Source organism: Empidonax traillii, unplaced genomic scaffold, assembly GCF_003031625.1.
Source record: "Empidonax traillii isolate 1590-97213 ecotype Southwest subspecies unplaced genomic scaffold, ASM303162v1 scaffold796:size359387, whole genome shotgun sequence".
Classification (NCBI taxonomy): domain Eukaryota; kingdom Metazoa; phylum Chordata; class Aves; order Passeriformes; family Tyrannidae; genus Empidonax; species Empidonax traillii.
This window is the reverse complement of record NW_020955989.1, coordinates 166,808-238,896: the sequence shown is the minus strand read 5'-3', so window position 1 is coordinate 238,896 and position 72,089 is coordinate 166,808. Positions and strand designations below refer to the sequence as shown.

At 41.2% G+C, this 72,089-nt stretch overlaps 1 protein-coding gene across 3 annotated transcripts; it reads right to left on the bottom strand.

Annotated features, from left to right (window-relative positions):
• Nucleotides 1–29,350: 29,350 nt before the first annotated feature.
• TMEM65 (transmembrane protein 65) lies at nt 29,351–57,902 on the bottom strand. 3 transcript variants are annotated; one of them, XM_027901532.1, is made up of 8 exons: nt 57,542–57,902; nt 54,580–54,819; nt 36,620–36,664; nt 34,473–34,540; nt 33,668–33,722; nt 32,423–32,465; nt 31,661–31,766; nt 29,351–30,090 (listed from the first exon to the last, which is right to left on the bottom strand). In XM_027901532.1, the coding sequence occupies exons 1-8, from the start codon at nt 57,873–57,875 to the stop codon at nt 29,998–30,000; spliced, it is 984 nt and encodes a 327-aa protein (XP_027757333.1). In that variant the 5' UTR covers nt 57,876–57,902; the 3' UTR covers nt 29,351–29,997. The 3 variants fall into 3 exon arrangements, with proteins under 3 accessions (XP_027757333.1, XP_027757334.1, XP_027757335.1); XM_027901533.1 differs by lacking the exon at nt 54,580–54,819 and adding an exon at nt 50,375–50,455; XM_027901534.1 differs by lacking the exon at nt 54,580–54,819.
• Between the last annotated feature and the right edge of the window lie 14,187 nt (nt 57,903–72,089).

The following is a 72,089-nucleotide window of genomic DNA, read 5'->3' as shown; positions in this document are numbered from 1 at the left end:
AGGGGAAGCAAAATCCGTGCACTGAAGCAAATCAAAACAAAGAATTAATTCACACTTCCCATGGGCAGGCAGGTGTTCAGCCACCCCCAGGAGAGCAGGGCCCTATCACATGTAATGGTGACTAGGGAAGACAAACTCCATCACTCCAAACCTCCCTTCCTTCTTCTTCTTCCCCCCTCTAGTTTTATATACAGAACATGATGTCATATGGCATGGAATATCCCTCTGGTCAGTTTGGGCCACCTGTCTTGGCTGTGTCTTGTCTCACTCTCCCATGCATTCCCAACTTCCTTGCCAGCATGGCAGTATGGAAAGCAGAAAAGGCCTTGGATCTGTGTAAACACCACTCAGCAAAAACAAAAACATCTTTCTATTATCAACCCTTTGTTCAGCACAAACCTAAAACACAGCCCTGCACTAGCCACTAAAAAGAAAATTAACTCTATCCCAGCTGAAACCTGCACACACACACAGACATCTGCTGCTTTTCAAACATTCATTTTCCCTCTTAATACTGTAGATTGATTTGATGTTGCAGACTGTGGGTTTGTAAAGAGCATTTTCCTTGTGCCTCTTCCTCAAATGTTTGCTATGGTAAAAGATTACGTGGTATAATCATCTGTTGGTTTCTACTCATCTTTTTTTCAACAATATCTTGGTTGCTGCACAAACAAACCCCACTTCTATTACTTCTAGGTAAGATGATATTTTTTCCGTTCTACTATTTTCTGTTAGAGACTATTTGCTGTTCTACTATTTGCTGCTTTTATTTATATTTCCAGTCAATCTTGGAACATCACTCCATTTACAGAAGTAACCATTTTTGGCATAGATTTGAGTATTTTGTTTGTGGGATTTGCTGTTTGGGTCTAAACTCTTCATGCTGCTCTTGCAATACCAGCACAGATTTAGGAGCTGAAGTCAATACAGGAAGGCTGAAATCCTGATTTGTATGGGGAAGGCAGAGGTGGAATACAGTGAAAGCATCTACAAGTTTCTCACACAGGCTGTTCCTTAAGGACAGCCCCTGTGTGATTATGTTGTCTCTCATATGAACCTAAAGGAGAAGTTACATATTGTTAAAATGCTCTTAAACTCCATCTTCAGATTTATTTCTGGTAACAGGTTGTAGGTTTTCAGCACTGCACACCTGTTGCACAGACCCCATTCAGCAACAGCCTCCCAGGATCCCCATGGGATTGGTACAGAAGCTGGAGAGCTTCACCCACAGACCTGTGCCTGTAGCTTCTTCACTGCAGCATCTCCCATGGGAAAGCTTTCAGTCCTGACAGGCAGATTCCTAGTGATGGGGATTGGATTTTTCAAACCAAAAAATTCACAAAGCAAAAATAAAGCAGGTGAATCGGGGGTGTCAGCTGTTACCCTCATAATTAACTCACTGCTCCCCTCTGCTACTGTAATCAGCATGTTTTTACTGTAATTAGTTCCCCGCAGCTCTTTATTCATGAGTAACCAAGGGGAAAAAAGTAAAAAAACAACCCACCGCTACTCTTGGACGCAATGTGGGGAAGTGCCCACATTAAAAAAGGACAAAAAGAGGAACGAAGACTTCCCCTGTCATTGGAGCAAGCCAGAGGCAGCAACCTGAGAGGCAGGACCCACCCGAGATGCTGGGCTGGCGTGCAAGGGGGGCAGAAGCTCAGAGCTTCAGTGTTCGATTTTTTTTTTTTTTAAATGCCTTGCATGACTTAAAGCAAAACAAGTTTATCCCTCTTCCCCTCTCATTTGCAGCCTGGAAATATCAGCGGTTTCCCATCCCTCCCCCTCCTCCCATCCCAGTTATTCACACTATGAACTCTTGGGAGCTGCACCTCTACTTTGGTATGAATTCATAGAGTGCCAGCACAGCTCGGCCGCATGGACGGAGCTGCATCGGAACCAAACCCCTGACGCAAACCAGGGAAGAAACGTCATTCCCGAGAGCTGCCAGCTCACCTCCGCCCCACGCCTGCCTATCCTTGCCTCTGCAGGGCAGGCGGGGCACAAAAAAAATGCTCTCAGTCTTGAGTATGAATCCCTGAGCAAGTGTGAGGTTTCTCCTCCTCCAGACTCCCTAAGGGACTGGAGGTTTTCACAGTAATTTCATTCACTTTAGATTTTAACTGAACATCTCAAAATAAGAGTGAGAAGTAAAAACTACTTATGTTATAATTAGATGTGCCAGAATTAACCTCACCTTTTTCCTGACACTGCTTAAATTAGTATTCATTGGGCATAAACTGCTGTGAACAAGCTAATGAAATGATTCATTAGTTCATTTGTCTGTGCATGTTGATAACTATATGCCAAGAACCCAATGATTTTTTTAACAGCCTCATTTATTTTAAGGAAGCTGCTGTCATTTACAAAGCATTGGCCAGCTGCCAGGCATCCCCTCACCTTTCCCTGCTGTCTGCATAAATCTCTGATTAACCTCTTAAGCATCTTAGGCATTTTTGTGAGGAAAACAGCAGCATCTGTTCCATGACGATTGCTACTCATCTGCTCACCTTGCAAAGGTTTCTTGGCCCCTGCCCCTTCCCCTGTCCATGAGCCATGCAGCTCATTACTTCCAGACTGCACAGACATTTCTCACAATCACTGGATGCTTTGGCATTGCTCTGTATAGAAGAAGAGGAAACTGTAGCTCTCCTCATCTCTTAACCAAGCTGTAAGTGTAGTCATAAACCAGACCATTTGCTCTCAGTGTGTTTTTGAATGAACCTGTTAAAAGTTGCCATTATTCTCCATTAGAATCTCCATTCTCCATCAGACACACACAAGAGTTGTCCTTCTGCTACTGAATCTGGCACAGGGGCCACAAGAAAGAAGTGACTGGCAACCTTCCCATCCACAAGCACTGTTGGTGCTTATCCAGCCTCTCTGGATATTTCTGAGTATCCACGTGAAACAAGTGAATTGGTGCCATTATCTCATTTTAGAAGTGGGCTCTTGAGGCACAGAGCTGAAATGGCTGTTGAAGGTCACCCACAAAGCCTGATCAAGGAATGGAGGGTATGAATTCCCCTCCCTTAGATTGGATCAAATCCTTCAGTTTTGGGCAAAAGTCAGCATCCTGGCCCAGCCTGCTCCTAGAGTCACAGGAGGTTTCAGCAGAATGATTGAGATGGGTCTATCTTGCAAAAATCTTCCCTGCTTTCAAAGCAGGTATGTTCAGATTTTTTGGTGGAGCACAATGCTGGGGTTACTAGGACACACAATCTCAGATTCAGTTGCACAGATAAGTTATCCTCTTTCCCTTCCCTACAGGTCCTTTCACAGCCAACACGCAGCAGGACAGTACCAACTAATATGGCAGGATCCATTTCAGCTACCACTGAGCAACACTGTCACCATCTGCCAAACAATGTCACACAGTTACTGGTCTTATTTTGCATTGCAGTAGTTTTCAAACTACGGCTCATGTGCCCTTGAGGTCTGTTAGCAGTCTGCAGCTGGCAGATTTTACATATTAAACACTCACAAACCCACCAATTAGAAAGAAGTTGGATGCTATGGACACCTGGCAGTCTACCAAATGATGCAAGGACAACAAATGGGTCAGCCCCAAGATGGTTTGGGATTGTCTGGATCTTTATTAATAAAAGAAAAAAAATATCTGCATCCTAGCCTGTGTTCCAGGTTTGTTTGTGTTATAAAAATATTTATAAAACAGCAAAATGATACTGGGCTCTGTAAAGCAAAGTGCATTATGAAGGAGTGGGAAATATAGAGCAAGGGAAGAAAGGAGCCATAATGGTGGAAAATCAAGAGGCACTTGTAGGATGCAACTTTGACATCAGGTTAAGTGTTGGTTAAATCCTTATTAGTGTTTATAGGAATGAGGATATTCCTGGGCCCAGAGGCATCCCTTGGTCTGGAAGACATCAGGAAACCACTCTACACTTCAGGTCTCCAGAGTGCTCCTGAGCTTCCCCGGCCCTTTCTGTGCAGTGCTGTGTGCTGCAGACAGTGCTGTACTTGCAGGTGGCTGCTGTGAGACTCAGCAAAGAAGGGTTTAGCAATGAGAATCTCAGCAACCTGGGACCAGTTAAAGCCTCTCCTGCTATTTTTCAGTTTTCTATCCAGACTGAAGCAACACATGTTCAATGACAATGGTGCAGTAAGTGGGACTGGAGATTTGTAGTGATGACTCTGTAGTCTCACCAGCTCACAAATACAAGACTGATGAATAGCACTGCTGATCCTTATCCTGAACACTTCTCCTTCATGTTGTTTATCCCCCGTGTGGGATGCATCACTAGGACATGTTCAGAATGAGAATCAGCAACCTGCACAGTGCTTTAGCTGCTTGGGATGGGATATACAAACGTTTGTTTCTTCTTCTGCCACCTCACAACTAATTTGTGTATGAGGCTTCAGAAGAAAAAAGTGCTTCTGATTTCATTAATGATGTGTTGACCTCATGTTGTGAAGCAATCAAAGGAAAATTTAATTTCAAGTGTGCAAAATTGAAGTGTGGAAAATGAACGAAGCCAATGAGATTTGTGCTGCTTGCCTTTCTATCAAATAATGTTGAAATTACTCCTGCACAGGAACAACAGTGAGGTATTTCTCTTGACTCCCCTTATAGTGCCTAAGTGGAGTTGCTCTAACACATGCTGGTATGGGGACCCAAAGGTTGCAGCAGAATGTCTCTCACTGCCATCTTTCAGTAACAACAGTACCCTAAGACACTATAGTGCCAATTCTGAAGGTCTATCAGGATAATAGGCAGTTGGACCCCAAGAACAAATTCAGAGCTCCCACATACCCACACCCAGGCTCACGTCACCTAGGGCTATCACTTTTAAAATCATAGACCAGCTTAGGTATGAAGGAATCTTGAAAGGTCATCTGGTGCAACCTGTTGTGGAAAGGGGTGCCTGGATGAGATGACCCAGCATGACATCCTCTCACATCTTGAAAACTGCCAGTGATGGGGACTTTGCCACATCCCTGAGGAGGTTGTTCCAGTGATTGATTGTTCCCACCTAAAAAATTTCCTTCTTATACCAAGATGAAATGTGCCCAGTGATTGCCCCATCAGAAACCCACTGTTCTATTCATTTTTCCAGTGCTCCTTCTGACTTCTACAGCAGCACATCAGAACACTTGGCAAATATAAGGGTTGTTGAAAGTAGCTGGTATCTGCTACTCCTGCAGCAAACAACTGGCCTCCTTCTGGCACCACTTCTACAGCAGCTGGTTCCAGGACACGTGGTGAAAATAACTTTCCAGCACTAACATCGGTGCAAGATTTCTACAGTCATATTGGCATGGTTTCACTGTCATTTCATTTCCAGATACAAATGCTTTTGTTTATGGGAGGACCTGAGCTGTCACTAATTGCAGTCCAACTGCCCAGGGACAAAAGCTCATCTATACTTCCACGCATCACACCTCAGCTCCTTCCTAAACCTCTTCCTGCTGTGATGCTTCACCGCCTGCATTACAATATTAATGCTCTGCACAAGGAGAGAGGGAAAGAGCTCCTCTGGCAAGGACAACAGCAGAGACACCAGGTGCTTGTTCACATCTGCCTTGTGCTTGGGCCACCTCACTGTCCCATGTCCCCTCTGTACAGATGACAACTCTGCCTTCTGCTACTCCTATGTTCAACAGGGCAGCTGTGGTTTGTCAGACACCTCTCTGCTGCCCCAGCACTGACAAGGATCACAGACACATTTAGGTTACAGATGTCAGTTATGACCATCACATTAAAAGGGATAATTGATGATCTTTCATCTAGTGAGCAACCAGGTGAGCCATACATTAATTAATCTCCTCTGCCTGTCCCAGTTGTGCTTGTTCCTGGTGCTGACAAGTTTTGGCAGCCCATGTTTACCAAAAAGAAAAGGCTGTATCCTTCACCTAGGGTAAGTATTTTTGTTTACACAGAGGGATACAGATTTTCCATCCTTGCCTAGCAAATCAGATCCTAAGGCAGATGATTAGAAAGCTAATTTTAATATTTTTAGAGCTCCTAGAAAGACTCACCTCTATATATTTCCCAATCTCAGCAGCTGGATTCACATTACTAAGCAAACTAACATCACAGCAAAAAGATACAAGAGAAAGTTTTGGTAAGGAGTTTTAAAGTCCATCCATTTTCCTGTGAAATAAAATGGAGATGATTCTTTAGGAGGACCCATACAATTCATGTCAATAAAATATTTACGCCAGACACATATCTGAAAAAGAGAAACTAAACTCCTTAAGTTTAAGGGAATTCAAACAATAACTGAATTAATTTGAAGTGGGTACCAGTAAAATGCTTTTTTATGTGATTCTAAATGAAATTTTGTTTCAATTTGATAGCTAGATTTGCCTAGAGGCAGGGTTTATCTCACTGAGATTGAGTTATTCCAACAGACAAGCATGGATCTGACAGCTCTCTGGGATCCTCCAAAAGCAGATGTTGCCCATCCTAATGCAGGAACTCGTGTAGGTGCAATAGCTCACCTCTGGAGAGGTCTACCTTCCTCCACTAAATATCTGGGGGGGGTGGGGGAAATGTGGCAAGACACCATAAATCAAATTCTACCCTCTATTTTAAAAAAGTATTGACAAGCAAACATTTTTTAGTAACAGCAAAATGAGCTTGAAAATCCTCTTCCCAGAAAAAGCACAAACCATTGATCAAAGGTGTTATTGGCTCATTTATTGCTTTGTCTGCCTCTGCCAGTCCTGTAGCTTTATTTGACAAATTTAAAAAGTCAGTGTGGTTTCCAGCATAAAACAAGAGAAATTGTAATTGTTCTCAGATTTTAAATTATAGGGAGTATTACCATGTGTATTACTACTGATTTAATGATGATTCATACCCAAAAGAGATTCTGATTCACTGCAGTTCACCTCAACCACCAGATGACTTTTATTTAACCACCTAGAGAATTAAAAAGTGAATTTTAAGGAAATAATTTAACAGACATAGTTCAAGCATTAAATCAGTTGGATTTAACAGCCAGAAGGATGGTTTCTACTTATAGAAATTATGCAGGCTGAAGTACCAGAAGCACAAGGCTAAGCCAAACCAAATGTGACCTTTCAGGAAGACCTTTTCCATAAAAATACCTGCCTCTCCTGCAGAGTAAATAGTGAAGGAGACTCTTCATGACACTGTCACTGAGTCTGTTCAGAAGCTGTCAGCAGCAGAAGAAACAACTTCGGACAACAAAAGCCAATGCTACAGATTTTCATGCACATTACGTCAAGAACTTAATTTCCATAAGATGACACCAACATCTAGTGAGTTTCTGCACACAACATCCTACTTGAAATCCAGGTGGAAAAGGCCAGAACAGTCAAATTCTGAAAGGCAGCAGAGGAAAATAAATGTGTCCTCAAAGGACATTAACCCCATGACTGCCTTTAGATGGCAAAGACTGCTCTCACCATCGCCTGATTTCCCAGTCTCTCCCCTCAGCCCACTGTTGATGAGAGCAGCCAGAGGGTCCTGTCACCCTCACAGGGTTCATGGAGGAAAGCACTGTAGCAAGGCTGGCAGGGGGGTGTAAGGATTGGCCTGTGTGGATTGATCCATGAAAGAAAGACAAACGAAAAAAGTACACTGGGAAAGTTTCAGCATTTGAAAATGAACTGCAAATAAACATCTCGCAGTTAAACTGTTTAAATTGTTTATCCAGGCAGACAAAAAAAAAACAAAAGAAGAGGCAAGTGAAATGCTGGAGATCCAGACTCAGACACACAAATTCAAGGTGAAGATAAGAAGTTAAAGAGGATTTTTTATTCCAAATCACTGCTTTCTGCCTAATAAAAATGTGTCATGACAATATGTTGTGTTAAGACAGATGAAGGACTTAGTATTTTGAGAAGTTATCCCAGGAGTCCATCAATCAAACTTTGCCTTTGAAACACAGAGATGATTAAATCTAACATTTGTTGATAATTTTTTAATGGCATAATTATAAGTCATAATAGGAAAAAATATTATTTAAGCTGAAAGGTGTTGGAAAAAGACAAGTCAAACTTTTTAACAGGAATTTTTCTCTGTAAGGGTAACCACAGAAAAGCCAAATTAGAATAGATTAACTATATTTATTATAGCTAGTTATATTTATTTTTCAGTTATTTTGGCTATTTGGAATGTTTTTAGTGTATAATGCACTAAGCTCAGAGCAGAAGATTTGAATCAACAAGTATAAGGGTATTTAAGGTCACCTTCACCTGAGAGGAAATAAAATTACAAAATTACGGATCCTTTTGAGAAAGTCTTCCCAAAACAGCCAAGGTCCTTCTGGGCAAGAGGCCTCAGAAAAACCAAGCAGTGAGATCTTTGCATTAGGTGGATGTTGAAGAGCTGTCAAGTGGACGTGAGCAATATGCTGAGGAGTCCTGAATGACAGCTGTTAGCAGTCATTTGAGATCCAGTTAAAAAGTATAGATTTAGCACTGTTCCTTCAGACCACACCAGAGATAACTGCAGCGTGAGAAAGGCCAATTACCCGCAGTGGCCTCAGCCCTGCTGAACGCACCACAGAAACCTCTGGGGGCTCCTGCAAGTGCAGGAGTCTTCCTGTGTGATGCCCATCAGCTGTCAGGAATATGACAGTGCAGGTCTGGAAAGGCCTTGAATAAAATCGACTGAATTTAATCTGACTTTTGCTGTGGCTTTTTTCACCGAGCCCTGGATGGGACACATTAATATCAGGGAGGGATTCACCTTGGAAGGCGGAATTAGTAGAGCCAGAGGTCTGAAGTGTTGTCACTGTATCACAAAGAAAGGAAAAACAAAAAAGGAACAAAAGGGCACTTTTATTTCCCAGTTTAATTAAAAGATCAGCATACAATGTTTTGTCTTGTTCTACAGATGGCATTTTCTCACCCAACCGTGATTTTCCCAAAGATACCATTTATCTCTGACCACCTCAGCAGCACTCTTCCCATTTCCAAGTTTGACAGCTTGCACACTAATGCCACTAAACATTGGGAAAGGAGATACCTTTTACATCAACCACCAGTTCAAAGAGACATAAACCTGACCCAAAATTGTGTATTTATGCAGTTAAAGAACATGCCATGGCTTCTGAGAAAGCAGATACACCTTTTAACCTGTTTTCATTATTTATGTTGTCTTTCAGTGTGCATAACTGGCATAACTTCTCCCTTTACAAGAAAATCTTTATAGTTATATTTGGAAAAACAAAAGAACTTTTTCACAATGGATTTCAGGAAATTACATATGAATTCAGATGTTTATTTGGCAAGAGGTCAGTACATGCTTCACATGAATGGCACAATATTTATGCCAAATGAAGATGTGACCCACTCTCTAAGGAAAGCTTTAAAAATTCAGTAACCCTGAAAATAACACATATAATCTTTTTTTTCCCCCCACCCCCAAGGGATGGAGTATCTCTTTGAAATTCCGTAAATCTCATTTGCAGGGTGAATAACGTTCAATCTTCAACAAACACCAGATGTATCTTACAATATCTGGAAGTGCAAGTTTCTTACTGCCATGTAAATTAAACATCCACCATGACTCATGCCACTGTCAGGAATTCTCAGACTTGTGAGGAGGATTAGTGGTGATGCCAAACCACCCCCCCACACACACTGTGTCCTCCTCGTGGCCCACCTGTTCACACAGTCCCTGTGAGCACCCACTGCTCCTCGAGTCACCTGCTGCTGGTGACGCTCTGTAGCTGCCTCTGCTGGTAGCACTCACAGGATGCAGAGAGGAAGGGAGCACCATGTGCGCGAGCAGAGAGATGGTCTTAGTGTCCTACTCTTCTCAGAAAGAGAAAATTGAGACATTTTCTGATCCATTAACAGACACAACAGTCAGAGCAGGATGGTCCTGCTGCCATCTCAGCTACCAGCACGTGCCACAGGACTTTTAGACGCCCTCCCTGAGTTGATGGAAAACATGGAAACAAGCTGCAACACACTATCATGCAGTCATTGATCAAGAATAACCACTGATGTCTCATTATGTACATATTTCTATGCATCAAATGTTTGTTTTCCCCTACCAAGCCTATAAAGAGCTGCAACAGCTAGAGGGCCCTGGCTTTGCAGGCTGTGGTGTGTGGTGACTTGGTGGTTCTTGGTTTTCCACACTTGTTCAGCAGGCCCTGAATAATTCAGTGGTAGCTTTGCTTCTTGTGAATAATGCACTCAGTCTTGAATCTGAGCCAGTAAAAACTTACATTGCACCACTGTGAATTTTCTGCTGTTTTCACAACACCAGCAGTGATGCTTACAGATAAAGGCCTAATGGGTTTAGAGCATGAATTTGCTCTGCCTGTACTCCAGAATAGCCATTAGAAATAAAACCTGCTTACCATTATTTAAATGCTCACATGACACATTTGACTAGAGTTTTTCATACCCCCAACCTGGTTGCCTGAGGTGGCCCACAAGTCACAGAATTTTCTGTTCTGTCCTCTTCCCACTAAATCCTGGGCACTTCTTCTTGTTTTTTTTTGACCACTATTGATCAACCAAGCCAGTGTTTTCTCAGCACAAACTATCAGCCCAGGTACATTACTCTTCCATGGTAATGGTCAGCTCAGAGGCAAACATTGTGTACATTAGGACTGGGTTTTGCCACATATATATCCCTGTGCAATGACAGGGATTGAATCTCATGGTTTTCTGCCCAGTCATGATGCCTCCAAGGATCCTTCTGAATTCTTCACACATAGGTTGATATTTATTTTTTTTTTACCGCCCCAAAGAGTTTACTGCCATTATTATTCATTCTCCTTTTCAGTCTGTTACGAATATATTGAACAAAGCATTCAGCTGCCTGAGCCATGAAATCATTCGCTCCTTCCTCAGGTTATTCATTCCTCCGCTCCATTCCAGTCAGAAGAACTGAATTTTGGAGAAAGATGAAAGATGTAAATTTCAAAGTCAAGGTGTAGAAAAAATATGAGCAGAGAGAAGATTGCATGCAAATACATGGAGCTGGGAGAGGAGGAAACTTTCCTCCCAGCCTTATACTGTCTACCTGGGACACAACTGGGGCTGCTGGAAAGATCCCTCATGCAGCCAACTTTGTGCTGTGGCGGGACAGCACAGAGCCACCTCTCTGCACGTGCTCATGTGTGCCTGCAAAGGGGACAGCAGCATCTCAGTGCACCCCTGAAGGGGCCCCCTTGGTGCTGAACAGTGTCCTGAAAGGGGATTATCCTGCTTGCCAGCAAGTGAATTAATTTGAATAAAAAAATCCACATCCTGACTCCATCCAGAGCCTGGCGTGTTTGTCTTTACAAAACAACAGCGTCTCTTCAAAACTAATCGCTTGGGCTGATTGCTGAGCGTTATCCCTTTGGCATGTCAGCTTCCATGTCAGCTTCCTGGTGGTCCAGAGAAACACTGAGTGGCCTCTGAGAGCTGGAGGCTGAGGGAAGGCAGTCCCCAGCAATAGCACTTCTGCACCACACCTCCATGGCAGGAGGCCTGGGGCTCTCCACTCGTGCCCTCCACACTAAGGAAAAGAAAGTGGAGGTAGATGAAGCTCTGCAACGTGTGCCGGATTCCTCCTCCGTGCCCTGGCAAACCACCAGCCTCTCACACACATCACCTTGCTCACCTCTTACATTCACTCATTCTCCTCCTCTGTGCCCAGGGTTTATCTGCCATGATAGCCCACCCCTACCTATTCAAGTTCCAACACAATGCATCAAGGGTCAGTTTAAGGGAATAAGATACAGAGTTTAGAAGAGAATAATAAAATGAAATTCCAGGAATCTGTTAGATCAGGCTACATAACCTCACAATTGCTCCAAATCCTTAAAGATAAAGCTCCTAAATACACCATATTTTAAGGTCAAGCATCATCACAGCCAAGATACATTTTATTTATAATAAATTCTCCTAAAAAATGTGTTATTAATCAGCACAAACATTGCCAGCAGTGCCACTGACAAGAAAGTTTAACACTTTAAGTTTCCTTTTAAATGTGCGTTTCTTACGGAACAAAGCCTGCCTCTGCTCTTTCTGGAACTTTTCATTTCCATCTTTTCCACTCACTCAAGTTTGAATACTGTATTTTATCAAAGGTAACAAAATAACCTCTTTGCAGACCTAAGTCTAAATGAAAGACTTAAGCATTTCAATGGAAGAAAAGACATCTTCCAGTCAGAGACCCATAAAAATCAGCAGGTATCAGGTAAACATTTCCATTTTGATGAAACCACACTCTTCACTGGCAAAATATTCCACTTGAAGATTGAATTTATTCTAGCTAATAGGTAAAGATATCTGTGAGTTGCTGCAAAATACAAAACATTTAAAATGCCCACATGCAGGTGATGACCACTTAGTTCTGGTCGTTCACCATGTGGGATGTCTGCCTTGCAGCATAAATGCAGGAAACACTTGGATCATACCAATGAAACCTGCCCATTAATCTCGAAAGTGTGGAAGAGACTCTGCACATCGGATTTGCAGGTGTGCTGTGTTGTCTGTGGGCCTGTCCCGAGGGCTCAGCTGCTGAGCAGCCCCGATGCAAATAGCTTTGTACTCCAGGAGAGCCTGCTAGTGAGACCCAGAAGTCTGCTCTCTCTTCCAAAAATGTAACCAATGGTTCACAGATTTTCATTTTGCCCTCTTGTTTGCTATTCATTAATTCAGGTTTATACCAAAAAGCTTCCAAGCCATGCCCAAGATTTTACTGCAGTACTCCCAGAGGTTACAAAAAATGGAAATAAAATTTAATTGCTCACCAAGCTGTATAGTCCTCATTTTCCTCCAAATCACACTTGTTCTCAAAGCCACCTTATGTAAAAGGCAAGAGACATGATGGGCATCTCTGCCAGGTTCAACTCAGTAACATCTGTGTTTCGTCTTACAGTGCACTGAAGATATTCCCTCTGCCAAAGAGGGGCTGCTCTGAAGAGTTCTCTGGAAGTCTCCCCTCACCTGGCTCCTTTCCCTCCTCCTGGCTTTCAAGCCCAGGCTGTAACCAAGCCACTGACAGACAGGCATCAGCACACTGCTCACTAGATGCCTGACTTCTCTCAAATGACAGCTAAGTCTCACCATTCTCTTTTCTAATCATCACAGACAGATAAATGCTTTTTCTATCAGCATCCTTATTAGAGTGAGAGCGTCTGAATGGGTGACTCTTGCTTGTGGTTTCTCTGTATGTAGTGCTGCTGGTCTTGTGGGCTCCCACTTCTGGTGATCTGCTCATCTCTGGTCTTCGTGTTTCTCTTGACCACTGCCAGGGTCAGGTTCAATGACAACCTGAAAAGCCTCTGTACAAAGGCACAGCAGAGAATTACCCCAAGTGTGAAATCCTTCATGAAACGGGAGGTACCAACAGCCTGAAGAAGCAACTGCAACACAGTTTTGATTCTCTCTAAGCCTAATATTTACATTTACTTTTACAATCACAGACAGGTACCTTGCTCCTTATCATCTCGTTTGTTTACGCATTGCTGCAAACACTTGTTAGCAACAACTTTCCTGCATCTAACAGGATCAGCCTAATATCATGCTGAATTTTAAGTGTTTAGAGTCCAAGGCATTCTCAGACACCAAGGGGAAGGAGCTGTCTCCAGCAGTTCAGCTCCCATGAGATTGAACTCGCCAACAGCAAATATTAGCTCTTCCTGTGACTGCTAAAGGAGGCTCATACTGAAGCAGCTGGTCCCTGGGAAACTCTAAGGTTACAGACAAAAGCCTTTGTTAGCTGCAGTTCCTCTGAGTTTCAAAATTTCTAGAGATCTTCGTTTAGGTCCGTGTGGGTATCCAGAAGTATTCTGGATCCAAGCCTGACCCATCCTAAGTGAGCCTCCCACCAGGCCAACTGTTATTCACAGCAATCACTGACTGTCCCTCCATCCTCTCTTCTCCAGCATTTTGAACCCTGACTCGTCCCTTTTACTGCCTCGAGCCCTACTGCTCAGTGAAAATCTCCCTTGGTGTCCACCCTGAGTGCAGAGACAACGGCTCTCTGTGTCAGCTTGAATGTTATTTGGGAATCAAGATGGTGCCACAGTGCTAAGCATCAGCAGTCTATGGAAACACAGGGAAATGAGTCCATCCAGAACCATTTTCTGTCCCACTGGAAATGACTTTTCATCACTCATCCCTGGAGCTGCTGGGTCAATGGCCTGCCTTACCCATGAGTGCTGTGAAAGTCAGGGAAGAAAGGGTTTACTTCCTTTCATCTATGCAGGAGTAGCTGGATCTCTTTCTGGAGGGAGTAATCCAGCCCTGCATCTCCAGGGGCAGGGATCAGCATAAAGTTTCCACCGCTCACCTGGAAAATCCCGCAGAACAAGCATAATTTTATATACTCCCAAGGTACAGGTTTACTACAGGATCTCTGCTTGGATGCAGACTCTGGTATAATTAATTCACACTATTTCCAGAGGGGTACAAAAGTCTTGACTGTAAAAGGAACCTGAGATCCAGCAGTCTAACACACAGCTGGAAAAAGAAGTGTTTTCATGGTGTCAGAGTTGTGCATTGCCAAGGTCACCCTGTGGCTCTGGGTACAACAGTTTAACCTTGTCAGCACAGCTGTCTGATGGCCTCCCCCTACACTGCACAGAAAACCTAAAGCAGCAAAGGAAAGAAAAGCATAATTCCAGGGGAAATGAGGGTTGATTTGCAATTAAATAACAGCCTTTATGTTTTCCAATAGTTCTATTCCAGCAGTTTTTACATCTCATTGTGCACAAGATGTGTCTCTTATCTAATATTTGCATAAAGCTGATCATGTGCAACAGTTTTTATTAATAAAAAACCCACCTCCTCTCCAGTTTTTTTATTCACAATGATAAATAAATTTAGAAGAAAATTCTTCTCTCCAGCTGCAGCCCCACAGCCCCCTCACACCCTAATTACACTGACAGTGCCTGTAACCCAATATTACTATTCAGCAGATGGTACTGCAGAAGCTCCTGTTGCCAACATTTTGTTCACCTGCCTACAACCAGTCTTTTCCTTATGCCCACCACCCTCAACTTAAGATTATATCCCCTCCCCAGCCCCTCTTAAATTAATACCAAAGATTGTTTAGAATATAATTCTTCCGTTTTCTCTCCCCTCCAGACAAAAAGAAGTTCCCATTCCCATTGCTGCCACCTCCAGTTCAGACAGAGCCCTCAAAACCTGCCAAGTTATTCTCTCTCAGTGATCGATATCCTCCAGGGTTGACTAGAAAAAAATGGCTTTCAGATGGAGAACGGCCCAGAGGGTAGGGAAAACATTCAGTGGTTGCCCTGAGATAAACTTGGCCTGCAGGAGAAGAGCTATTTCATGCCAAGCACTGCATGCTACTAAAGGATTAGGCTGCATTTCTCACGTGCATTCCAAGAAACTCATTCCAGAGAGATCAGACCCCGCAGCTGTTGTACCCCCTGCCTGCTCAGAGCCAACCAAACTGAAAAGCCAACACCTTTGGGGATAAACACACAAAAAGGGAAGAGAGCAACAAATGAGATGTGCGTTTAAAAAGCAGTAGAGGCCCTGGTCCTGCTCACTGCTGGCAGGGAGGCACAGAAGTGGACAAGCTCTTCTAGGAACAAAACACTGCCCCAGCTGTGGCACATCACACACAAAGGTAGCACCATGTACATGACACATTATTTGCAGGAGTTCCTTCCTGCTAGGAAATTCAAGGTGACTTTTTCCAAACCAGGCTTCCACCACCAAAACCCTCTTAGGGTAATCCAAAACAAGTACCCTTCATTTTCTTCCAAGGCTGAGTCGGGTGGGGCCCCCTGAGCAACCTGATCCAGTGGGTGGCATCTCTGCCCATGATGGCAGGTGTGGAACTGGATGATCTTTAACATCCCTGCCAACCCAAACCATTCTCTGATTCTCTGACAAGAACTGAGAATCCTGCAAAAGGTAAAACATGGAGTTGACCATAGCAATGTTTTCAAGTTTTAACTACCAATGGATTTTTTAGCTACATAAGTGCTTTTTTTTCTCCTATTTTTCACTGAAAACCTCTAAACAACTGCAGTTTCATTCCAGTGAAGAAGTTTCTTTTTACAGGATAACAAAAATATATCCTACCCACAGAATGACATCATGGCTGTGGTGGAAAGGGACCTCTAGAGATGACCAAGTCCAACCTCCTTCTCAAAGCAGAGTCACCCAGAGCGTGTTGCTCAGCTCTGTGCCCAGTCAGGTTTTTGGTATGTCCAAGGATGGAGACTCCATAACCTCTTGGGCAACCTGTTTGAGTGCTCCATTGCCCTCACAATAAAATGTTGGGGGTTTTTTTTATGTTTAAATAGAATTTCCTGTCCTGACATTGGGAACCACTGAGAACCATCTGGCTCTGTCTTCTTTACCCTCTCCCCAGTGAAATATTCACACATGGGTAAGATCCCCTTGAACCTTCCCTTGCTCTGACTAAATAAACCCAGCTCTCTGAAGCCTTTTCTCATATCACAGAAGTGAGTTAGAAGGGACCCATAAGGATCATTGAGTCCAACCCTTAGACCTGCAACAGGACAGGTGCTCCATTCCTTACCCATCTTTGTGGCCTTTTACTGGATTTGCTCCAGTATGTCCATGTCTCTCCTGTACTGAGGAGCCCACCTTTGGGCACAGCTCCCAGAGGTGTCTCACCAGGGCACAGCAGAGTGGAAGGAACTCCTCTCCTGATCTGGGGGGCAACGCCCTGCCCAGGGCGTGGTGGCTGCCTCTGCCACAATAGCAATTACTGGTTTATGTCATCTTAGGGTCCACCAGGACCCCAAGGGCCTTTCCTGGGGTCAGCTCCAGCTTGTAGCCGTGCCTGGGGCTATTCCTGCCCAGGAGCAGCACTTGCCATATCCCTTGGTTGGACTCCATGAGGCTCCTGTCAGCACATTCCTCCAGCCTCTCCAGGTCCCTCTGGATGGCAGCACAACTCTCTGGTGCATCAGCCACTCCTCTCAGTTTCACATTATCCACAAATGTGCTGACAGAGCACTCTGCCCAATAATCCAGGGTCATTAATGAGGAGGTTAAAAAGTTCTGGCCCCAGTATCAACCCCTGGGCCATGGTGCAATACTGACTGTCCTCTGCCTGGACATGGCTCTGGGACCAGCCATTCAGGCAGTTTTCAGCCCACTTCACTGTCCACTTGCTGAAGACAGGATAAACAACATCCATCACCCTCTGCAGAGCACATCATCTCTGCAGAAGGCTAACAAATTCAGTGAGAACTAGTGAGAATGACACACATGTACCACAGGACAAATTACATTATTTTAAAGTTTAAATAAAAATGATCCTTAAATTGTGACTCAGTTTTTATGCTCATCTAGAACAACACACATTTATGCTCTGCCAAAGAATAACTAACATAGCATCACAGTGAGGTTTGTATTACAGTCAGGTGAGTAGCTATTCCTATCCATATCTCCCCTGCAAAAGTACATTTGCTGGAGCTCCAACAGAGATGTCATTAAGATAAATGTGTTCTTCAGTGAAAAGAATATACCACAGCCATTCATATGCTGACTTAGCCCTGTTGCCTCTTGACTTAAATATATCATCTATATTAATGATGAAGACTAAGTATGTGTTCTGAAATATGCATGTTAATGGAGATGGCTTTGTCAGAAGCCAGATTAGAGGGAAATTTCTTTACTTCTATCTGCTATTTGGCTATACAGATTCCCCCCCTCCCCAAGTTTATTCAACGTCCATTTTGAAATGCAAAAAAATGCATTTCAAAACATCTCTGGCAAATTAAGTCATAGAACATTTCCAAAACAACCCTGAGATCATAAGGAAAACCATGCAGAGTCCAAACCTTTCAAGCAGGTTAATCAAAGCGACAAAGTGCAGGCTCTGAAGCTCATCAACCAAAGCATCTCTGATTTTCTCAGCAATATCCACCATCAGAGCCCAGAGACTGCACTCCTGCTGCCTGCCTTAATATTCATAAAGGACCATAGACCCCCATGAGGTTTTAATATGTTGATTAATCTGATAACATTTTGAAGCATCTTTTTCTTCTTTAAATTTCTTAGAAGTGAATTCTCAGTCCTCCTTTATTTGTCTGCTCTCATTCCTGCTGACTCATCACGTCCCCTTCCTCCATCTGCCCAAACATTATTTTCTCTCACACCTTCCTGTTTGACCTATCCATCTTTTGCACTCCAAGGAAAGGCCCACAGCAGCATCCATCTCTCACAGCAGCATCCATTCCTCACACACACATCACATCCCTTTTTAAAGAAGCTTATATCCCATTTCAACCACCATGACTTTCATTGCTACTTTTCCTCCTCCCTCCCCATTTCCCATTAGCTCCACTTCCCTTTTTTTTTTTGCCAGATGTGGGCTTGTGATAGTTTTTTAGGCATCTCTGTCACAGCACCAAGCATTCGGTAAGAGTAGCTGTGCTGCTAAGACAGTTGTTTTTGTGTCCAGTGCCAAAATGATTTTTAAAAGCATTAACAGCTCCTTGTTGCTAGCGTGAACCCAAATCTCTCCTGGTGCCAGATTTGGCTGGTATCAACCCTTTGCTGTCACTGATGCTGTTTGCCAGCAGCTCCCTCAGTGAATGAGTTTCTCCAGCAGATTTCTTCACCCACATCACTAGAGGCCAAACATCAGGTCAGCAAGAGGGTCGGCAGCTGTGAGAGGACAAGTATATCCAGGCAGAGGACACACTGTAGCAACAGGGAACAGACAATGTCATGACAGAATCTGTCACACTTTTCTGCGTCATAAGGAGAAACCTTTATTATCATTTGGTCAAAATAATCCTGTGCCCACAGAGGAACATTCACACCTCTACTTGGTGTTGGTGCTGTACCTCACACACCATGACCCCTTCACCCAGAACACTTCTGCAGGGAGACGAACTCTATCTTCCCACACCTGACTGATTCTAGCTTCACCAGACTGGACCCTTAATAGTTACATATGTACTTTAACGTTAAAAGCCCTAGTGAACTGACAAATAATACACCTGTAACATTACAGAGGGCAGGAATGCTCTGTATCCATAGTCAGATGCTCTGTATCCATGCACAGATAAGCCCAAACAAACTTTAGCTAAAGGGCTCTCCACAACAAATAAATGGGCATGGCCTCAGCACGAGTTTACCCCGGGCAGAAATGTCTTGTGCACAAAACAGGTTCTCATCCTGTGGCAGCTGCTCAAGTTTAACTGGAGCTTATGCTCCAGGAAAAGGAGTCTCCCCACTTACCCAGACACCCATCATGTGTCATGTCTGTCATATAGATAAATACTGCCCATTGCTACCTATGCATCTCATATGGTGGAGAATCAGACCAGCAGCCACTGGACTAAGGCCCTGCTGTCTATTCAATAAATTTCACAGAACTCTTTGCATGTTTTCCATTAACTAGTGTATTCTGAATACAGCCCTGACAAATCTGCTTCAAACTGCCTAGAAGAAGACCTGATACACCATTGCCAGTATCTGTTCTGGCCCAGTTTCCCAAGCTGTACAGAGAACTAGGGCCTGGGAAAGCAGTTTAGCAAAGAATCTAAGCTGCTTTTCCAACAGTCACTTGATTTAAAACATTGAGGCAAGTATCCAGCATGGATGAGGAACTACATTTCTTTCAGGCCAAGAACGTCACAGCCTCTCTCTTTTTCCAGTGAAGGACAGCAGCTCTTTTGCTGTCTGCCAATCCCACACCACAACCAGAAATAACGCCCTTATTTTCAGTTTTGTAGTGTCTAGTCCTGAAGGTTAAAGACTTTATTATGGCTTTGAGTTTGCTCCAAGTTTGGAACATAGTCGTGTTAAAATAAATTGTCTCATCCACCACTATTATTCTTCTCTTCACTTACACTGATTGCAAAAGTCACTCATCTTCCAGACCCTATAAGCCATGTATCAAAATCATCACACAGCCAAGAGTTCCAGGAGTCAGGGAGATGAATGTGGGACAGCCCTAGGAGGTATTAATCGCATCTGCAAATGCCCATTTCACTGGGCTGGGTCATCACCATGACTCAAATGTGCAACAGTCTTTGCTGGCTCACCTTCTCCCAGGATTCAGAATGGGAGAAGCAGCAAATATTCAAACCCAGCCCCACAACCTGATGTGCTGCAAGCACAGGATCCGGTCCCGAGGAGCCAGAAACTGCACACAGTTCAAAAGCCACAAGGTGCTGACACTGGATATCTCTCACCTCCACCCACAAGTCAAAAGTTTGGGGTTTAATTTACAGTCAGTCAGCTATTCTTCCTCTTTGGAAGCAGAGGGATACAACATCCTCCAGGGATGCCTGTCTGATTCCCCAGGTGGCTCAGAGCAATGTGCAACTTTCTAGACAGCCGCAGTTAAGTGAGACAAATCCTACCCTGCAAACAGAATGACAAGCTGACATGTCATAGGCTCCTCCAGCAATGTTATTAAGTGATAAAACTGCCAGTTTCTATAAAGTGATTCACTAAGATCAGCAAAACCAGAGTTTGCTCTCATGGGTTCAACATTTAATAGATCTTGAATGTGATGAAAAAAAGGAAAAGAGAGGCACAAAGATTGTGGAGAAAACCTGCAAAAATATTCATGGGGTTTTTTGCATGGTTGGTCAGTAATGCCAAGAATAACAGTAGTATGACATAATTGGCATTTCGAAGACAGGAAGCAAAATATTAATGTTAATAAATAAACAAATACACTTTCTGAAGTGAAGCAGAAGTTTATACTTCTGCTAGTGACAGGATACTGTAGGAAAGATTCAAAGAGGTTAGGAGGAAATTCAAACATTTTAAATACAAAATAAAAGCTAACTGCATGTGCTGAAAAAAAACATTCAGAACAGCTACGGAGCGTTAGGAGTAATCAGAGTTTGAAATTCAGAGGTGAGAGAAAATGAAGAACATTTGCTCTGTGCAGTCAGGGAGGCTGATACAGTTTTGACTGCAGAGACAGTAGTATTGGGAGGAAGGGAAAGTAATGGTAGTAAATTTTCCTATTTGTTATAGCTATCTTGTGGCAATTCCTGAAATATTTCATCCTGTGTTTTAAAGCACAGGAAAACGATCTTCTTTACTTGCAGAAAGGATACATGAGATTTACGGGATATATAGAAAAGAGCAGTTATGTTCCAACAGTGACTAAGTGTGGCTAAAAGAAGAGATATCTTTTCAATATATGAATATTTTTCAATATGCATATACACGTACCATGGGAAGGAATTACTCAGTATGACACACTGAGGAGTACTGATTCAAAGCAGCAATCTGGAGAACAGTTAAAAATGAAGGTTAGGAAAAAAAAAAAACAAAACACACAATTGAAAGCAAAATATATCAAAGCTGTAGACAACAGTTTAAAAAAGAGCTACAGCATCACCAAGCCTGCAACATCCTGATACTGTCCAGTGTAGCCAGAACAGTGATTCATGGACAGCAGCAGCAACAGGTATGGGTGGTTTGTTTTTTTTTTTTTTTCTAATATTCACACATCTCCAGATCATCCATGCAAATTAAAAAGCATGTTGAAGAAAGGCAGAAACTCTTCCAGCTGTGTTTTAACCCTCTGTGGCATCACTGTTCCATCTGCATTTCCTTAAAAGGTGGAGGAAATGAGAGCAATCATCTCATCACCAACATAACAAAACCAAGTTACCAAGATAACAAAAGGATGTTACCAGCAAATTTACCCAGAGTAGGATTAGATACAGATGTGAGATAAAATTTGCAAAATCCACAGTGCATACAAAAACAGTTTAAAACATAGGCAAGATCAGGACACAAACCCCAGTATATTAGAAGACTCCGACCTACCACTTGTCCTGCAGCACACTGTTTCTTAAATAGGGGCTTCCTGACTGCAGGAACTTTCCAGCCTCTGAGTTGCTATCCTTGCCCTCTGCTTTCTGCTTTTACAGGCACAAAACGTGGGCACAGCCCCACGCCTTGGGCTCTGCTCACTGCAGAATTATGTCAACTACACCTGAGCTCAGCAGAGTCATCAGTGTGTCCAGGAGTCAGACTCTGTGACCCTTGTGGGTCTCTTCCAACTCAGGACATTTTATGATCCTCTGTGCAAACCTCAGGGCCTGCAGTGGCACTGGTACAACGTGAAAACCACATTTTCTGTGCTGCCATGCCACAGACTGCATGTGTGTAACACTCCCAACCCATCTCCTCACAGAGCTGGGTCAGATGATTTCCTAAATACTTCCTACAAAAACTACAGGAACCAAAAAAAAGGATTCATGACTCGACTAGACCAGATCACAAGTGTGTGTGAGTCACAGCATATCCTACAGACTTATATTTAAAGGGCTTTCATCAGGATATTTTTAACTTGATTTGCATGAATTGATGGCATAAAACGGATTATTTTGGTGCTGGATTATACTGAAAAAGTCTCTTCAACAGCATTCAGGGTGACCTCATCAGGACATATCAATGATCAGTGCCCCAAGAGAAAGCAATGGGAGGCTGCATGTTTAGTTCAGAGAGCAAGAAGGAAATAGAATTTATGAAACCACACAGTGAACAAGTTGCTACCATTGTATTTTCGGTTGTGGTTGAAGAGGTCTTTTAAAGCAAATAGTCAAATCATAAAGTGCACTAGTAATTGCTATCACCTACTCAAAGTGAAACACAGACTGTCATTAATGGGGAAAAGAAAGTGATCCTAAAAGCTATTCCCATTCTTGATTCAGAGTGAGCAAAGAAAATGTGTGTGTGTGACACCGTCTTAACAGCATTTATACAACTAGGATCCAAATAATAGTTTCAAAATATGCTGAGTATTATGTTATCATATAGGAAGAAATCCTACACTCTATTATTTGCAAAAATCATTTACAATAACAAACACAAACCAGAAACAACAACACTTGCATTTTCACAGGCTGCTTGCACGTACAAGAAGTGCTCTAATTTACTAAGTGGGAAAATAGGATTAAGAAAGAAATCATGCAAAATCTATAATTTCTGTTTACTAGGACTCAGTTTAAATCAGAGTCAAGTCAAAACTGGACTTGTAGCAAAGGTACACCCGCCATCACCTGGCACTCAGAAACCTTCTACTTTTGCAACCATCAGTAGGACTGCCAGAAAGAAAGTATTAGTTTAGACTGAAATACTGTTATTGTCGTTTATTTGGGTATTTTAATGAAATTGATACTTTGCTTGTATTTGTTTAAAGGGAAGGTTTATTTCCTTTGTGTTCTCTTCTTTTGTAGTTATATTTTTCAATGTTTCATTGTGTGTCCCCCACACTAGCATCAGGACCACAAGCAACCATGAGCAAACCCAGCACTTAAAAGGCTGCAGAATATTAATGAAAATAATGATTTCTTTTTTTTTTTTGGGTAGGATACAATTCTCTTAATGATTCATCAGTAACACTTCTTGCTACATCACACCATTGGCCTACCTTGTGTTACACCAACTTTCAGCAACACTAAGCTGACAGATTTTAGCAGCAGGTTAATTGAAAGTATGCTTTAAGTTCCTCTTTGTTGGACAATCTGTTTCTTTTAGCAGGCTGCATTTTTCAAGCAAAGTAATTTACAACAGAGATCCCCGCTGCTGCACGACACGCAACATTGGCATCATTTGTCACGGCAGCTGAAATGAAAACCAACACAAAAAAAATAATCGTAATTTGCTGCCGACACGGAATATCAGAGAGAACAGCCATCCAGAAAGGAGCAGCTCTTCCCTGCTGGAGAATTTCTAAAGGAGTCGTTTGTTTCCCTGTCACCCCTCTTTGCTACCAAGCTGCTCCACTCGCAGTTAAAGATGGTTTGCTTTACAACAGTAAGCAGTTTCAATCCAATGAACTAGTTATTTCATGTAGAAATAAACTCTTCCATTCCACATACAAGCTAATTTGCACAGTTAATAATTTCACTGCCCAAAAGCAACATGGCACAGGCCAGCTCAATCAAAACCAGTGTAAACTCCAGGCAAAAGGCAGGGCTGAAACTCCAATCCACTCCAAATACTCACAATATTAGAAGACAGTAAGAATTAACATTAACACTGTATTTTTGTGGAGAGGTGTAAGCCAGTAAGCCCCTGCCTGCAGCGTGTGAACAATCCCACCCTGAACTGCAACACCCACATCAGACAAAATACACTCTCCAGGGCTGGTTTTACCACACACAAAGGGATCACAAGGTATGTCACACAGATGAAATGGCCCAGTTGCAAGATGGAAATCCTACATTTAGGCAGGTAACTCCCATTTCAGGAATCCTCCAAATATATGAAAACTGAGCCTTGAAGCCTGCAGGATCATCCACAAGTGACTGAGTTCACAAGTACCCAAACCCCTCATACATCATCTGGGTGACCCATAGAAACACAACATGCCTTTTGGCTTTTCCAGGACCTTATAGTCTGCCAAAACATACAGCCAGAGACAAGGAGATGACTATTCTATGAGATGTTAAGGTTTCCAATGCAGGACAGGAGGAATCTCTTTTTAATATCTGCATGAGGAGCCACCCTGTTCCTCAGCATGTCAGCACAATAAGCCTCGCCATAAACTAACACAATCCAGCAAAATAATTTGTTTTCCAAGGGGATCTATCCCACTGTCTGCCTGCCTTCACAAAGCATCTGAGGACTACAAATGAAGATGAGACTGCCTCTCACAGCACGAGCTCTTCTTGGGATGTTTTCCTACAGAGGCTCTGGTTGCTGACTCTTCCCCAGTCCTGCCATCCTTTAAGAAGCTTTGGGGCCCTCAGACAGCAAATTGTATAGAAGTAAAATGATACCCTTCAGTGTTCCTGAACAATATGGGGCAAGTAACTAATAGGGGAAACCATGCAGAGAAAAAGTCACTTGCAGATCTGCATTAAAGCCTATCTGAAACTTCACCAAAAGGGGCTATAGTCCTTTCAATACCCAGTTGGCTTTTGACGTGGTCTTCAGTAACTTGGCAGTTGTATATCAGAGGTAAATCACCTGCAATCATTCTCCTCTTCCTATTCAAGGATGTCTGTGTTCAAAAGGGGATATTTTACAGTCATTTTTCCTTTGATGGTTACTTCTATGATTCAATAGCTAAGCTGTGCAGAAAAGCCACTCTGGGGAAGGGAAGCCTTATGAGCTCTTTCTTCCAATCTTTCTGCAGGCTAAAAGCACTATCAGGGCATAGGGAACAACAGGAAAGTACCATAAATACGAACCATAGTTTTTTTCTCTTTTAATAGGCCATCTATGCATCTCCATGTAGGGAATTTCACCTGGAAGAATCTCATTCTCCTCCCTTTCCTCCTTGTTCTTAGCTGAAAGTAACAAGCCATTTCCAGCAAATCTAGATAGGACCACCATGCTATGAGCAGATCACCCTGCCAAATCCAAGCAGTATTGCTGGGTGAAGACAAGTTGGCACCCCATGTTATTGCCCTACCAACCTGCTCAGTGGCAACCTCTTCCCAACGGGAATGGCAGCTGTAGGTCCAGTGCGGCAAATTTTACACCCCTTGGATCCATGTTTTCTAACCAGTGAGTGGTCCCATTCAGTACACTTCATATTCCATAACAAGATGATCTATTTTCTGATAGATAAATCAATACTTTCATATTGGAAAGATCTTAAATCCCCCGGGCAAAAGCATAAGGTCCTTTTCATAACAACAGATAAGCAATACACTCTGATAAGCACAGTACCAAGAACAGAACATAAAAGAGGTACAAAATGCATGAAGTTTAAAGTCTCAAATGATTTAGGTATTTCACAGCAACTCATGAGATTGTGGGGCAGCATTCATAGCTGCAGTGCTTTTTAAACCAGTTGCTCACATACCATTGCACTACCAAGATGAAGACTGTTAAACCAGAACTGTTTCCTACCTGCAAAACGTTTTATGTGGGCATCATCTACTTACAGGTGAGGTACTACATCAGCACTCCAACACAGACACACACACATACACCCGTCTTCCATAACAAAACAAAAACTCCTTCTGCCCGGCTTTTAAATTCCAAGTTTGCCCAAACCCCTCCACCCGCACCCCCACACTCCCAGCCCCCACAATCCTATTTTGAAGCAACACTATGGATGCCAAGGGTCCTGAACACTGAGACAAGGGCAAAAGCCTTAAAAAACATTAATTAAAGACTAAAATGAGAGCTTGAATTTGTGTTATGAGAGCTCTAGCTATTATTTCTTAATATTTTAGGTTGAAAAATTCCAGAGGCATATGACTCTCAGAGCAGGATGATAATTTCTCACCTTTATTAAGCTCTTTAGTTTATATAGTGCTGTTCTGTCAGTTTGTCACTGTAGACTGTGTAAGACCACCATAGCCCATGTAAAAGGTCAGACAGAGAAGAGGGAAATGTCTTGGGTAGAAGTGTGGCAGACTCTCTGAACAGCACTTACGAAGAGTTCTACAACACAATGCAACCAGAATAGAGTAAAATAATAGCCAACCTATACAGGCTGTCAGAATGAGATAAGACCATCCTTCCAGTACAGATGTTTTCCTCACAGCACTTCTTCATGTGCATACATGCACAAAAAGGACTGAGCAGGGAGTGAAAAAAAACATGAGGAGCTCCAAAGTCCAGGAAAGTTCAAAAAGGCTTAGTTTGCCTACAAAAACCCTCAGTTAATTCCAGAAGTTAAAGTGCAAGTGGACTTCTAATATTAATCACAAACACCACCAATTTACCATGCAAACATTTTAATGATGTAATCACTCTCTTCCAAGCATGAAGAGACAGAAGTACCACCCCATGGTGGTATCTCCTGTGACAGTGACAAAGGACCACCTTCTTATAACTTAAATAATAAATTCCTGTTTTGTATAACTGAGGCTGAATACCCACAGGATATTATTAACATTTCCCCTCCAGCATCTGGTCTAATAAAGAAACACAGAACAGCTTTGCTGTAGTACAAAAGTTTACAGAAAGTTCAACAATTTAATTAAAGACAATACAAAATATGTTGTCTGAATTCAAATAATTTATGTAAAAGTACATGCATGAGAAAATATTGGCAAGAAGGTTTGAGTAACCGTATTATCAGATGTTCTTTGTTCCTAGAGATAACATACAGTCAAAAATACATTTATATTTTAAGTTACAATAAAAGACAGCATTTTAAACACAATTTTGGGTCTACCAGCCCTTCAAAGCAAAAAAAATTCCTGTTAACAGAGAATGAACTGATAGAATAAAAAAAAATGGAGCAATGCTGAATTCTCTGAAAAAACCTGCAGCGTTTGTTTTTCCTTTGAGCAAGGAGGGAGGAGGCTCTAGAAAACAAAGGCCACTCAATCTTCTCATTTAAGTTTTTAAAAACTGTGATCAGGGATTACTTTTATCCATATACCTCAGAAAAACCCACCCTCCTTGTGGGGAGACAGGATTACAGATCAGGCACAGATCTTCCCTTCCACAGAAGCAGTACCATGTCTACACAAGTGTGGATCCCGCAGGCAAAAGCAAGCTACCCCATGGTACTCAGGGGGGCAGCCTGGCCCCCAAACACACCTTCTCTCAGCCTCCAGCAACACCACTAATCCTCCCAAATCGCAAGTTATTTCTTCACCTTTGTCAGAAACTGAAACACCTGAAGTCACCTTCTTGATTATGGTACCAGACAACAGCCTGAAACATCCAAGATTTCCTACCATGTGTCACTTGCACTCCACCACACATTTTTGTGGTCAGTTAAATAGTTTAACAAGACGACACATGATTAACTTCTTTCAAGATATTTTAGTTCATTGATTCTCAATAAAAGCATTGGTTGCAGTACAATAGTTTCACATACAGCAACAAAAGGTACTCAATTTACATGCACAAGCTATTTAACAGTAATACAGTCTGTTGCCATTATGAAGCAAACACTGCTGTGACAGCTGGCACAGCCTTCCAGTTGTTCTCATGAGCGCTAAAAAAGTGATGAAAACAGCGTTCCAATGGTACAACACCAAAGAGCAGAGGTTTGGCCACTGCTGAAAGATTCCAATCAAGATGCCGGTATCATAACAGGAAACAGTTATGCTGGAATTACTGTAAAAACTATGCAAAATTTCTTTGATTTGTACATCAATTTAAGAAAAATGCATGTGGGAAATACATAGAGCTTTGTATAGAAACTAAAGTATATGCAGAGGCAGAAAAATTAAGGGTTTAAGGCAAGACAAATGTGTGGATGAGTTAAAAAAAAACCCTCATCATTTAACTACTATAAACCTGTTGGGGTAAGAGTGCATAATTGCTTATCTGGATTGGTTTTTGTGGTTAGAGGGGTTTTTTTGTAGCTAGAGGGCTTTTTGTGGTTATTTGTTTGCTGTTTTATTTTATTTTAATAAAGCTTCCAACTTTGAAAGGGCAAGCCACTCTGCTTTTGTGTTTGATGCCTGGCTGAGTTTTCGTTCAGCTTTAAAGTTTGGTCCAGATTATCATGGTGTAATGGACAAAGTACAGCACATGATACTTGAACAACTCACTCCCACTTTTCAAAGTCTGCTTTTCAAGAAACAGAGACGATAGTGTCACCTTCATTGTAAGTCAAAGTTTCAGTACTGCTGTTAAGGGCTTCTAGAAATAAGAACAGAGAAGTCAGATTTATGATAATGAGATAAGCAGTGAGCTTCTGTAAAACATACATTCTACAATAAGACTTTCCTATAGCATATAAAAGTCATCAGGGGACTTAATTTTTTGTTAAATATTTCTTTACACATTTCAGAAGTGTTAACAATTCCAGTAGTAAAATTTTCAAAGTGTCCTGGCTGTGCCTCTTTTTAGTGTCTTTTCCAAATGGTATTTGAATAGATAAGAAACCTTCTCCTCTAAGGGAAAATTATCAATTCAGCATTATGCTATCGGCAAATCAGATCCTGAAATATTATGAGTATTGGATAGGTGTCATCATTTTATTCATGTCCATATAAAAAACCACAGTTACATGAGACTGCACTGTCAGATCTATAATACACCATGCAAGACTGCAAAAATAAAAGGCAAAAAAGTAAAAAGGCCTCAAGTCTCCTTTTTTTGTTGTTTGGTTTCTTTTTACTAATTGTCTCACACCAAAAAATAAAAAGTAGCAAAGGCTTAATCTTAAATACAAAGTTAACATCAGCAAATCAGGTCCTCTAATCCAGACTGATGGTACATTTATCATTTCAACTGAACCACCCATTATAAACTTGCAATGCCAGCACTCGTTCATGCCCTGAACTGTCCCCTGGCCTCATCTACCCATTCAACTATTCATACCTTATTTTAAGCAGAACAATTAAAAAAGTTGTTTGTGGTTTTGAAACAGTTGGTCTGAATTCCTTAATACCACACTCAAAACACAAGAATACAAATTTAAGGACATCTCAACTCAATTCTCAAAATATTGCTTACAAAGGAAAAAAAGAGGCATGAAGATGGAAGTACAGAAGGTGTTAAAACACCACTTTCAAAATGGACTTGGTAGAGACCCTATACTGGAAACACTTACCTTGTCAAAGCATCAACATGATCATCTCAGAAGACAATTCAGAGACACTTAGTCAGAATTGGGGAAAAAAAATGCAAACTATACTGTCAAAGATCACTGAAATAACTAATCTAAAGGCAGTGCAAAATGATGGCTAGTGAGGGGCAACCAGTCATCTTGCAAAATAAGGGACTTCAAATTACTCATCAATGACCTCCATAATAATCTGCATTGAAGGACCTGATGAACACCAGTGATATTTCTGTCATGCAATTACAACTGTTAAGCAACCAATATGCAACTCAAGAGTGGTACTGTCATCCATGGTGGATTATTACTGAAGTAATAATCCATTAAAGAATAAGATCTAAGGGGAAAGTGGTAAACATCTTGCCATAAGTGAAAACACTGCAAAAATTTACAATTAAATAAAAAGTTAGATGATATAAAAAGAAGTACTGAACACAACAAAGCCACAATAAATTAGTGTTTCCATAAAACGACATGCTGAAGGTTTTGTTCCCAAGTCTATACATTTTTTACTGTCTGTTAATTCCTAAATATTGACAGCATAATTGAATAATTGAGGTACAGTAGTTTACATTTGTATATGTCTTGTAAAAAGGTCATTATTTTTCTTCCAGTTTTTCTTCCTCCTCGCCAAAGAACAACAAAGGAAACATTCCTAATATGCAGCCAATGGTCACTCCAATAGCTTTACCCTAGAGAAAGGGGGAAAAAATGAAGTTTCTCACTGATCAGTTGCTACTCATTTGCTGTGTACCAACACAACCAGAAAAACACACCCCTTGTTCTAGTTTTCAGTTGTGAGTCACATTTTTCTTAGCATGCAGACTGGAAACACAATCCATGACAGAGAGACAGATATGACAATGTTAGAAACAGTGTTTGCTGTGATAAAAGACAATTCTGAAGAAAGGAGGGGAACGCTCATGAAGAGCTGCACAAGTCATAATGGAGGAGACAGAGATTCAAAGGATTAGGAGGATGGTCAGGCAGACAGGGAAAGAAAAAAACCAAACCAAACCAAACCAAACCAACAACACCTGCACACACTATAGGTGCAATTGTAAATGTATCTGCTTGTATCTGGAAATGCAAATTATCGAAGTCAGGAACAAGGAGTACCTTGCCAACATCATGGCTTGCAAAGGCACAAAGCAAATACAAAACCAATAAAAAATGGAAAACATTTCACAGTTGACCTGGATGTATAAGTCAAGAGGAGAGGAAATAAAGTAAGACAAGCAACATCCAAAGCACATCACGAGCAGCAGGTGGATAGTGTTTAGAAAATTGAGACAGCAGGTAAAAAAATGAAAAAAAAAAAAAAAATGCTACCATACAGGCAAAGGTACTCAGAACAGTTTTCCAGAGAAGTGCTGTGAACAAACTGCAGTGCAATGACGGGGTTTGCCACAAACTCAGCTTCCACTGAGAAAACTGTTACACTGGGGACACTACCAGGCAGCCCCTTGACAATATTCCAACCCTTTGCTGCTCAGTGCTTTGATCTATCACTGCTAAAACCTGACTTTATTGCCCCCCTAACTTTTCCTCAGCAAATGCTATTTTTCTTCCCTTAAATCTGCATGACTATTTTCTCAGTAAAGGCTCATTTTGGCAAAGCAAAAGAAATATCTGTTATTTTTACTCAGTTTCTGATAATCTGTTTCTATAATCAAAATAAATTAATGTTGCTGAAACATTTGACCACTTCAAATGTTTAAACGTTAATTAAGTATCCACCCTGAAAATTAATCTGCACGATGATTGTCCTGCAACTGTAAACACAGGCAGTAAATATTACTGAAATGCTAAAAGCTTACCCAGGGGAAGGCTAATTTCATATCCAAGCTAATTATAGAATACTAGAAATTCATACATACCAGTACAGGTATACGAATAGCAAGCACTTTACAAAAAATGCGTAGGAGTAAACTACTAAGGGGTCATAACTCTCAAGTAAATTATCACCATGGCCAGAGCTGAACCCAGGTATCTGCACAGCATACATGAAGTCATTGCAGAGATTATCCAAGTCACAAGCCACTTGTGGCTCACTGCATACAAAAAAACATGCAAGCCCAAAACAATTCAGTCTCGTGATGCTCCCTGATATGGGCTCACAACTCAACCTTACAGGAAATGTAAGTACAATGCTGGCAGTCAATAAGTATTTAATGGAAAAAGTGACAAAACCAATTTATCACTTACTAGTTTAAGCAGAAAAAGCTCCAAGCCAGCAGTGCCCACCTACAGGATACTCACCAAATGTGCACTGAGACGCGTTTGCCACATGTCAGCTTGTTTGGGTGTCAGGTCAGGGATCGACAGACCCAGTCGTGAGGCTAAAGCTTCTACGTAACCTGCAAGACTGCAACAGTAAGAAAATGAGAAAAAACAATTTTGGATCTGATAATGTCTCCTAGTGAGGATTTTCAAATATTTGAATTTAAAGTCTACAGGTTTTCCTTAATCATACTGATGAAGACATTGACAGATTATTATGGGAAAGAGTTCAGACTGCTAAAGGCCACATTTTGCAACATACATTAATTATCTCACTGATTTAATAGGAAACATTTCCCTAAAAACTTTATGTACAACAAAACTAGTGTGAATGCTACTGCATTTTTGTAGAGTTTGTAAGTAATCTTTATTGGAGGAAAGGTCACGCACAGACTAGTTAGTAATAAGCCTTGTTATCTGCAGAAAACAAAGCATTAGAGGGAAAGTGTGAAAAACAGGCATAACAAACAGTTTTACTTTCAGCAATTACACAGAAATTTCCTTTAAAAACTAAAAAAAAGTCACTGTATCTGTTTATATCAGAAATAGGTATGTCTAGATCTGAAGATATTTCAGATATATAACTTTTTTATCTGAGGAGAAGGAAATGTCTTCATATCTGGCCATAACAGTCTGAGGACGTATATTAAGTACAGCAATATAATATCACTAAAAAATGTATTTTTCCACATTGCATCTCAGTGAATGCACTTAATACTCTTAATACAAGTGCATACATACCCCAGTCCAGCTAAATCTGAAACAAGGTTTCCTAAAGCTGCAGCTGGAGGGAAGAAGAAGGAGAGAAAAAGGCAAAGGATTATTTTAGTTGTGAACAAAACCAAGCAGCTCCTCTCCCTCCCCTCCTAGTGACCCTCACTATTCTCAGTATATATAGGATGAGAGATCACAACTAGGGTCCTTTTATTTTAGAGTTTTTATTCTCACCATATTAGAGTTTAATAACAGCAGGAGACTAAAATAATAGGAAGTGCATCTGTTTTTCTCAACTTATAAGAAGAAAACTTGACAAATATAAAAAGGCAACACTAACATCTGGAAATCAACATCATAACTTTTCAGATCAGAGTTAAGAATGGCCATGTGTGGTTGCCAGCTCCATGCAGCTACTGCTGGACACCAAGCAAAGCCTCCCAGTGCCTGAAGAGGCACAGGAGCACTGGAAGTAGAAGGAGCTGTTATTCAGCTATGTAGCTTTGATAAACATTTCAACATACCCACAAACTGTGTCAGTTTAGGAATGAATACTGTCCACGAGTGAACAAAGTTACACACAAACTCCATGATTTCACAGCAGATCTTACTGAGATAAGCTTGACTGTGACTGTCTCACATTGCAACAGAGCACTGCCCATTTCCAAACCATTAACTTGCTCTGCTATAGACACTTCCATTTGAGCTCTCTACGTGCTTTCAAGCAATGCTGCCCCTGCAGTTAGTGGACCCACGAGCAGGTTTTTACCCTCAGACGTTGCAGAGACACCAAAGCTGTCAAGCAGAGCTTATCAGTTTTGGGCCAGTGCAGGGGCAGGGTGGCTCCCTGGCCTTCCCGTATCGCACGGAGGCAGAGGAGCCACCAAGAACTGCAGCCAACACAGCAAGAGGACACCAACACTGATCTCCACCGCAGGCAAACAGCAGTGTACATATACAGACATACATCAATACTGGACCCTGGGGAATTCAGAGCAGTTCCACTACAGAAATGCAAATATGCTTTCCCAAGTGACACAGGATTTGAACTATTAGGTAAGAACTGACGAGACGCATTTCAAAAGTTATTTGAACTGAAATTCCATTTCTGCAAATGGAGTATGTCCTTGTTTCACCCACAGGTTGCTTCTTTATTAGGAAAGGCAGCTGCAACACTGAGGAAGAGCCATTTCCAGCCCTGTGTGCCACTTTCAGCCTAAAATACAGGAATGTGCCATATTAGTCTAAACATGCTGCATTTTTAATACTTGCCTGCCATAGTTGAAATTCCTAAGACAACTCCAATTGACAATTCTATTTGGGTTCCCTGAAAAATAAACAGTTTTGTCATTATTTGAGGGATTTGGGGTTAAATTATATTGATACAACTGACAGAAGTACTGCTTACTGCTTGTCTATGTTAAAACTGAAGGGATAAATGGACATTACTCCTAACAAATCCTATCCTCCTGATATATATATATATATATTTCCCCCGGGAAAATGAGCCTACTTCTGATACTCTTTTAATATTTTATACTATTTCATAAGAGGCACTTAATGGACAAACCTTCAACCCCTATCTCTGCATACCATCTTCTTCACTGTAATTCTTAGCTGAATGTATAGCTCTGAATGAAAACTTCTACAAATACTGAGCAAACAAATAAAACACAGTACCACAGCTCCTTACGTGTTCAGTTGAAGAAACAAAATCACAGTGAACTGCACTATGAAACAGCAGTACACGATCCAAAGATGAGAGACAACGTGCATGAATTAAACAAGACATGCTCCAGTTGGATATAGCAAAACATTTTCCACTGTGAGGAAGCTGAGCATTGGAACAGGTTGCTCAGACAGGCTGTCCTTGGATTTTGCAAGTCCCACAAAAACACGAACAACTTGGTCTGACCTTCCAGCTGATTCTGCTTCGAGCAGGAGGTTAGACTAGAGAACCTGAGAAAGTCCTGAGCAGGAGGACTTCCTAAACTAGACCTCATAGTCTAATCTATTCTGTTCTTTTGAACAATATGAATCTCATTGACTTGATCAAGGAATTAAATAATGAACTTACCGCAGCAATCATAATTGCGTTATCCAAAAATCCAAACCCTACAAAAGGTAATGCATTGTGGAAGAACACTAAAAGAAATAAGTAACAAAGAGAAAATAAAATATTTATAAGAGAGTTCACTAATTCACATGAACAACTGAAACGTCAGTCTCACACTGCCTTTAAGAGAAAAAAAGACAACATACACAAAATTCCTTTCCTACTCATTCTGCTAAGGACCTTTTTGTTGCTGGCAGGTGCAGTAAAACCCTTTGCTACTCAGAAGTGTTACTAAGGGCTTGTGAAGAACAAGCTAAAAAAACTTCTGCAACACTTGTACAATTTCAGATGGAAGCCACTTATGCCTACTCGTGCGTAAGAGAAATATTTAAAGCTACACAAACTTGGGTAAGATTTACAGACCTTCCAACGGGTGTTGCAGTATCACTAAAGATTGCCAGCCGTCTCACCAGACACCCTGCATTCTTCTCTTGCATGAAATAAAGGCCCCCTCTCTGCAAGACCCTTGCTACTCCTGCGCAAGAGATCCAACTTCACGTATTCCTAAAAATTCGTATTTTAGGAGTATTGTCTGGAGCTAGACAATTCTTTTAAAACTCCTTCAGCTAAATCTGCAAATGCTAAGGTGGCTTTCACTAGAGTGTCATCCAGTGTTATTTATCTCACTATTTCAACCCAAACTTGTGTATCTCAATTTTGTTTGTACACTATCCTCAGAGCAAGTCAGACTTGAAGCTGCTCCTTAATACACTTTTTAGGAAATCAACTTCCACCTTTAGTTTCGTGCATTTTTTTTCTTTTCACTTCTGAAGCCCCTGTTAAATACTTTTGAAAATATTTTCTAGTGCAGAAACTTGGAACACACTGGTCTGAATAATTTCTAAGAATGAGCACAGTGCTGCTGTATCATTCCTATTTGTCCTGTTTCATTTTCTCCCTGGTTTTAGCTTCTGAGCTTCTGATGGAGGTGGGACTGAATTTGCACAGTGTTGCCTCCAGCTAAGTTTCAACTGCTCACTTCATAAGACTAACTACAGCACTGAGGACAGACTATGTGACCAAAAATACAGCTTGGGAAGTTGGAAATTTTCTTTTTTTTTTTTTTTATCATTTAAAATGCATCAGCTGTTCAGATTGGATTTGGTTGGTGGGGTTTTATTTTTTACTTCAGATGGTACCATAATTCCCACATTTTATAAACTTGTAGAGATGTAAACATAGGAGAAGCTCAGTCACATGAAAAGAAACAGGCAAGAGAAGCTTTCAGGTTTCTTTCTCACAGACAGCACAAATTCGTGACCTCACAAAAAAACAAAGCCACACTCAAGATCTTTCACGTTTAGGTACAAGAACATGAATGAACACCTGTAACTACTTTCTAAGGAGACACACACCTTCTTAACTGCACAGGTAAAGGACTAAAGCACAAAACGTGTGAAACTTTACAATTTTTTGTTCTGAATCACCACAATACAAAACCCCCAAAAACATAAACAATAAAAAAGCACACAGATATGCCCGATATTTTCAAAATGTGTGTATACAAAACTCTGCAGCTACAAAGGGAGCTCAAATTCTTAGTGAAATGAGCAGAATTTTGGAATTCATGGAGTAAACAGAACACCAGGGACCAAAAGGGAAAAAAAAAAAAGAAAAATAAGTGTAGATACTTATAATATGAAAATGTTTGACTAAGATTTAGTCACTGGAGAATATAAAGCTGCAAAAATACACTGATTTGGAAACTAAATCAGAATTTGAATCACCACAGTATTATAAAGAATACACAGTGTATTTCTAATTTCTCTGCAATTTTATACCACTTCTCAGTCCTCTTAAAACAAAAACCCCACAAGGTACCGCAGCATCAACACTGTTTGGCTTAGAAAAACAATGTTTGCTGCTGGCTTTGAGCAGCCTGCTCTCATTTGTGCTTTCTGTCCTACTTTCACTAAATGGTGCACATTCTCCAGCCGAGGTATTATGAAACAAAGGCAGCAGGGTGAGTGTTGGTGCTTGTTTTGGTTTTCTGTTACTCCATTCGACAGGGATGAGGACAGACCAGCACTTGTAGGAGAAAGATGAAGCCAGTTCAAAGAGAGATTGCACAATTACTGAACTACATTCAACAAACATTCTTCTTTTACCATGTCTCAGTTGTCCTGGAGATGGTGGTGCAACCTCCAACTTCTCTAGAGAAGTCAAAATAAATGAGAAAGTTAGCTTTTCATCACAGCTTCAGTTTATTATAAAGTTTTTACCAAATTACTAGCCAGCAAAAAATCAGTTATGTTATTTAACAGTTTTCAAATGTGAAGAAAAATGCTTCACACCTACATTTTTATTATTTTTATGAAAGATAACATGTTATTAAAAGCCACAAAGTCTCACTATAATATTTGTAGCTTAAACCAGTATAAGTGATTATGCAAAGTAACAGCATACTTCAGAAGCAGCCCAACAGCCATCTTTATCACTGAAAATTAGAAAAACACACTAAAATTAGAAAAATCAAGACATCTAAAGACAACTGTATTTTAATTTTTTAGAGGTCCTCTAAACATGCAGCAGACAAAATTCTTTCCCCCAGACAGAGTCTGTAAAAAATCTTTTAATAGTTAGTATAAGAATAAAAGAAAAATAGAGATCACTGATTTTGGTAACTACAGATCAAGTTTGGTTACTTGGTGCATGTTTCAGGTATCCTGGACTCAAATCATGAAGAGCTTGCAGGGACCAGCACATGACTCCTGAACCTGACAGAGTACTCTACAGGACACCAATGCATTTTATTAGGGATGCTGTGCAGAATGCAGCAACAAGATACTCATTCAACAGGGCCAAGGGAAAGAAACTTAGCTACTGTTTTAGGCTTCTGTTGTTTTTTTGTGGTTCGTTTGTGTTGTTTTTTTTTAAAATGTAGGTATTGAGCACAAGAACACCCTTTTTAAAACAGAAAAAACCATTGCCCCACTATCTTCCAGTATTATGAGCTTTTGATAAGTTGCTTCCACACTTCTGATGAGGTAACTTCTATGAGCAAAGGTAAAAAATAGAAAAACGTGTAGAACCTACAACAGTCAAGTATTCAAATATTACTTGGGGCAACCAAGAGATGGAAAGACAGTACTGCAGACACAGACTGTAATACATTTGAGCATCACTCTGAGCAGTGCTCAAAGCTACTGTAAAGAAACTAAAATATTCACTTAAAGTAACTTTGAGGAAAAAAACAAGTTAGATCATAATACCAGTATTCAGCCAACCAAGCCACTGCCTTCCAAAATAATTTCATTAATTGAAGGTCTTTAACAACTCTCAAGCTATAGCAGTTTCTAATAGAGCTGCTTCTTCCCTCTGCCCAATACACAAGCCAACAAACACCAGTTGTACTCATCATGCAAGTAGGACAAGTGCAGCCCAAATACTACAGAAATAGAGATTATTTTGTTTTCCCCTCAAAATGTCAAGGAATTCAGAGATTTACAGCTCAGGTTGGAGGAGGAACAAAAGAACATGCCATGGCAAACAGATGGGAGCCCATTGAGAGTCAATCTTCTGAAGCCTCGGGCATCACTTGTGCACGACAGCCAGAAAACATCAAACTAAAATTTTCAGCTTGTGCTCAGGAAGGATGGGATCAGGGATGGGATCCATTTTCATATGGTCTCCTTCCATCCTACAGGTTTAGCAAATCTTTTACAGAAGCATGGATAAAGAGTGAGCTTTCTATATATACCCTTTCAGCAGCTTTTCTCAGAGACAGCAAGTTCGTACAACACTGGGGAAAATGAATCAACCTTGAATCAACGAGATTAGCTGAGGTCACTGTTTCCAAGAGCTCCAGATGCCCTGGGAGTGGCCAGGCAGCCTAAGCCAACACCATCACACTCCTGAGGAAGCTTCCCTAAACTCAGCTTGCCCCATCCTGCTGAATGCCAGAGCGGGAACAAAATCCCCAAACCAGGAACACAAGCGTAGAAGGTCAGAGAGTGCTGCCCTGCTTGGCTTTCTGCTCTGACAGGAAGCTATCACACCAACCAGTGTGGTTCCTGGGCTTCCTGTGACACTGCCACTGAAACAATCCCTGCTGCAGCACCATCTAGTCTTCAGATCTACTTCTCCGTATATGAGGATTTCATGATAAAAAGCTGTAACAGCATGGACAAACTCCAGGAAACACTCTACCTCTGAGGAAGACATCTTTTCATACTTTGCCCTAATTATGATAGTCAGGTTAGATAATTTCCATGTATTTTGGGAACCACCACAGTACAAAAGACTATTCAGTTTGCCACAAAATACCACAAAGCTTTAGAACATCAGTCTTGTGGATTTAACTACAACTGATTTTTGAGTTTGATAGCACACATCAGTCTACATAATTACACTCTATTCAGTGTAGCGAGACAGCTATTAAAATAAAACTTAAAAAAAAAGCCCAGTACATACCTGATTTTGGAAACTTATTATCAAAAGGAGGAATTGAGGGCAAGTGTTTGGTAGAAGAAAAAAGAAATAAAAATCTCTTACATCTACGAATAATGGGAGTTCCAAGTCACATTAATTAAAAAGAACAAACTTCTTCAGCACGTAAGTCAAGGACTGCCCTGGGGGAAAAAGAAGAGAGGCTGGGGGACACTACTTTGGGCTTAGAGGAAAGACAAGTTTTCGCAAGGTAGAGGGAAACAGCAGGGCATCAAGTATAAGCAAAAATGACTTAACTATTGACATATTCTGTTTAAGTAGTGTGAGATTCCTGCTAAACAGACATTTTATGAAGCAGGGCACCTAAGGTGCTTCAACACTACTAGGGCAAATAAAAGAGAAGTCACTAAGGACAGCATGCTATGGAGACCAGACTGCTCCTGTCCAGCCACAGGAAACTCTTCTAACAGCATCTTCCTGCTGCACATGCAAGAACTTTATTTTATAAAACGGAGTCTTGTAAACTCATCTGGAAGAGTGCCTGACTTACAGCTTTCCTCATCATTAAGATAAAAATTAATCTGTGAAAAAAAATCTATAATTACACATTTAATGAGACAGGGAAAGGAGAAGTCTGACAGATGAAGTTCAGATAACTGGTGCAGGTCAACCCTTGCACACTCTGGACAGGGAAACGCCCTCTCTGCCTGAGAGAGCATCTCATCCCACCCCAGCACAAAGCAGGGCCAAATCAGACCAGGTTGCTCAGAACCTTGTCATACAGTACCTGCAGGACCAGGCTCATGGAAAAATTTGTTCCCTATGGAGCACCAAAACAAGCCTTTAGAGCTCCAGACAACTTCACCAACATCTGAACTACCCTCTGCCACTGCCAGGTACAGAGCACTGCCCACCACAGGGAAGGGGCTGGTCCAGCTCAGCTCTACTTGCAGAGGCCAAGGATTAGTTTAAAGCTGGGACATTGAGAGGGGGAAAAAAAATTAAAGTAGAAAAAATTAAATAACCACTGTGGCATGAAAGCCAATAACCTCTTTACAGAATCACTTCCAACACCATCTCTTTAGATCATAACATACTTAAAAACTCTGCAAGATATGAAAGCACTGAAAGCCAAAAAAAATCTTTAAAGCAATTTTTTAAAACTCTAGGTAGCAAAATATATTTCAGAATAGGGTATTTATTCATAGGAAGTTGTTCTGACTACTTGAATTCAAGACTCAGCAGAAAAGAAGAGTAAAAATATCCAGAGAGTACAGCAAAGGAAACATGTCTTTCTCTTGTTTTACTAGAGGGAAAACAAAAATCCAAATTACAAAACCCCTTTTCAAGAGCTCAATTCAGTCAGAATCCAACAATTCAAAGTTTAAATGTCTAGGGGAAAAAGAAAACAACCCTGAATTACGTCAGTATTGCATTTCAGATGGCCATTCACCAGTTCATCCTGTGCCACACTATTCAGTAAGATACTAGAATTCATCTTATTGCAGAAGGAACAGAATGAAATGGTGCAGTCAGGAATACTGCTATTTTCTAACTGATATTCATTACCACAAATGAGGTTATAAAACAAGGTTCAAGTGCAATACATGCCATGAGTCCTGAACTAGCAAAATCTGGGGAGCAGAAAAAAATTTACGGCTTCTTAAATATGCTCTTAATTTTTTTTTAAATTTATAGTATCACTTTTTTCCTAACTAAATATTTACTCTTTTTGAAAAAATAGTTTGACTCTGAGGAGAGGTTAGGGAAGGGAATATAAAACCATCAACATAAATAATACCATTACCCACAACTTGGCCCAAATCCAGTAAGTCAAATTCACTCTGCCAGTTGTAGCCAAGTACTTGCAATTTAGTTTTAAGATTATTACTCTTTGCTGACAAAAAAGGTCAACTGACTAACAGGTAGGGGGCATGCATTTATTCAGATAGTTGGTAAAAAAAAAAACAAAAACAAAACAAAACAGCCAAAAGCCAGGAAGTTGTCATCACCAGTTTTTATCAATTTTTTAAGAGCTGGCATAGAAGAGAATTTTCAAGCCTAAAGGCATGTATTATGTTTTATTCAAATTGCAGCTAACACTGCCATAAAATTTTACAGCTAAATGTGTTACTGTCACCCAGGGGCAGGGAACACTAACACTGATAGCAGGTACTATGGCCAGAGCTACCCTAGGAAGATAAATGCTACTGCTGAGTATTGTTAAATCTGAGACAAATATATGAGCATTTTTTATAGATTTTTAAATAATGACTGAATGGTTAAGATTAATGATTTAACAATGAATATCAAAAAGGAAGAGGAATATGAAAAATATTAACAATCTAGATCCTTTGTAACCTCCATTTAGGCTCTGAAGGTGTCTAATCTGGAAGTTACAGAGTGTTTCATTTCAAATTCATCCATCTGTTTCCTCCAAAACTCCTGTCTGGGTCATTTCAGGAAACCACTCAGATATACATCACTGAAACAGTAAAAGCATCACTTGCATAGGACAAAAAATCAGAGAAATTGTTGTGTCTATTAAAAAGAGGTACTCCTTTATGTGTGAGTTCATAAAAAGATTTTTATCCCCAGCATTCTGGATTGGAGCTTAGAAATGAGTGTTGTTGCTTGTTCAGAGGAGGATCCTCAAAAATAAATTCTGACCCTGATGTATGAGTTCACTCATGGAATAAGCTCATAAAGCACATCCCCACTGTCCTTTGTTCCTCAGTGTTTTCACCAAAGCCGCGAAATGCTCAGCACATATAGCAAAATATGGGGTTGAAAAACCTTGTTCCACTGATCTTCAACTGGGTTCCCTTAATATTCCATATGGGAAAACAATAATCCAGGAGTTGACAGCAAAGAAAAATTCTGCATCACTTGTTATAACTCACAAATGGTTTCCTGTTACTACAGCAATTAGGCATGAAAGGATGCTGACTCGTGCAGTGCTAAATATAAACTTGGCTCTCAGCCCCTGCAGTCACATGCCCACCAGAAGGGAAAGCTGGCAAAGCGCTGGTATGAGGTGAACAGAGGATGAGATAGAAAATTTCTCTACTACCCCAAAAAACTACGTCCAAGGAAATATTCTGCATAAATACAAATAGAATAGTATTTTTTTAATGTTCTCTGTAGCACTGTAGACAATTGTACAGGGATCATGTTCCACCACCTTCTCTGAAAAACCTTGACGTAGCAGAAGAGATTATAATCTTTATTTGAAATTTCTGTTCCATCTACTGGACCAAGTGCTGAAAAAGCTATGCAGGAGTGTCATTTGCTCCCTGGCTTCAGCCAACCAGTTCCCTTCTGAACGAAACTCATGAGGGATTTCAGGCATTGCTCATTCCTGGGACCCCCTACGGTGACTCTACAGTACATTTACCCCACTATCCTTTCCAAAAATGTGACAGAGCATTCATATCCTTTCAGAGATATTTAACAAAACAGGGAGAGCTAAGGTGGAAACCCTCACAGGAAATCTACGAAAAGCATAAAATGCAAACGGGTATCCAGAGGCTAAAATCACTGTCTTCAACATTTAAGAGGGCTTTATCCCTGATCTAATCCTGATCTCTATCAGTGCCTTATAAAAGTAAAAATCAACATTTCCACTCAAGTAGGTTCATGCCAAAGGAGGATTTGCAGTGGCTTACTTAAAAAGGTCTCAAACTGCAGTTGAGAAAAATTAGAAATAAGATGCCTGCCTCAGGATTCAAGGGGGTTAATCAGCTAAAATGATGACAATGCAAAAAGGACTTGCAGCTTGTAATAAAAATGCAGGATCAGGGTAGAAATGCAGAATTTGTCTCCTTCAGAGAGAAATGGAAAATGTCAGAAAAACAGTTGAAGTGTTACTATATGGTAACATTGTAACAACATGGTAACATTGATAGGAGAGTGAGCAGGAACAACAATGTGGTATTCTGATCTGTGTGTTCCAGAAGAAAATTATTATATTATTACTTAATGAAAACATAAAAAAATAAGGTACTTGATAACTGTCAAGAAATAAACTTGCTATAGCAATTTTCTGACTGGAGAGGGCCATTGCCAGAGTCAAAATTCTCTGCCTCAAAAAATCAAATACTCATCCTCCCAAGAGGAGGTTGGCTCTTCCTTCCCTCCTCACCCTCTCCATTTCAGTGCTCAAGTGAGTTCCCATGAGCCAGAGGAGGAACACCTCCCAGTGGTATAGCCAACTCTTCCATCTTTGGATTAATGAATCTTCCCCTGGGATTATTAACCACCTCTCCACTAGATTTGGGAAAAAAAGGCCAGGTGAGTACTTCTGACTAACATTAGAGTGAAATTAATTTAACCCAAATATATTCATCTAACTGTTTCAGAAAGATGAGGTGTTGGCACTTCTCTGTCAGCACTGATTGATTTTTCTTGGGCCTCTCTGGTTCAAGGCAGGAATCTTTCCATCATTTCACCACTTTGCAGTTGAGCAGAGCAGCAGTGGAGCAACAGTGCTGAACTGGAAACAAGACCACGGTATCTGTGTATTATCAGAGTGTGAGATTAGGCTTCTGCCTGTCTCTGTGACAGGTTCCTGTAAGAGGACAAGAAAAGCAGTTCTGTGGGACACCACCAAAGATTTGTTAACATTAATTATCAGCACTCTGTGCACAATCTGATCTGATCTATTAGAGGACTTTCATCGCCTTCAAATAGAGCTGTGTTAAGTATCACTGATATCTACACGAGTGCTCATGAAATATCTAGGGAGTTATATATACAACTATAATATACTTTATTTGATTATGTTCCCCTCAGGCTATTTCAAAAAGAAGTCTGAGAAGCTGGCAAGAGATGAGCTTATTTATTCCCACCCCTTCTCTTCCCTATGCCCTTCCCCCACCTGCCCAAAACTACACTTGTTTCCCTGGGAAAGAAGGGGAGTGGGAAAAAGGTATTAAGAACAGGGTATTGCATTTGCTGTCAAGCCCAGACATACGATCTGGTTCTTGCAGCCAGCAGCAGATTCCCTTGGAAGACAAAGCTCACCCGTGCAGCGCCCAGGGTAACACCACAACACTCCCTTCTCCACTGCCCTAGCACAAAACTGAGTGTTAGTAGCAACATGAGGGGCTTGTGGCTCAGAGCAGATGTAGTGGACCAGGTCCATGCTATGCTCTCTGGATTTTTCAACCACACTCGCTCTTTATACTGCCATTTTCAGGCACAGAATGTGAGGTTTTACCCTTTGCAGCACCCGAGGGTCTTGAAGTGAAAGTTAGTCATCTGGTTAATACCACAAGAGATGCTTATTGTCTGACAACAGCAGTGCTTCCCACAGCCCCCGGCACCAGCAGCACCTGTACTCACTCAGACAACAACCCTTCCCACAGCCACCACCACCCGCAGGCTGCTGCAGCAGTGCAGCAACAGCAGGGGGGTAGCTGGTAAATTAAATGTCTTTGGTGGGCATTATTTTTTTCCTTTAAGAGAACTCTACTATGAGGTTTACAGAAAGCTGAAGATAAACTGCTATTAAATCAAATACTATTAAGTACCAGCCTTCTCCTGCGCAGGAAGTTTCGTTCCCTGCCTGAGAACGACCTTGGAAGCAAGCACAACTGCAGAAATAAGCTGCTCTCTGAAATAATTTTCAATGCATGTAGAGGTTATTGCTTTTCATCTGTCTCAGAATTAAAAGAGCTACCCAGAATAAAAGAGACAGAGAGGAAAGATAAACTGAATGATGTTCAAACATTTTGTTAGAGACTCACATTAAGTGTAATTACATTCCTCCTAATTTTTCATTGCATTGGGGCAATAAAAATGGAAGTATGAGCTGCCCTGAAGTCCTTAAGAAACTATTCATACCTGTCAGCAAAAGGAACACCATAAGAAACCATTGACAATTTAAGTTCCAGGCATAAATTACACTCTGGTAATTTGCACCTCTGTATATAAATGCCTAACAAATACAGAATGCAGTAGCAATAAAGTTATTTTTAACCCTTTACCTGCTGCTACAGGTACTGCAGTAGATTCGTCACTTGGGTACCTTCCTTCCTTCCCCACATAACTTAGTAAAGCTTCATCTGTGAAACTAGTCTGATTCCCCATTTGATTCACTGCACAGTCAAAGCCAAGTCGCAAAAAAAGACTGTTTATCTTTGGCAAACAGCTGAAGGAGTGAATACAATGTAAAAACAGATAAAAATCACTTTACATGGAACTTCATCTATAGTATTTTCCTTTGGCTTTTTTGTTATAAGGATATGGAATATCTGATGGGTTGTCATGCAGCTGCATTATGCGATAATTTAGTCTGCATGTTAATTTTAACTTCTAATAAAAAAAATCACTCTTGTTCACAAAAACTATCTGAAATTATTAATATTGCTGGTTTTGTAAATAAAGTAATATAAGTAAGGAGAAGCAGAAGATAAAGACCACCATGCTCTACTCTTCCTATAAGTGAACAGTTCTGACTAAGCTCACTTTTAATTCTTTCAACCAACTGCCTTTATCCTGCAAAACAAAAAAGGAAAATCCTTCTCCCGGTCAGTATTTCTGCAGCCTTTGGGAAGCACGAGGCCTCGCTTGGGAGGATTCAGTTCCAAATGCATCCCTGCAGCTTCCAGCTGCAGAGCCAACGCAAGCTTCGGCTCATGTCACACCCCTGCAAGTGCCAGCTGTGACACACTCCCCTAAAGCTGCTTTGGGACCTCTGCTCTATGAAGAACTACACATCTGGTCTGTCCATTTAATTTCAGTGTTTCTCAGCTTTACCAGGAAATCACCCAATGCCAGCTAATGAAAGACAGGGTTCCACCACTTAAGACAGTCTTTGTTTTTCAACTTTGCGCATCTTCTCCTTTCCACTGCCAGGATTTTTTCACCTGTTCTTTTGTCACAGCTTCCCTGTAAGTGGACAGCAGATTCCCACAAGCGCTGAAGTTATGCCCTTCTCCTCCAGTTCTGCTAATCCACTTGAAAATTAGTAAACTACGAACACGAAAGCACAGCTGATTCCAAGTTTTGTGCATACACAAGCCTGTTTCATTTTCTACATGTGAGAAAATCTGGACTCTAATCTCTTTAACCCTTTCCCCTTGGCAGTGGAAAGCATGCTGTGGCACTAGCGTTCTATCTGCATCAGTGACACACCTGCAATGCCACTATTTACTGGAGAACTTAATGAAACCTACAACCCTCCATTTTTTTTCATGCTATGACATGGAGGCTGATCACGGTACGCCTCCTGCATCCTCCTCTCCTCCCTCCACTTCTCCAGAATCTGTGCAATGTTTACACAGCCCCTTTTCCAGCAGCAAGGAAGGGGATGGATCCAGGTTGAGGATGCGTCTTGCAGTGCTGAAGCAAAGTGCTGTGTATTGCAGGGGGCAGTCACTCAAACCAGAATGAATAATCCCGGGCAGAGAGCCAGAGGAAAGGAGAAAGAGACAAGACAAATTTTGAAGTAAAAAATATAATTGCAAGTACTTGACAAAACTACAAAAGTATCCTGGGGGATCAACGCAGTATTGCTCACTTGGGCAAGTTACTGCACGTGCTGTCAGTGACAAATCCCAGAACAGACTCCCGCCTGAGGCACAAAAACCCTCGTGGCACTTCCCACGAGAAAACAAGAAAGACAGAACCTCAGGTCAAATAAAAAACTGCACCTGGAAGTGATCTAAAGTCACATTGCTGCTGCAAGGGGTGATTTGATTCTTTTCCTCCTGTTCCTAAATTCCCTCTTGATTATTTATTTGGTACTTCTTTATTGTGGCATTTGAGCCCAGCCAGGTACACAGCCAGGCCCAAGAACAGCAGTGCATGGAAAGCAGAATCGAGGGTTTCACATCAAGAGGTTGTCAGGACAGGGGGAAGAACAGAATACAACATGGGTGAAGCCAGCGGTAAATCCACACAGACAAGTCACATCTACTACACGTCACCTCATCCACAGCTCAGCTAGGCCTGCTCTCACACCCTGTGGGGAATCCAGAAGAATGTTTTTCCTCCATGGCCGGTAAAGAAAAATAAAAGTGACCTTTTGGGGTTGGGTGTTTTTTGTTTGTTTGTTTGTTTTGGGGGGTGGGGGGGATTGTTTTTTTGTTTGTTTGCTTTTAAACTGAGCTTTTAACACTGGGTCAGATATAAAACACTGTAAAACTCAGCCATATTAGTGTGCAACTGCAAAAACTGATACTAGCACAGAAACAAGGCAGAAACGACAGGTTCCCAGCATCCAGCCCTGAGAAGCAATCCAACAGTGAAAACTTTACAAATCCGAAGACCGTCTTTCTTTCTGATAAACCAGACCAAATAAATGAGGAAAAAATCAATATATTTCCCACTGAAAACAGTCATTTTCAACCTGGGCCACTTGTGCTTCATCAGTACTACAAATGCACCTTTAGTACGTTCCTTCTGTTCAGGGAGGGGGACACAGAATGGCAAGAAGTCTGTCCAACATTTTCAAAAGGAAAAGGTCACCAGGCTGATTATTTGTAACACCACTGTCACTTTTGCAGATACTTATTCACTTTATTTACTTTATTCCATAAAATAATAACTGGGGAAGAGGGGGATGAATTTCAAGCTGCATCTCTTCTCTCTGGCAAAAATCTTAATTAGGCAAGAGGGGTTATGGATCTAGTTGGAAATTCTTACAACTCTTAATCTTGAATAAAATAGTTAATTTTACATTTGTAACAACACATCTTTATTTGTGCTTTGTGAAAATCAGCCTGTTGCCAGAGCTAACTGAAGCCAAGAAACATCTGGATTGAAAGGTTAAATGTAACCTGAAAATACAAGCTGACAGTGTTTGAAAGAGCAGCTGCTAAAGAAATCGGTTTGTTCCACACACATTTCTCTCCAGTTTTCCACAGAATCAAATAAAGCCAATAAAACACAATTTCTACCCATTCAGACTGTTATGAGAAATGGGATAATATCCTCATGGAGATGGACAATTCACACTCTCAGTATAAGACAAGTTACAGCAAAAATTGAAAGCCATGGGGAAAAAAAGTTACTTTAACAGTACAATAACCAGAAATTGATAATGTCTAAAAACAAGAAAATTGGAGTAGGTCAAAATGCAACAATTAATTGTTGGTTCACAGGAAGCATTTGGACCTGAGATTTGTGGCAATACAACTTTACATACGGCAACACAACCCAAAGCACGGAAATCAACACAACCCAAAGCATGGAAAAGTCACACAGAATCACATATGATGTCCTGTGTCTCCTCCTAACCCTGCCTGAAGGTTTCCCAGAATGTTTGGAAAGAACTGCTGGTGGCCAGCCAACAGCTCTCAGAATATCTCCAAGAAGTGAGCTTTGGGAACCAGAACCTGGGTCACTACAGACACCCATATCTGCTCCTCGCAGTTCAAGTTGGCCTCACTGTAGAAGCCTTTTTGTCTCAAACTTTCCCACTCTTTCTGAAATTAAAAATATTTTTGAAAGCTTTGTCCTTCCCCCAGGTCATGCAGGAGCCTTTCACCAGGATCACTGCCAAACAGTCAGGTGTGTTTTAATTCTGGAAATGCCTGTGCTCCTGATATCCTAAAAGCCATAAAGTATTTAAGAGCACTGAGGAAAGGTTTTATACCTAGATACAAGCAGTAGGAGATAATAAAACAAACCACCTGCTTCTTATGATTGCTTTAAGCTAATAAGGGAGTTGACATAGAATACGCCTCATCTCAAAATACATAATTTTTAATATGTTCCTATCTGCCCTTCTAATTATCTAGAGATAAATATGAGTTAAAAAAAATTGACCTGTTGGAATTTACCAAAAGAATCTCAGTTTGTCAAAATAAAATTTAATAAAATCCAAAAAAATACTCAAAAAAAAGAATTAATATGATGAGCCCATCACATACAAATGGAAACTGGCAACTGATGCAGTAAAAAATGTGTAGCAATATCAGTATGTATTATGACTGGTAGGGTAGATATTTTATCAACAATTAACATATAAATATCTAAGAATCCAAAGTAAATGAACACTGGAAAAAAACAGCTATGGTTTTATATCCAATGGTTTTGAAGGAAACATGCACTCTGCTGGGTTGAAAACAGTATTTTGTGGGCTTTGATTTAAAATGCTCTCCATGTTCCAGAGGAAGCATTTGTCTCGTGCACGGGTTAGTCACATCCCAAAAATTTCAACAGGCTCATTCAGTGTTAAAGGAAGTTCTCACACAGAGCAACAAAACAGAAACCAGAACACATGCTTTCAGTTTTTGAAATAACACCGTGCCAGTTTAAGGATAAAGAAAGGAAAGGGCGCATGAGGCAGCTCACACATTCCTGTCCATCTTTCCCCATATGAGCCATTCTTGTAAAATAATAAACAACATCAGAGTTATCCAAGACAGCTTCCTTAAGTACTCTGCTTGCATTATATACTTATCTCATTTTTCCATTTACTTCTTGTTTTTAGAAAAGATTTTCTCCCAGAGACACCAGCTGCCTCTGTAGTTCCGTATTTGGATTGATTAAATAAATAATAAGACTGACTAAAGCTATGAGTTTTCAGTTGAATGAATCAGCCTTAAATAATTTCTTGCTAAGAGAAACTGGTAGGCTTCATTTTCTTTTAATTTAGGTTACACACTGGAACTGTACCTCTGTGTTCACAGAATAAACATGATCCATTTCATTCACGCCTGTTACAGGGAGAGCTAAATGTTCTGAATCTATCACTCTGAGAGGTTTAAGTGGCATTGTAAGTAAAAGCTGCATTTCAAGTGATCTTTCCTAAAAGGACCTAAATCAAAAGCACTCCTTGTACCAGATAGGATAGTTATTGGGAGACAGATTTTCCCTTTAGCTATAAAATGTATTATTTTAAACAAGACACAATTGAAGAACAATGGCTCAAGATTCAGATTTTTTTTTCGGATTCATGATTTAAAAGTTATTTATACACGGCACCTATTTTGTACTCATCACATGCTTAAACACATGTAAAAGACAAAAATTTTAACTGAAGCAATCTTATTTTACATTTTGCAGGGAAGAGCAAACTAAAGTAGCGAGATTTTGTAACAATAATATTATTTCTGCGTTACATTTGCACCATATAATTTAATGCACATCACTTTATAAGGAAAAAGCATAAGGTAGCTGGCACTGAGCTTCTTCAAATAAATGAAGCTGTTTAACAATCTGAAATCTCTGATCAAAAATTAACTAAAAACTATGGTATAGCTCAGGAGTTTCCACAAGACCCGCACTTGAAACATTTTGGTCACATTAAGTCCCTAAAGATGTGGATCACTGATATTCTTGAGAAGGAAGGCTTTATATGAATATGAACAGAAACTGTGTACTTCTATTTCTTGCAGCACTCCATGCCAACTGCACCAAAACAAGCAAGCGGGAAGTCTGTCAAACCAGCAGCCTGCTGGCCTTATGCAACACACGTCTCAGCAAACACACTCTTCTGCTTGGGGTTTTTTTTACTGTACCAAAATCACTGCTTGTCTCTGGTGACACTACCTCCTCCGCTGGCGTCTCAAGTGGTACCAGTGGTTTAGGATACCTGGATGCTACAACAAGTTTTCAAAAGCAAAACAGCAATAATTCATTATTTAAAGTCTTCCAATCAATACTGGAGTGTCCACCAGCAAGGAAAGATCCTTTATAAATATTAAGACAGGATTTCTCTAGGTTGCACAACAATTTCACTCGAATGTTTGCAGGCTTTCCTCTGCAAAAAACACATGGCAAGGTTTCTGCATGTAAGCAGAGAAGTCAGACTAGAACCTGCTTTAGTTACACGAGCAAGTAAAATTTAAGAATACGGAAGCAAATCAAACTACAATAGCGAAAAAACCATGAACTTCAGAAAACAGTATCTTGCTGCAGGTGGTTCAGAGGTAGCCAGTTACATCTGACATTTTCAGAATAGTTTTACTATCAGTGACTAAGCACCAATGTTCCTGTTTATGACATTAAACCTCAGCCCCTAGATTATAGAACAGTTTGGGTTTGAAGGGATCTTAATGATCATCTAGTTCCAACCCCATGGGACACCTTCCACTAGACCAGGTTGCTCAAAACCCCATCCAACCTGGCCTTGAATACTTCCAGGAAAGGGGCAATTTACAACTTCTTTGGACAACCTGTGCCAGTGCCTCACTACCCTCACAGTAAAGAACTTCTTCCTAATATCTGATCTAAACCTACCCTCCTCCAGTTTAAAGCCATTTCCCCTTCTCCTATCCCTATATATCCTTATGAAAAGTCCCTCCCCAGCACTCTTGTAAACACCCTTTTATGTACTGGAATATGGTATAAGATATCCCCAGAGCCTTCTCTTCTCCAGGTTGAACAAACCAAACTTATTCAGCCGGGAGAACAGGAGCCTGAGGAGACACCTCATCATAGTCTGCAGATTCCCCAGGAGGGGAAGAGGAAGGGCAGGCACTGATCTCTTCTCTGTGGTCACCAGTGACAGGACTCAAGGGAATGGCCTGAAGTTGTGTCATGGGAGGTTTAGGTTGGGGATCAGGAAAAGGTTCTTCACCCAGAGGGTGGTCAGGCACTGGAACAGGCTCCCCAGGGAAACGGTCACAGCACCAAGCCTGACAGAAGCATTTGGACAATGCTCTCAGGCAGATGGTGTGACTCTTGAAAGTGTCCAATGCAGGGCAAGGAGTTGGACTTGATGAACCTGATGTGTCCCTTTAAACTCAGAATATTCTACGATTCTGTGATTCAGGAAGTTCACATGTTAAGGAAAATGACGAGTAGTGCCAGTGTAGCACTTTTCCTTCTGCACTGCCTTCATGAGAGGGCTCCATGACTTTGGGCAGGCGCTAAGGGGTTTATTTAAAAAAAAAAAAAAAAAAAAAAAAAAAAAAAGAAGTTTCAAAAGCAAAAAGAAGTAGCACATCTTTCCAGCTGAAACATGACATTCCTTTCACCACCAGATATTTTTGACTCAGCAGTGAGATTAGCCCTAGTCCTGGTGTACTCTGTGATGGTCTAAGAACATAAAGGGACTTACACAGGCAGGCTGGCAAGAGTTTGTCATTTTACCAGCTTGACAGGGCACTTCGAACCTGTGAATTAAATGCTTGCCAGCAGTTTGCCAGGAGACCTTTTCCTAGAATAGCAATTAAATACTAGAGTTAAAAAAGTTTCTTGACCCCTAGGTCACAGCAAGGGAGAGAGAGGGAGATGATCTTCCTCCACACACAGCATGGAGTTTGCCTGTGTATGTTGGGTCTGTAAAGGAGAGAGGCAGAGAGAACTGTCCCCACTGGGTGCCTTGGGACCTGTCAAAGTACAACAGCAAAATCAATTCCTCTTCTCCCAGCTCAACAGGTTGGGCAGTCCCCACAGGAAACCTCACATTTGCACTGTGATATCACTCTTCAAACAAGACAAGTACTTCCAGGAGGACTAAATTAAGCTTTGTTGTGTTAGCATAGATTAAGTTTCAAAAAAAAAAAAAAAAAGAGGTACTAAAATCTGAGTGGTTCTAAATCACCATGGCAGATAACTGGTTTGCTCATATTAGCAAGAAGCATCTGACTCATGCAACAAAGGGAATCTTCTTTACAGCAGAGTGACTAAAAACCTGAGTGAAATTCATTTGTCTTTTGTGACATTTGAATTCTTTTGAATTAACTTTTCTCTGTAAAGTTGTGGAAGTAGAGGTACATAGCTCAAACACTCCCTCAGCTACTCCAGTAAACTGGAGAGCTCATGAATTTAATACCAGATCATAAGCCAGAGAGGTTTCTTTTGACACCAAAGTAAGATTTTACCCAACAATGGCTAAAACCTTGCTAATTCTCTCAGAGATGCTGCCCCAGCTGTCAGCCTGACTGAAAGGTGGAGCCTTTTACCTGCACACTATTATTTTTTTTTTTTTTAACAAGAACAAGATGCAGCAACTTGAACTTACGAAAAGTTTTCTATCAGAATGTGCCGGTTTGGTCAGATTATTATGAATGGTATGACATACTAGTGCCTTCAAAGAGCATCTAGCAAGAGACTGCATTCTCCAAGACCTGTAAATCAAACAAAACTAGCTGTCAGGACTGCACTGCTATGGTGTCTCTGCATGTCTTCCAGTTAATACACAACCTCAATCCACAGAGAAACAAGAAATTCCACTTCAAAAAACCTTTTATTTAGAGATCTCATCACAAAAGTCTTCCATTTAAAATATAAAATACAACTGTCTGCTTTCAAGGAATTGTGTTCAATGTACATACATCATGTTAAAAATACCTACTTTATGTATTATATACACATACATATAGCATGTTTTTTATGTACTTGTACGCAAAAATAGGAAAACAGGAATTGTTTTCCTGTCTTTGCAACAGAAGATGGGAAAATAATGGATTCTCTTGCTAACAAGATCTGAGATTTCTTAGAGGTCCTAGACACCACCAGGTTAGTATTATTAATGAAAATCAGTTATAACTGGGCTCAAGAGTATTGTAATACAGCACAGATAAGACCAACAGTACCCTAAGATGCAATAAAGGCACAGCAGACATGCCAAATTCAGTATTCTTACCTAAAAAAAGTCAAACCCTTTCATATTTTTCCTCCTCGTCACCGGGTTTGCTGCACTGCTTACGAGTGCAGCTTTCATGAATCATCTCCTATCATACACTGAAAACTAAAGGTAGAAACCCCAAATATAAGCCCCTTAAGAAAGAAGTTACTTCTTCTTTCTAATATCTCTCCTGCAAATGAAATATTGCTATAGAAGGCTGGAGGCATTAAATCATTCTCCGTACTGCCTGTAAGATTTTACACATTCATCTCCACCATGAAAGAAAGAAACAACTTTAAGGAAGATTTGACTGTTGCCAACAAAACTAAGCCTTGATTATGGGGCACCACTGCTACAAACAGGAAGGCAGTACTATTAGATTTAAAATTACCTGGCCTACTTGCTACTTCAGTGTTCCTGTAACTATGAAACAGAAATATACAAATTACTTGGATTCAACATGTCCACATGTATCATCTTCAACTACTGTGGCTGGGTGTGGCTGACAGGTTTACAAGAACACAAGCTAGAATTTTAAAACTTTGTTTCAAATCTCTTCCTGGGAAAATGGGAGACCTTATTTAGCTTTCCAAGATTGGAAAGAAAAAAAAAATACCGACAAACTACAATGCAGAAGGAAAACTAAATCCAAGTGAAAAGGATTCAGAGCCGTCTTCAGAAAGAACAGATCGGTGATGTTTTGACTACACTTTAAGATAGTAAGGTACAGATTATAGTCGAAAGCAGGACAGTTTTCAAAACATTTTCTGAGAACTGTTCTATCAAGATTCAGTTTCACCATCTTCCCCCTAGGTTCTATGCAAAACACATCTATTAATTCACCTCAGGCTGTCAGCTCTCAGCCATCACATGCTCACAGATAGAGCTCCGTCTACTGATGGACTTAAACAAACAGCAGAATCCCAGTGTTTATTAATAAGCTACACGGTTTAACCGACTGCTAGTGCCCAGCATCTGGAAGCTCTATAAACACCCAGGTAAGGCAGGTGACAAGGGGATGGCAGAAACATGTTCACAAACCTCTCCCCACCTACAGTTTTTGTGACTACGGCACGAACAGATGTTTTAGGTTTCAAAAACACTTCAGAGACTCACCTAACTTAAAGGTTACAGCTACGACTCACCTACCTGAGGACTGTCCTTCAGCGTAGCGGCCGCAGCAAGGGATGGGTTTCCCCGCAGCCTCTGCCATTAGCGGAGGCCACAGATAGTGTGTCCTGTCATATTTCGCGCTAGGGCAATTAGTTGATGGAACTGCATCCTTCTGGTGGTAGGCCTGGGAATGGGCTGAGGGACTTGCCCCATTTGGTTCTTGATGTGCCCAGGTCTCCCCATATTGCTGACAGCTTCCCCTAGCTGATATGGGGTCTGTTAGGGCACAGAAGAGGTAGTGAAGGAAGAAGGTCAAAACTTAACCCAGTAAGGACTGTGTTATGAAGGGTACGGACTAAGACCTCACTTTCCATAAAGAATTATGAAAAGATCACAGGTACAAAACAAGTTTAAGCACAGTGGCAAGGCTGCATAGGCATTTCATGATCAAGGAGAGACTGATTTTTCAGACTCAAACAGGACATAGGAATTACTCAGTAGGAAGAGAAGGGAATTTGAAGGCTGCATTTGGATTACTTTAATTGGAAATCAACACAAAAGTACAACTAGCAACCTCAGCTAAAGAATCAGCTACAGGAAGCTACAGCATGCTGCCACTGAATGAGAAGATTGAGAAGAAACCCAGCACCTCTAAAACCATTTGACTTGACTGAACTCATGAGTTGTAAAAATCAAAAGTGACACTAAACGATCAGAGAAAGTACTTGGAAAGCAAGGCACAAATACCTCTCCCCTCATCTCCTCCTCACACTCACAACCAGCACACCTATTCAGATCATTCCTAGACAATCATCATTTCAACAACAGGAAAGAGCAATCACAAAAAATATTATCTAAACATAATAAAGTATTTAAAGTACAGTATACAAACATGTAGCTAAGAAATTCTCTAATTTTCTTTCCAGAACAGCCCTTCTATCCACTTTCTCTTCTTCTGGCACTCCTTAGTGTTGAGCATGATGATACGTATTTGACAACCTTCAAGAGCCTGGCTCTACATTCACTGCCTTTCTTAAAATAAAATCTGAATTCTGTCAATATCAATCCTCCACAGAAAACAGCTATGGGCAATAGTTTCAAGATAAGTTTTTTCTCCAGTTTCTATTCAACAGACTTACTAGAAGCCCTCCTAGGTTATGATTTTTCTTTTTCCACAACGGAAGACATAATAATTTCTTAGAGTAAAAGCTGACAGTTGTTATCATGCTGCAGTCTGGTAGAAAAAAAAAAACCAACAAACCACAAACCCATGAATGGAGCTGGCTAAAAGAAAAGGTTATCTACAAAAAAGCCTTATCAAGCTACCAGATGGGCAGATCAAGAATCTGACTCCAGGGACTGAGGTCCGATGGCATTGCAACACTTTGTGCAGCCTTTACCTGCAAGACTACAGAGCCCACAACTGAGATGTTGCTGAAACGATCTCTCCAGTGAGATCAACACTTACAGTTTCAGGCACAAGTGAACTGCAATTTCTACTAGTGGAATAAATTTGCAGTTTACTAGTAAGATCCCTTGCCGTAAAGTCTCTAAACTTAAAACAATGCTTTTAGTAATTCACGCTTCTAAATCCTGAATCATCGGAAAGTCAGAGTATGCTACAGAAATAGACTTTCATATTATAACTAACAGCATCTGAGCAACAAGATATTAAATAGGACCATCTGTTGATTTATCTCTGTATAAACCTTGAGGCATTATATTGAAATACATTTTAAAATCTCATTTTGATATCCACCACATGATTCTCTGGGTACAGAGCTTCCTCCTATTTCACCTGAGCAATAACTGATGAGACAAACTCACACAAAAACCTCACAGCAAGAACCCTTCAGAAGCTGAGAAAGATTTACTTGGGAAGAGTATTAGTTGTTAGTATTCAAAAGTTAGTGTCAACTTACAGCTCAAAGCACAATACCCTCTATGTTGGAAAACAAACACAACTGACTCACTCGCTGCAGAACAAAAGCAATGCTCCCAAAATGAACCATTGTTTCTCTGACTAGAAACACTAGTGTTTATATGCAAGTGTGCTATAAACATAACCAAAGAGGTACCTGAAAGGTTTCTGTCTCTTCACAAAAGCAGCATTTCTATAGCTGACCCCTGGACCTGTTCTCTGCCCACCCAAGACTTCTTTCAGACAACTACAGAAGAGCCACCAAGCACAGAAATGCCCTTTCCAAGGGCACGCCACTATCAAAGTCAGAAAGAGGCCTAGATCAAATGCACACTGATCTCTTAAGTACCTGCTATCATCTTCGCCGCAATAGGGATTGTACATTACAGCTAAGGATCAGAACCAGGAGTAAGAAGGTTGTAATTAAGAGGATTTGGTTTTGTCACGTTTTGATTTGTTTAAGGAACAGTGTCAAGTTGGCAAGAACAGTTGGATCAGAGGGGGAAAAAAATCACTGTGAATTACTTTTGTTGGCGTTGCGTAGCACCCTATTCAGAGATACAACTGTAAACCTCCCCGCACAAGAACCAACACTTCCACGAGGCAGTGCCGGCAGCTCTCCGTGCGGGGAAGTGTAACTCATGAATGAGCTCCCCGAACAGCAGCCGCCCATCGCCTCTTCAGAGGTCTGAAATCACTTTACTGCTGCCCTGGTGTCAGGAGGGTTTTGTGAGACACACTTTCCTACACCCATCCCGAAACAATGGCCACGCGCGCCCCTCCGAAACATCGGGGGAGACGACAGACACACTGAGGATTTGGCACGCTGGGTCCTCTTAAACTTCTGAAGGTGCTGCGGATGCTTCTGGAAACTAAATTTCAGGTCGTGTGCCCCATTTATATCCGATTAGGGTAACACACATGGGCGTGCACCTCTCGGTGCCTTGTCCTGCTGGAGTTTCCTATCGCTCGAAGGAGTCGCTTCGGCGAAGGCAGGAGGAGCCCCAAATTTCGGGGGCTCAGTCTCAGCTCCCGGCCCTCCCACCCCCGCCGGGCTCGGGGCGGGTCGCGGCTCACCTTGGGCGATGGCGATGGACTCGAAGCGGTGCAGCTCCCGCAGCAGGCAGCTCCGCTCGGTGGAGTGCAAGCTGTAGATGAAGTCGCGGGCCCCCTGCGCCGTGTTCAGCGCCTCCATCGGCTCCTTCTTGGGATGGGTGCCGAGCGCCCGCGACCCCCGCGGCAGGAGCAGCCCCTCGGCGCCGCCGCGCAGGCTGCACAGGCGGCGGCGGCAGCAGCACCGCGGGCCCCGCAGCGAGCCCAGGCAGGACCAGGGCACAGTGGCGGCGGCGGCACCGGCGGGGCCCCCCGGCCGCCCCAGCAGCAGCGCCGCCCGGCCGAGCCACGCCGACATGGAGCCGGGCAAGGGCGCGGCGCTCGGGCCGCCAGAACCGCCCGCGGCCGAGTCCCCCCCCCGGGCCGCGCTCCCGCGGCCGCTCCGCCGGTGGGGCCGCGCCAGGCACCGCCCGCCCAGCGCCCGCCGAGCCCCCGCCCGCAGCGGCGGCGGCGCCGCCCCGCCCGAGCCCCGCCGGGAGCCGCGGCCGCAGGGAGGGGCCCGGGCCAGGGGGCGGCCCCGCGCAGGCGCCGCCCGGGCGGGCTGAGGGGAGCGGCGGGCGCTGCCTTCGGAGCTCCGGAGCCGGCGGGGCTCCCTCCCCAAACTGCTCGTTACATCTCTCGCTGAGGCACCTGTAAGCCCACGGGGCTTCTCCGCAGCGCCAGCTCCGGCAGCTCAGCGGAGTAACAAACGAGGCTTTGCTCGCCTTTCCTTTTTTTCCAGGCCCTTGCCTCAGAGTGTTGCGGTGTTGCATCAGCCAGTTTTAGGTTTAGTGTTTTGCCTGCATAGAGCGTTTGTGTTCTTCGTGTTCTTTTTAATTAATCGCAGGTATTGTGCCTGACCCACACGGAACAGTTATTTTAAAAAAGTAATCACATTCAGGACCCAATTCATGTCTTGAGGGAATGGAGGATGCTTTAAAACCCAAGGTTTGGTTTTAAACCTCACTTAGCTTCAGTGGTACATGGACCATTCATGGGTGTTAGTACACAATCCTTTGCTGCTTTGTCAAAACACTTTATTCAAATTGTGTTAGATTTTGTAATGAGACTGCAAAGAACCTAAATAACCACAAGGGACCATATTATATGCCTCTCTCATTATATGCCTGGCTCATTTAATACTAAGGTAAGTGACTTCTGAAGGCACCCAAAATATATTACTGTATCTCCAGATCTTTAATGCCAAAGGTACCAGACTTCTGGATGTCCATCCAGCTGGTTTCTTCCACCAGGGGGGATCTGCTGCCTTCTTGGAGGGAGGCAAACAGAAAACTTTAACTTCACACAAAAAGCAGCATTTTCTCCCCAGTTCCACTGCTGCAGATGTATAGTATAGTATAAAGGCAAAGATCTCATGATAAACAGAGGTGTCTTATCTAGGCTATGCTTTCAATATTATGGGTATTTACGTATAGTATGTGTGCTGTAGAGAGGGAGCAGAAAGTGAGTGCAGAAAGGCAGAAAATAAGTCATAAAGGCCTGCATATGTGATGTTATAATTCTCACCCTACAAGTGAAATAGTGGAGATAGATGAGTGTTAGCTACTGTTTCCAGTTCAATGCGTTTTTTGCCATGCCCCTAATAGAGCCTGCCTCTGAGAGGAGAGATTTTGTACAGTCCTGTCTCTCTTTCTTCCAGTGCATACTCCTGATGCAGTCACCAAGTCTTTGAACTGTGCTTGTCTTCCCAGGCACTTTATTGAAAAAGTGGTATCTTCTGCTACCCTTCAGGGGCACTGTGGCTGTCAGTAATAGTTTTCAGTCCCAGAGATCTGTAAAAACAGAGTTCGCAGAACTGTTCAAAGATGCTGTCAAAATTTTGGTGATCAGATTGCTTTTTCAGTAAAAATGCATTGCTTCCATGCAGAAAGGCAGGGCGTGCAAAGGGACTACCAAACACCTGAAAAAACACACCTTAAAAAATAGGGAGAAAACAAACTCAAAACGTTGCAGGTGTTTTAAGACACTAAAGGACAAAGAACAGGGAGTTTCTTATGTAGCCTTTGGGCATTTGATGTGTAGGAATATGAACTGTATAGAGAGGTGCAAGGACATTATTTAAGTAGACATGATACAATACTATTATGAAAATAGAAGTCATTGCTTGCGTATCGAAATAGAGATCAGGGTTTACCAGACTGTAAACCCTTCTGTGGGCAACAGCTGTGGCTTCTGCTTTTCCAAGCCTTTAAACTGCATTGAGCAAATTGGAATAAAAATGTAATTGGAGGGACTATTCTGCAAGGACAGGAAATTAACTAAATAACCTAATAGTTTTTTCCATAATTCTTTGTTGGAACTTTTATTTTGTGAAAAAGTGAAATTGAAGCCATTGGCTAAACTGACACTTTAATTAATCAGACTGTCTATTTAGCTCTGTTCAGCAGGTGGTGTAGAGTAACTTTCATTAGTCCCTGACACTCCAGCAGAGCTTGAGAACCTGCTGAAATACATATTTCCCACAATCTTCTGAAAAATGCAGAAGTTTCCCTTTATTTTCTTAAGTTTTTTGCTGGTAGGTAATTTTCTCCTAATATGATTTTGTCCATGAGTGACTAACCTAACAAAGCTGGTTTAAAAACCAACTGACAGGGCTAGGAGGGAATTGTTAAAAATATTACACAGAAAATTTGGCAATGTTCAGCCCTAAAAGCTAGAAGAAAGTTTATGTAGAAATCAGCAGAAGAATGCCAACCATCTAGGAGAGAATTTCTACAAGACCTTTTAGGGACTACAGAGTTGAGAGACAAATCTTTTTGTAGAGATTGGTAGGAAATACTTTGCAGCTGTCATCCCATGTAAATATTGGGTGCACATTTAATAACTATATTCTTAGGTGGTGGAGCAATAGAATATTATTCACGAGGAACTTTTTATTAAGGGAATAATGTGATTTCTATACCCAGTGTAAAGGTAAGTATTGATAGCTAAGGTAGGAGCAAGATTTAAAGGCTGATAATTGTTTGATAACATAAATTGCAACTTTGCACAATTTATGTTTCACCAGTTAAGTACTATAGTTTTATATTAAGTACTTTATTTTGACCTATGCTGGTCAAAATTTTTAGCAGACTGGAAGATAAGAAGCCCCAGAGAGGAAGGGACAAGCTACTTCTCTTTTGCCTCATGTTTCTGAAAAAGAAGTGGCTCTTCTGATCCTGCTAGCCCAGCTAGGGGCTGACCCTACAATTGTTTGTGTGCTGGCAGGTGGAGGAATCCACAGAGAATGAAACAAAATGCTCACCGTAAAAAGGAGCTCTGCAATATATTCACCACCTGCTAAAATTCAAAATTCTATCTACAGTCTAAAATATGAATATCAGACAAAATGAGGAGGTTAAATTATCATAATTTATTGAAGCAGAGCAAAAATTAGGAAGATCTTGTCACTTAGGAATAAAATAAGAACTTACAGTAATCTTAGAGTCATAATCACAGAATCATAGAATGGTTTGGGTTGAAGGAACCTTAAAGAACATCTCATTCCAACCCCCCTGCCATGGGCAGAGATGTCATTCACTAGGCCAGGTTGCTGAAGGCCCCATCCAACCTGACCTCAAACACTTTCAGGGATGGGGCATCCACAACTTCTCTGGAAGTAAAGAACTTCTCTGAGTAAACAACTTCTTCCTAATATCTCATCTAAATTTCTCCTCTTTTATGTTAAAACCACTCCCCCTTGTCCAGTCATGATCTGCCTGTGCAAAAAGTCCCTCTCCCCTCTTGGGAACTTGTTGGAGATTAAATACAAAGAGAGGATCCTTCTGACCATCACCATTTTCCTCCTTGTATACCTTGTAACATCATATGCATTATTATATTGATAAACACTTATAAATGATTTCTAGACAATTTTTGGCCTAGGACTCTACTGGCTTTGGTGGGGACAGAGTTAAAGTTCTTCACAGTAGCTGGTGTGGGGCTGCGTTTGGGATTTGTGCTGAAAACAGCGTTGATAACACAGGGTTGTTTTAGTTATTGCTGAGCAGTGCTTACACAGCGTCAAGGCCTTTTCTGCTACTCGTCTTGCTCATGTAAATCATTCCATGTTTTTAACATTCAGGAAGCAGACAGGCATATTGTGTGGTGTTTAAGATCCCCATCTTAAACAAAGATGGGGAATGGGGATCATGGCAGACAATCACTGAAGTAAACTCCCTCTGGAGCACTGTGCCTGAAAGGGATCATATGTTTTTTGGCATTATAAATACGGGGTTATCAAATACAAGATGTGAAGTCACAGGTTTTCTGTCTTTCAGGGTAAATGCTTTTACAATATTGTATCCAGCAATAGTGACCTCAGTCTGAGATAAATTGCATGGAGCTCAAAAAAAGGCTGTGAGAGTCATTAAAGGTTTGGAAAAATGCTTGTTAGTAAGAGACTACAAAGATCAATTTATTTTCTTTATTTACTGGAAGTTTTTGAGTTTAACATAAACAGTCTCTACGTAACTTGATTTATAAAAGAGCATTTTCAGCACACAACAAAATTATACAGCCATCAATGTATATCAATGCATGGCAAGTTTTGATAAGGAAACTAGACAGAATCAGAGTACTGTAAAAAATTTTAGCAATGAAAATAATTAAAAAGCGGAATAATTTCTACAGGTTAATTTTCTAAAAGGTGGGATCTGTTTCTTGGAATAATTAAGTGCAGTCTTAGCTTAGACAAGTTCTTAGCTCATCTTTTGACTTAGAAGAGCCAAAAGTAGGTGTTTACTGTAATTCCTCCCACATTTGTAATATATGGATGCACAAGATTTCTTCGAATGAGTTCTGGAATTCTTCACACTAAACATGATGGAAAACTTTGCCCTTTGTTCTCCAATATTTGTGTTCTATTTGGAAAAGAGTAAAGATCAGTACAACCTTTGAGTTAAAAGAATGATTGTGTTAATAAATTGGGTAAGGTGAGAGGCCTGAACTGTTCTAGTGAACCACATTAAAATGTATCGGGGGAAAGTATGAAAGAAGATAAATATTCCAAAGAGCATAGGGCATGTCAGAGAAAAGCAGTTGTATAAAGCTCCGACTGACATCAGGTGGTACTGGAACATCCTTCATCTAACCACTGGGGTAGCATATCATGCCAAGGATATTGTACCTTGGCCTTTCCTTTGAAGCATGGAAGAAAGATAAAGGTCTCAAAGCATTAGAATGAGCTGGGTTAGGACCTTGGAGACATCCACCACTTCGTGGTGTAAAATGGACAGGATGACCTTTAGCGACCCCATCTCGCTGATGCTTGGTTCCCTTATGCTTGATAGCACGTTGTCAATGCCATTATCCCTGCTGCCCCTTGATCCTGTTTACCTCTATTGAGCAAAGCTAATTAGTTATAGGAGATAAGAGTTAAATACCACCAAAAGGGCAGCCCAAGCTGTTGTTCAGCCTGTTTACACATTCAATGAAAGAGGTCACGAACAAGAGCTTTGTTACTTCTCACCAGAGCTTTTCAGGTAGTTTGTCCTCATAGATTCCTCTGTCTTCTTTGTTTTTCCTCTTCATCAATTGCCTTGCTTTCTCTTTCTCACGTTCTGCTCTAGGAGTCTACCCTGTTAACATACTCAACCGGGGTGTATCCAATCTGTTACTTTAGATGGGCCCATGGCTGTGTTTTGGAGGCTTTCCCCAGTCCATTGTTGCTACTTGCTGGTCCCCTCTTTTTCCAGAAGTAACCATAACAGGTTAAATAGCTTGTGCTGATGTCCTCAGTACAAGATTTTTCATCTCCATTTACTAATTTCTTGGTAATTACGGAATCACAGAATATGCTGAGTTTGAAGGGACCCACAAGGATCATCGAGTCCACAGTATCCCTTCCAGTCCTGCGTCCAAGTCATTTATGAAGATGTTGATGAGCACAGGGCCCAAGATGGAGCTCTGTGGAACCCCACTAGTGACAGGTCACCACTCTGGTGTTCCCCCAGTCACTCTTACCCTCTGTGCTCGACCCATGAGCCAATTGCTCACCCACAGCATGATGTGTTTATCCAGCTGTGTGCTGGACATTTAGTCCAGGAGGATCCTGGGAGAGACAGTATGGAAACCTTTACTGAAATCCAAAAAGATTACATCTGCTGGCTTCCCTTGATCACCTAGGTGGGTTACCTTGTCCTAAAAGGAGCTTGAAAAAAGCAGCACTTTCCCCTCATGAAACTGTGCTGACTGTGACCAATGACAGCAATGCCTTTCAGGTGTTTTTCAATACCTCCCAGAATAATCTTCTCCATAACTTTACCAGGCACTGAAGTGACACTGACAGGTCTGGAGTTTCCAGGGTCCTCCTTCTTGTCCTTCTTGAAAATCAGGACAACGTTCACCAACTTCCAGTCAGCTGGGACTTCTCTGGATTCCCAAGGTTGCTCCAAAATCATCAAGAGAGGGTTTGTGATGGCATCCCAGCTCTGAGGATTCTGGCATGAATCCCATCAGGCCCCATAGATTTGTAGGGATCCAGCTGGAGCCGAAAATCTCGCACAGTTTCAGGGTCGACTGGGAGTTGATCATTCTCACACTCATGGTCCTCCAGCTCAGGACACTGAGACCAGCTGCCCTTTGAAGCTGCCTTGTTATACAAAAGCAAATATGATTATACACCATGATAATGTGATGGGTCCTCCCGATACTTGTAAAATTTCATAGCCTCAAATCATCTTTGAAAATTCCATTTTAAAAATCGCATGGTGAGTTCTGTGAATACAAATTAGGATACCATTTAATTAATTGATTCTATCACGTAGATAGTTTTCAACAAGGTAATAAACAGGTGCGAGCTGCCAAAAAAATGCAACATCTTACTATGAAATTACTTGTATCCTCATTGTCTGGAAGCTTGAGAATCATCTGAGCCAGGGTCAAATGTGTATGTCCCTTCAAATTAAAAAAAAAATTACCAGTGCTCAGAATAGATTAGAATCCACATTTAGAACTTTCCTGTTGAATAGCTGCTGTGCAGATTTAACTGCAGGAGTAATTCATTCTGAGAGTGGCAATGAATTTTTAATTACTATTCATTTAAATTTCAGAATACTTTTGCTGTTCCAGTGAGATCTTCAAAAGTGCTATTGCATACAATATTTATTTAATTGTTCTTAGAGTATATATAGATCTGTTTAATAGAGATATGTCTGATCACAGAAAGATGAAAAAAAGGGAGCAGAAACATGTGGTGTGTAAGATCCTGATGTTAGTTTACCCTACTATTTCATTCAGCAATGGAAAGAAAAAGCTACAGGCAGTTCATAATAACTACAGAGATATAATCATCTTGCAGGTGTGCAGGTACTGTCAGATGCTAAATCCACCATCACACAAAATTATGGGGTTTAACATATTTTTATGTCGTTGTGCGTTTTTTTTTAATTAACCGCCTAATTTCTATACGGATGAATGAAGATAAACGTTTTGAAAGTCTTGATTCCTCTTTCCTTTATCAAAAAGAGAATAACTTCCTAAGAATAAGAGTTAAAACGTAAAAAACTTTTCATAGTAACTAGCCACTCATTCAGAAAAGAATGTGTGTTATGGCTGCGTGACTGATTCCTGTGCAGGCAAATAATGATGAGTAACTCCAGCTGACTGTTTCTAGTATTGTATTCAACCTACTATCAAACTAGACATGAGAGGAGGCAAAGGGTTTGTTTGTAAAGAGAAACTCCTTCACCACCACAAAACCGGCTGCAAATGCAAAATAAGCTAGCACCGATCAAAAGCCACTGCTTTGCAATGGCTCAGTTCCTCCCGCAGCCTGAGCTCCTTCCTGAACATCATTTTGTATCAAGGTAGAAACAATCTTAATGGCCGGGTGGAGCTGTCTGGATACAGAGACAGAGCCTGCTGTGCTGCTTCACTGTTACTGAAAGTTCAGTGCCACCCGTGAGAGTATTTGCTGTACCCAGTGGCAAACAGAGCAGTATCACCTGGAGCGAGGTATGGAGCCTTGCCTTGGCACTAAATTCCAAAGGGCCCGGTGAAGCTGAGATCCTCTGTTACAGGCAAGGAATGGCTATTGCACATATTTTATAATATTAGTATGTATTCTGCTAAAGTTAGTATCTGTTATGTTTTAGTATTTTAGGTGATATTTGTAACAACTTTTAGTATATTTTCAAAATAAACAAAAGAAGGAACATGGTTTTCTTCCCAGGATTTGGATACACCAGCCTTGTCCAGGAGACCTGAACTAGTGGCCAATAAATGGAAATCTCCTCGTCTCACGGGCAAGGGCAGAAAACTGTCAGTATTCATTGTAGCAAAGTATAGGATTCTGGGCAGTGTATCTTGGCTCCATTCCCTGTGTTCTCTTGACGTCCTCACCCCTTTTTCCCCTGTTGCTGGGAGTACTACTATAAAACAAGATGCAGAGTATGAAATCTGTCCTGTGCAGGCTCTTAAGAAAATGCTCTGAGAGGAAGAAGAATCAGAACAAGGTATGTCACTTCGCAGGATGATTATGAAAATTAAATGTGAAAAGGTCGGAAAGGAGGATGAACATTATGAGTCAGGAGTGAAACCAAACTGTAGTCATGAGCCACTTTCTATGGAGAGCAGCTTATTCCATACTCACCTGATGTGAGTTTCTTATATTCATGCAAAAGTCAGATAGCAATCACTGTCAGAGGTGAGATTTGTGAACTAGAGGGACAACAGGGTGCATGAACAAAGTCAGAACCAGTGCTTCTGGTCTCTCTCGCATCCTAAGCCATGTCTTTGGAAGATGTTAGAGTGGATACACAAGCAGATAGTCCTGTTAATAAAGGAGAAGTGCTGCCACTCCACTTGTGTATACTTGTCTGTATCTCACTTGTAAAATCCAAGGAGTTACCTTGCTTTTAAAATGTTTATATTTCATTTGAATTTTTCAGCATCTTGATCACCCATGGAAGAACACAGTGTGAATATGCTGACCCGTCTTCTCTCAGGCAGAGCAGTGCCACTGTTGAGGGTGGCTGAATTGTTCATTGCTCTGATCTTTTTAAATAAAACAACAGATCAGCTTTGGGTCTATTAATTACCAACACAACAGGCTATTATCCTACTCTTGTTCTTTTGCTCTCAGTCTACAGCAAAGACCCTTAGAATTAACTTCTTTACCAATAGGGGCTGAATAAATGTACAAAAGTTTGGGGGAGGGGGGGGGTGCTTGAAAGGTGTTCCAACCACTGAAAATATGTTTATTGACTTATTGACCTGTTTTCCTCAGGTACTTAAATGCCATACAGGAATTCTTTTCAAAAATATTTTTCTGTGAAAAGAAATAACAGATGGGGATGGAATAAGTTGCCTTTATAGGGATTTTTGAGTTACATAGATATCTGTATTTGATAAACAAACAGAGGGTTTGAGCCAAGCTTTTAGATGCCTGGAGGTAAAGAGGCTCAGTGGAGTTATGGCACTTCTATCACCCAGTGTAATGCTCCATAACTATTCAGTTTATAGCTTTGCTTTAGCAGCAAAATGAACTGCAAGTTTATATTTCTCTTTTTATTTGTTTATTCCACTGTTTTTTTATATGCTTGCACAACTACAAGAGATAAAGATATTAAGTTAAAAAAACTTAGCCCCTAACAGTGCTCCTCAACATCCAAGACTGCTTGCCCGTAGCAAGGACAGAGTCTGTCCTGCCTGGTTTCTGTACAACTGTGTAATCCAAGAAGCTATTGATTTTATTTTATCACTCAAATTCAGTATTGCCCAGACCTCAGTGATCTCTGCCAGGCATTCGGCTCTTGCTGCCTCTTGGAAGTTCGTCTCTTATTCCCTGGAGCCTACGTGATCTGGAGCAGCAACATAAACTTTTACAGTTTTGACCCTGTGTCACCCTTGTATATTTTCTGCCAGTCTCCTGCTGATCTGCAGTTTCCCTCCTGGGCTTTACTGCCTGAACTTCAGTTTTCCATGGACTATAGAGTCGAGCAACCAGCTCAGATTTAGACATCTAACTTTTCAGACATCCATGATGTCATTTACACTGTAGGCATCTGTGTGTACGTGTCTGGTCTTCCAGTACAGACAGGAGGGATGCAGACACCTCTGGAAGGCAGTTTAACTTGGCTTAGCTTAGAGGCTTGTCCAGTGATGACTTTAATCACCCTCTACTCGTGCCTGGTTGTCAGCACTGACTGCTAAGTGAACTGGGAATGACTACAACTTAAATGCTTAACTTCCAGATGCGTAAGCCTTAGCAGATGGGGCTGACTCAAAACTACCTTTAAAGCCCAGCTGCACTACCTTATCCTCAGATGCTGCTTTACTTTTACTTACTCTGCTTTTATCACTGCAATCCCTGGGTAGATTTTAAACCTACTCTGGTCAGCAGTGCTTGCTCTCCAGCAAAACCAAAAGGACAATAGGACATGAGCTCAGTGCGCGGAATCTCAGCTGGTCTACTGATTGGTGCAGAACAAGGCATCCTGCATCTTCTACCAGACAGGTGTCAGAAAGTAAATCCCACAGTCCAGACCAACTTCATCCATATTTATCCCATTCTTTTACACTCTTCACTCTCCAATTAATCCAGCATATAAACTGGTTGCACCAGTACAAATGATTACCTGAAGAACAACTGATATTTTTCTCAAAACTTTGGGCAGAAAAAAGCCCCAAAACTAGTAGGTCTTTGCACATGAACTGCAACTGAGAGAGAAACAACTACTTTTCTAGGAGTTGCTAGTCATCATGCACCAGAGCAGCTTTTTGTTGATACCAGGCATTGTTATTTTCTGTTGTATTGCCAGTCACAAATGTGATTTTTAAGTGGTTTACAAAATTACTCCTCGTGGAGGGTTTCAAAGCACATTGTGCTTGACAAATGCAGGTGGTAATGGAGACACAATGTTAAGGAGTGGAGGCAAATGTTCATCTGTAGACATATTAGGGATATGATGTTCTCTAGAGAAGCAGCCTCCAAACTGGAGACTGTAATGCCACTTAGAAATACAAGTGGAATCGTGAGCAAAAGTTTTGCTCTTGGCATTGCTACAAGCCAAATAAATGATCAGTGACATAGCAGTGGTAATACCAGCCACTGCACCGCAGGTTTTCCAGATTTCTGTCTCTCCCATACGCAAGATAATTTTGTTATTATATGAGGAGAAAGAACCAACTCTTCAATATATATGACAAAAAGTGCACGGTGTGTTCACTTATGTTTGTTGTGTCTGTTACCTCTTCCTCTTTGCAATTCTATAAGCTTACTTTACTCTCTTTTAAATAAATACTTCCCAAGGCACAGAAACAAATGAACTGGATACTTGAAACTTGGCTGTTTAACGTGGCACATAACCTATAAAACCAGGATATGAGATGACTTTTTTACAATATGCAATCTGAGGTCTAGTAATAAACAAGGTCTTTTTTTATTAAAGAGATAGTGTATATCAAACACCACAAAATGGATGTGAAGAATTTTGGATTCCCAATGGAGATTTCCTTTACTTTTCCACGGCACAGAAAGTTGCAGTTGTTGCTTCCCTGGCTGGGTGGTTTCATTACCAAAGAGTGCTTGCTCAGAGACATCTCTAAACATAGATACTGGATTTTGGGGATAGAGTACATGAAAAGCAATTTATTAACACATCTGTAAACTGGGAATAGCTTCAGAGAATTAGCATCAAGATAGTTCTATAGTTTTTTATGCCAATTCTGTCTTGTTTCCCACATAGCCATAGCCCTGGCTTATATGCAGGATAAGGAAGACATTGGACACTTTAAAATGAGCCTACAGACTGCACCGATGTCAGAGATTTCCTTACAAATTTGTACTCTTTGCCAAACTTCTTTTAGGTTGTGCTCCCTTTTTATTATTCTTGGGGAGTTTGGGGCTTGTAAAGTACATTTTATCAGGATTTTCAAGGGTTTTCTTCCAATCACAATGATGAGAAACTTACATAAAATTACCAAAAAAAAGAAAGAGACTGTTGCATAAACTAAAAAGCTCCACTCTACTGTCGTCATGAGAATCATTAAAACTATTAATGATTGCCCAGACTAGAGTTTTACTGTATGGCAGGGAGACCTTGAAACTGCTTGCACACAGTTTTTAGGTTTGCTTAGTGTTACAGTCCTCATCAACTTAAATGACAGTAGGGGGATTCGCAGCACATCTGAGTATCAGATGGCAGCTGAGACACTGGAAATTTAGGTGTATGTGTACTCTAATTTACATTTAATGTAAATGTAAGGCGCAGAGATACTTACAGTTACCTGGTGCTATGTGCCAATTTTGACTTTACAACTCTGTTGTTTATAATTAAATGAATGAATTAAGCTTTCTAGAAGTGTTTTGAACAAACTATGCCAGATTTCCAAACTGTCTAGATAATGAAACTTTCCATCTGAATGGATTTCTGTGTCCATTTGCTCTAAAATACAGATCTAGGACAGATCTAATGACATCGCCATGGGCTTTTTCGAGAGCTCTGTGCAACTGAAGCATAACCAGCCGTGATTATCCAGAAATTTGCATTTCTCATATAGATTATGAAATATGCCTAAAATATGTCACAGAACTCGTTTTGAATTCTACTTGTGCATGCACTTTACCTCTGGGTGTGTTGTGTCTTGTTTTGGAAGATCTGAATCAAACTTCTCTTTGTCCATCGTATTCTCAGGAAATCATCAGGAAAGGAATTGCTCAATAGCAGACTTAGCAATCAAAGAAGAATTACAGCCTCTGTAGGATTGCTTTATAATCATAAAATGAAAGAGGAAAAACTTGGCTCAGTATATAGAAAGATATTCTATATGGATCTAGCTACACAAAAGTATAGAACTAATGCCAAATGGGTAAAATTCTGTAGGTTGAAGTATGGGACAGCATAAACATATTAATGAATATGTAATATTTAATCATCTGTGTGGATTAAATTACAAGCACTGTGTTTTGTATTTGTGTTCCTGGTTCAAAATCTCTGCAGAGGTCTGATTGCTGCAGCAGCTGCAAATTTTGTGAGGGAATAAGGCCCTGACTCGGACTGCTTAGTGCCTCAAAAGTCTGGCACTGATCATCCTATCAATAACCTTGATACTGAACTACTATGAAATGGTAGTGACAAGAATACACAGCAATCAAAAAGTCACAGGGAAATTTTTCTCCTGCTATTCTGGTAAGACATTTATATAGCACCTTATACTTCTAAAGAAGCAGATAAACACCCGTGAATTAATTCTCTCCAGAAGGAGGTGCTTCCACTTTATTTTACAAGCAGTGAAAACACTTAACAATGAATCACTGATTTAAGACCTGCCCAGTCTCATGCACTGCATGTGAGACCTAATCATTTGATTCCCTTTTCACCATCCTCTGCTGTGGCACTTCCAGGTCAGGAGTTTCCCGTGCAGCCGCATCTGCTCACTCCTGATCCCCAGCTGAGTGCCGTGGTCTCTTTGCCAGCTGTATCTGGGAGCTCTTTACCAGCTTCAGCTGCTGTGTAGGGGGAAGGTGAACTGCTCTCTCTGCAGCTGAGGGCTGGACCCTGCAGTTCCCAATCCCATCCAGCCCTTCCAGAGGCCAAAGCACTCAGCAGTAGATTTGCATCATGATCTGTGATGCAGGCTTCCCTTGCTGTGTGATCTGACACACGGGCTTGTAGCCCAGACTGGGACAAGCTAATCCTGCTTTTACAGCCGTTGAAGTCCCACTGCGGGTCATGTGCCAAGCAGCCTGAATTGGCTTTAAAGACTTCTAAAAATGGCTTTCAAGGCACTACAACTTTGTCTGCACAACATCCCCAACTGAATTTAAAATTGAGAGAGCATCTCCCCCGTGTGCAGTAGGTTTTAGAAAACTAATAGTAGGAATTAAGTCTACTGTTAGGTCTCAGCTTTGCTATCACTCTATACAGAGTTCTCTAGAGGCCACCACCTCTCTGTAGCAACAAACAGAGGTGTTAAGCACAAATGTACAGTATCTCGTTTTGATCAACTCACAGTCTTTTCTACCATCCTTAGAGAGGGTCAGATTTGTTCTGGCCACACAGACATTCTCTGCACATGCTAAATGAGGTCTCATTTAGCAAGGTTATCTCTATCTCTTTGCTGAAATCACCCCTCTCAGCTGGTTACTCTGAACCTTGCAGCAAATTTGGATCTAAAGCCCATCTCCAGGCAGACACCCAACTAAACTCAGTGGGGCTTTCCTCAAACCTGTGGCAGCACAGCTCCTTGTGAAGGTGATGAAGGGCAGCTCTCACATGCAGAGCCTAGCAAGGGAAAGCAGAGCTTTGGGTAGAGGGTGACAGAGAAGAATGTGATGTAATTATTTCATTCATTTTTAGGGTCCTTATGGTTTCTGTTAGGGAATATAAACGATAAATCCCATACGAGACAGATACAGGCAAAGGAGGAGCAACTTCTGTAAGTGGTCTTCAGTACAGGAAAATCACAATCTTAAAAGCTGTCAACCCTGTCCAAAGAAAATATGTATTCACATATAAACACAATAATACAACACAAATAAAACACTAATAAAAAGGGTGCAGCATGCCTTACAGCAACTCACAAAGAC

What these genes read in the sequence shown, in the direction of transcription:
- TMEM65 (XM_027901532.1), bottom strand. Translation starts at nt 57,875, where the DNA reads ATGTCGGCGTGGCTCGGCCGGGCGGCGCTGCTGCTGGGGCGGCCGGGG. An exon ending in ACGCAATTATGATTGCTGCG is followed by an intron (nt 33,723 to 34,472) that starts GTAAGTTCATTA and finishes TTTATTTTTCAG; the next exon opens with GGAACCCAAATAGAATTGTC. An exon ending in CGCGTCTCAGTGCACATTTG is followed by an intron (nt 30,091 to 31,660) that starts GTGAGTATCCTG and finishes CCCTTTCTCTAG; the next exon opens with GGTAAAGCTATTGGAGTGAC.